The sequence below is a fragment of the Rutidosis leptorrhynchoides genome, chromosome 8, assembly GCF_046630445.1.
Source record: "Rutidosis leptorrhynchoides isolate AG116_Rl617_1_P2 chromosome 8, CSIRO_AGI_Rlap_v1, whole genome shotgun sequence".
Lineage (NCBI taxonomy): Eukaryota > Viridiplantae > Streptophyta > Magnoliopsida > Asterales > Asteraceae > Rutidosis > Rutidosis leptorrhynchoides.
In genome coordinates this window covers 22,940,878-23,012,966 of record NC_092340.1, presented here as the reverse complement: position 1 = coordinate 23,012,966, position 72,089 = coordinate 22,940,878, and the positions used below count along the sequence as shown (strand labels likewise).

At 35.4% G+C, this 72,089-nt stretch overlaps 2 long non-coding RNA genes and 5 pseudogenes across 2 annotated transcripts; 5 read left to right on the top strand and 2 right to left on the bottom strand.

Moving 5' to 3' along the window:
- The first annotated feature begins 12,318 nt into the window (after nt 1-12,318).
- Nucleotides 12,319-25,036, top strand: LOC139862176 (GDP-Man:Man(3)GlcNAc(2)-PP-Dol alpha-1,2-mannosyltransferase-like; annotated as a pseudogene).
- Nucleotides 25,037-26,751: 1,715 nt separating this feature from the next.
- Nucleotides 26,752-31,550, top strand: LOC139863225 (GDP-Man:Man(3)GlcNAc(2)-PP-Dol alpha-1,2-mannosyltransferase-like; annotated as a pseudogene).
- Nucleotides 31,551-31,991: 441 nt separating this feature from the next.
- Nucleotides 31,992-34,247, top strand: LOC139863224 (uncharacterized; annotated as a pseudogene).
- Nucleotides 34,248-35,472: 1,225 nt separating this feature from the next.
- On the bottom strand, nt 35,473-35,931 carry LOC139861121 (uncharacterized). Its single transcript, XR_011763656.1, has 2 exons — nt 35,811-35,931; nt 35,473-35,685 (listed from the first exon to the last, which is right to left on the bottom strand). It is a non-coding gene; the product is annotated as an uncharacterized lncRNA (long non-coding RNA).
- Nucleotides 35,932-40,444: 4,513 nt separating this feature from the next.
- LOC139863017 (GDP-Man:Man(3)GlcNAc(2)-PP-Dol alpha-1,2-mannosyltransferase-like) lies at nt 40,445-45,197 on the top strand (annotated as a pseudogene).
- Nucleotides 45,198-45,638: 441 nt separating this feature from the next.
- On the top strand, nt 45,639-47,894 carry LOC139863223 (uncharacterized; annotated as a pseudogene).
- A 1,225-nt stretch (nt 47,895-49,119) lies between these two features.
- LOC139861548 (uncharacterized) lies at nt 49,120-49,578 on the bottom strand. Its single transcript, XR_011763803.1, has 2 exons — nt 49,458-49,578; nt 49,120-49,332 (listed from the first exon to the last, which is right to left on the bottom strand). It is a non-coding gene; the product is annotated as an uncharacterized lncRNA (long non-coding RNA).
- Between the last annotated feature and the right edge of the window lie 22,511 nt (nt 49,579-72,089).

Below are 72,089 nucleotides of genomic sequence, written 5' to 3'. Positions count from 1 at the left end.
TCATATAGGACTTGTCTTAATCCGAGTTACGGTTTAGGATTTATGGCCCTCCGATCGTTACCATGTCCTTTAACGTTGTGCAGAAATTTCTGACCTACTCGCACTTAGACCGTCACCACGGTCAAACCAAGACGAGTTTGCTTCTGTAAATTTTACCACACTTAAGGGACTCATAGACGGAGCCATGACCACTGGTCTCACCTTAATTCAGTAAGGGTAGAGGCCGTGGTGACTGACCGAAGTCAGCCTTTGTTTTAAACGACCTTCATAAACGAGTCTTACTTGTTACCTTTTGTTTAATGATGATTGATGATGACCCTTATGACCTTAATTACGTACTTGTAAACCTTTTGAGACGACTTATTGACTTAGTGCTATTTGACTTAGGTTGAGGACTTCGGACCATTCACTTGCACACCTTTACCGGACCGACTTTACGACTACATTATCATTGTGAGTTATAGCATTCCCTTTTTACTTTAACTTATTTTGGGAACTGAGAATACATGCGGATTTTATGTTTTACATACTAGGCACGAGTACTTAAACTTTATATATGTGTGGGTTATATAACGGCAGAAACATTCCCTTTAGCTCGGTAACGTTTAATCATTGGTTTTTGAACCGTGAACGCGAATCTTAGATATGGATCCATAGGGTTTGACATCCCCACTCGGGCTAGTAGCGCTAGCATTTAACGAGTGTTTAATACTTCGAGGTTATACGCACTTGCCAAGTGCACTTTAAGGGGGTACATTAAACGTTAAGTTAGTTACCGGGTGCCCACGGTTAAGCATATACTTTTACATACTTTTGAAACGCTCGTTGTAGCACTGAAATCTCGTGGCCTACTTACATTACTGTTATACTTAAACTATAGCTCACCAACCTTTGTGTTGACCTTTTTAAGCATGTATTTTCTCAGGTGCTTGAAGTCGCTTCCGCTATCTTACTAGTCGTGCTGTAGAACCCGCTGCCTAGAGTTGTTATCGCATGACTACTTATGTTGCATTCAAACTTTTTACTTATGAACTTATGTTATGTAACGACCATTATGGTCACGTACACTTATTTAATGCTTCTACTTAGCGAAGCATACTTTTGATTTGTAAAACAATTGACGTATGTTATGACGTCACTTTTATTTATGAATGTACACTCTGTTTTGAAAACGCATATAGTACTTAACCTTGTAATGATCCTGTTGTTGATGGTCCGTACATGATGATTTAGTACGGGGCGTCACATTTGGTATCAGAGCATTGGTTGTAGGGAATTAGGATGCATTAGTGAGTCTAAGACCGACCCGGGTAGGATTCACTAATAGGACTAATCTACAACTTGTTAGTTTACTTGTTTCCGCTAAACTTACTGCATGCTGCTGCTTACTGTTACTGCTATATGCCGTATGCTACTACGTGATTTCACTACTGCATGCTATTACTTGCTTTCGATTGCATGCTAGTTTCGTACGATTACTGATATTGCCATGCTACTTATTGTTATACATGATTTAAACTGTTGGCCTATTATTTGCTTGCTTTATGACATACTGACATGGAAAATTTATTTTTCCTTGTTCAGATGTCGGACGTTCCACCTACTGACATCCCGAGCGGCTCAGGCCCCGTTGTTCCACCCACTGCTGCACCTGTTGCTGCTGCTGCTGCTGCTGCTGCCGACATTCCGGCCCCGACACCCACTGGCGACCCCGGCGCCTCTAGTTCTGGAGCTAGCTCTAGTGTGCATATCCCGGCGTCTTCTTCCAGACCCCTGAGGCAACTGGCTCGCATTGGTGGCATGGAGATCCCCGCGGAGTTCGGGGAAGGACCCTTCCGTAATCACTGGCGCACACCTTGCCGACGCACTGCCGACGGCCGCTTAGCCGTGATTACGCCAGGCCGACACCGACAGATGTTGGCCGCTTTCGGATATGTTGAGCCACCCGCGCCACCACCGCATGATTCAGACGACGGTTCTTCCACCGATGCTTCTTCAGACGACACCTCATCTGACGACTCCAGTGATGAGGAGGATCCCGCTGACCGACCGATTCAGGCACCTTCTACCCCGCCGAAGAAGCGGTATCGCTTCGCTGGCATAATTCCTGGTCGTACTATCACTGACGCTTATGGTCGGCGTCGTAGGATCACTGCTCGTAAACGGCTGGTGCCGTACCCCGCCGACCCACTGATATTACCGTCTCCACCCAGAGCCGGACCATCCACTTCAGCACCACCGGCTCCACCTGCACCGCCAGCACCACCTGCCCCACCATCTTCCTCTAATGAGGAAATGAGGCGGGAGATTGAGATTCTCCAGACTCGAGTTACTGAGCTCGAGGAGCAGATGACTCATGTTTTGGACATCTTGTACCCACCATCGCCGTAGGACTTTGTACTAGATTCTGTATTGTAATCTCTTTTGTAATTTCATATTTCACTTATGTAATGTACGAACTTATTGTAATGTATGAACTTATTATCAGTAATGAATGGAATTTGTGTTGTTACTTTGTGCGCAAGTGTTCTATTTACATTATCATATCATGGTTTTGTGGTACTTATATATGCTTGCATTACTTAATCAACATGTGTTGTGCTGCTTTCATGTTGGTTGTTATATACTATATTATTATTATTTGCATAATGGATTTTGACTTGAGTCAAAATGTCTGTATAGAACATCATGGCCAACGGGAGATCTATCCCTACCGCGGCACAAATTGAGGAAATGATTAACGAGCGAGTCGCTGCTGCACTAGCTGAAAGACAACCCCAAGTTCCACCACCACCGCCTGTCAATCCACCTGTCGTCCGAGATGGGTGTACTTACAAGGAATTCCAAAACTGCAAGCCACACTACTTCAGTGGCACTGAGGGACCCGTCGGTCTCACCAGATGGTTCGAAAAGTTGGAATCGGTATTCAGGGTTAGCAATTGTTCTGAGGCTAACAAAACGAAATTTGCATCTTGCACGCTGTCTGATGGCGCGCTCACATGGTGGAATACCATGGCCCAAGCGAAAGGAATTGATGAGGCGTATGCTACGCCTTGGGAAGAATTTAAATGTGCTATGATCGAGGAATACTGTCCGAGAACCGAGATTCAAAAGATGGAAATCGAATTTATGCAATTGAAGACCGTAGGGAACGACCTTAACAGCTACAACCGTAGGTTTTTGGAATTGGCTCTTATGTGTCCAACCATGGTCACCCCCGAATTTAAGCGTTTGGAGAAATACTTCTCGGGACTTCCTAAGTCCATCAAGGGTAATGTTACCTCATCCAAGCCACCAAGTGTTCCCGAAGCAATGCGCATGGCGCATACTCTCTTGAATCAAATCATCCTGGACGAGCCGGAGAAGGCTAAGTTTGAAACTGTTAGTGGTGAAAAGAGGAAATGGGACAACAACCACAACAACAACAGGGGTAGGAACTATGATCAAAACCCGGCAAAACGACATGAAGGGTTCAGGCAAAACAACCACATGCACAACAACAACACCAACCCCAACAACAACAACCGCACCAATCCGAACTACAAAGGAACCTTACCACAATGCAATAGGTGCTACAAGCACCACACTGGGTATTGCAATGTTATCTGTGAGAAGTGCCAACGATCTGGACATGTTGGCAAGGATTGCAAGGTTACCACTTTGAATGTGAAGCCAAACCACAACAACAATGGGCCTAAGAAGTGTTATGAATGTGGAAAGACGGGCCATTTCAGAAACGAGTGTCCTAACAAGCGTAAGGATGGCGGACCACCACGTGCTAGAGCCTTCAATGTTAATGCAAGGGACGCTCGCGACAACCCCGACTTGGTGACAGGTATATTCAAGATCAACAATCTTTTAGCTTCCGTCCTATTTGATACTGGTGCCGATAGGAGCTATGTGTGTAGACATTTTTGTGATAAGTTAGATTGGTCGTTAGTTCCCTTAAAGGAAAGTATGCTTGTCGAGGTAGCCAATGGAAAACTTGAAAAGGTTGACCATATTAGTCGTGGAGCTATTATCAACATAGCTGGTGCAGATTTCGAAATTGATTTGATACCCATCAAACTGGGAAGTTTTGACGCGATCGTCGGTATGGATTGGTTGAGCAAGATAAAGGCCGATGTTATCTGTGGAGATAAAGCACTTCGCATACCACAAGGAGATGGCGAACCACTGGTTATCTATGGAGAGAGATGTACCTCGAAGTTGAATCTCATTAGTTACGTGAAAGCGCAAAAGATTATGAAGAAGGGACGCTTTGCTGTCCTAGCACATGTGAAAGCGGTAGAAACTGAGGTGAAGAACGTGAAGGACGTTCGAATTGTGAACGAATTTTCTGATGTCTTCCCAGAGGAATTGCCTGGATTACCGCCGCAGAGAGCAGTAGAGTTTCAGATTGACTTAGTGCCAGGAGCTGCACCTGTAGCTCGCGCACCTTATAGACTCGCACCTTCCGAGATGCAAGAATTACAGAGTCAACTACAAGAGCTATTAGATCGAGGGTTTATCCAACCAAGCTTTTCGCCTTGGGGCGCACCTGTATTGTTTGTAAAGAAGAAGGATGGATCCTTCCGTATGTGTATCGACTACCGTGAACTCAACAAATTGACTATCAAGAATCGATATCCTCTTCCACGAATTGATGATCTTTTTGATCAACTACAAGGATCGAGCGTTTATTCAAAGATCGATTTGCGATCCGGATATCACCAGTTGAGGGTGAAGGAAAGTGACGTGATGAAAACTGCATTCAGGACCCGTTATGGTCATTATGAGTTCCTCGTGATGCCATTCGGTTTGACAAATGCCCCTGCCGTGTTCATGGATCTCATGAATCGTGTCTGCAAGCCTTACTTGGATAAGTTTGTTATCGTCTTCATAGATGATATCCTCATCTACTCTAAGAGCGAAGAAGAACATGAGCAACACCTTCGGCTAGTGCTTGAACTCTTAAGACAAGAGCAACTTTACGCCAAATTCTCCAAGTGCGAATTTTGGTTGAAGGAAGTACAGTTTTTGGGTCATGTGGTGAGCGACCAGGGTATCAAAGTTGATCCCGCCAAGATTGAAGCCATCAGCAAGTGGGAGACCCCCACTACTCCAACGCATATTCGCCAATTTCTAGGTCTCGCCGGTTATTATCGAAGGTTTATCGAAGGATTTTCTCTGATTGCGCGTCCTTTGACCGCACTGACTCACAAGGGCAAGAAGTTCATTTGGGAACCCACACACGAATCAGCATTCCAAACTTTGAAGAAGAAGTTAACCTCCGCACCTATCCTATCACTTCCTGAAGGCAGTGACGACTTTGTTGTTTATTGCGATGCATCGAAGAGTGGTTTTGGTTGTGTACTGATGCAACGATCAAAGGTTATTGCCTATGCCTCCCGCCAATTGAAGATTCACGAGCGGAACTACACTACACATGATCTTGAACTTGGAGCCGTTGTCTTTGCACTCAAATTGTGGAGACATTATTTGTATGGAACTAAGAGCACTATCTTCACCGATCACAAGAGTCTCCAGCACATCTTCGATCAGAAGCAATTGAATATGAGACAGCGTCGATGGATCGAGACGCTCAACGACTACGATTGTGAACTCCGTTATCACCCTGGCAAGGCCAATGTTGTAGCTGACGCTTTAAGCCGAAAGGAGAGGACGGCACCTCTCCGTGTTAGGGCTCTGAACATCACCATCCATTCGAACCTCAACAGCCAGATCAGAGTAGCCCAAGTTGAGGCTCTCAAGGAGGAGAACATATCTCACGAGCATTTGAACATACTTGTCTCTCGATTCGAGGTTAGAGAGTCTGGACTCCGATGTTATGCCGGAAGAATTTGGGTACCTTACTATGGAGATCTACGAAGCCTGATACTTGATGAAGCACACAAATCGAGATATTCGATTCACCCCGGTGCAGGTAAGATGTACCACGACCTTAAAGAACAGTATTGGTGGCCGAATCTTAAGAAGGACGTTGCGACTTATGTTGGTAAGTGTTTGACTTGCTCGAAGGTTAAAGCCGAACATCAGAGACCTTCTGGGTTACTTCAACAGCCGGAAATCCCACAATGGAAGTGGGAAAGGATCACAATGGATTTCATTACTAAGCTGCCGAAGACGGTGGGCGGATGCGATACTATTTGGGTTATTGTTGACCGCCTCACCAAATCTGCACACTTCCTAGCGATGAAGGAAACTGATACAATGGAAAGACTTGCTCAGCTGTACATCAAAGAGGTTGTATCTCGTCATGGTGTACCTTTATCGATCATCTCCGATCGCGATCCCCGTTTTGCTTCCAGATTTTGGCGTTCTTTGCAAGAAGCCATGGGAACTCGTCTTGACATGAGTACTGCTTATCATCCTCAGACTGACGGGCAAAGTGAACGAACGATTCAGACCTTGGAGGACATGCTGCGTGCATGTGTCATTGATTTTGGAAAGGCCTGGGAAAGGCATTTGCCACTCGCCGAATTCTCGTACAATAACAGTTATCACTCAAGCATTAATGCTGCACCTTTTGAAGCATTGTATGGTCGTAAGTGCCGATCTCCTATTTGTTGGGCCGAAGTAGGTGAAAAGCAAATCACCGGGCCCGAGATAGTCCATGAAACCTCGGAAAAGATTGCTCAGATTCAAAACAGACTCAAGGTAGCCCGTGATCGCCAAAAGAGTTATGCTGATCTTAAACGTAAAGACTTTGAATTCAACGTTGGTGATCGTGTTATGTTGAAGGTTGCACCTTGGAAGGGTGTGATTCGTTTTGGGAAACGCGGAAAGTTAAACCCGCGGTACATTGGTCCATTTGAAATTTTGGAACGTGTTGGACCCGTTGCTTATCGTCTTGATCTTCCAGCACAATTGAGCTCAGTTCATCCTACCTTCCATGTGTCAAACTTGAAGAAGTGTCTTGCTGCACCCGAACTCATCATACCATTGGAAGAACTTACTATTGATGACAAACTCCACTTTGTGGAGGAACCTGTTGAGATTATGGATCGTGAAATCAAAACTTTGAAACGCAACAAGATTCCGATTGTACGAGTACGATGGAATGCCAAACGAGGACCTGAGTTTACTTGGGAACGAGAGGATCAGATGATGCGGAAATATCCTCATCTTTTCCCGACTCCTCCATCTACTTCAGCTTAAATTTCGGGACGAAATTTTCTTTAACAGGTGGGTAATGTAACGACCCTGGTTTTTACAACGTTATTTATTAATAATTATTATTATTAATACGTGTGATTAATCGAATGTATGTTATTACATTTACATGTTGCTTTAATTGCCCGTACTTGAACTTTAAATGCCCGAAACGTCTTTGTGACACCCGGAACGTGCACGAATAATATTTTAAGATATTATTTACATTCATGATTAATTTTATTAATCATTTTAATTAACTAAAGCTATTAGTTAGTTACTTGGGCTTATGTTGGACTTTTAGTGGACTTACTTGTTACTTGCATACAACTTGGGCTTTATACATGTACATGGACTTATGAGAGCCCACCCTACTTATTAGTTGGACTTAATTAGCCCATTAAGACTTGCAAGTATCAAACTTAAGTGTAACTAGTTAGTTATTACTTAAAGGAATCTAGTTTGCTCATTATCCCCATGTAAACAACCCTTTTAACCAACTTTTAACCTCTTTACTTGCAAGTAACCATCAAACAAAACCTCTTCCCTTTTTTGCTGCAGAATGCCGAAATCCTTGGCCACATTTAGTGGTGTTTTGGCTTCCATTTTTCATTCACAACTCACTTGAAGTCTTCTCTCAAACACACACACATTACTTGCATATTCCCTCAAACTTTCTTCTCTTTTTCTCTCATACTTGTAAGTGTTTGAAACAACTTCTTTTCTTCTTTTCTTTGTTGGTAAAAACTGATTTCATAAACATTAATCATCATCATCTTTTGTTGTTTGTTACTTAATCTTGTTGTAGTTTAATTACTTGTAGATTACTAAGTTATTATTTACTTACTTACTTGTCTTTATTTACTAAGTTACAAGATCAAACTTTCTAGTTTTGATTCTTCATTTATATCTTGTATTTAACAAGAACATCAAGAACATAATCTCTCTAGTTATGTTCTACATATTTGTTTCAAAGAATTAAAGTTCATAGTTGTATAAACTCTTTACTTGTAGTTCTTGAAGTAACTTTGAAGTTACTTCACTTAAAGATCAACTTGGGTTGAATCTTTAAAAGTAAGAGCAACTATGAATCATCTTCTTGTTTAGTTAGCTTTCTACTTTATTTATTTCAAAGATTTAAAGTTTATAATCTTTAATTTTTGTTACTTGTGTTCTTGTTTGTTGTATGTTACTAGAATACCACCTTCATGGTTGGTTTAGGCTTATCATTCATTTTCTTTATTTCTTATTGTTAGTTGCTTACTACACATTTGAACAAGGACATGAAACCAACAAGAGCTTACACTTTGGTGCAAGTATCATGGATCCAACACTTGGTTGTGATCTTTCTTAGTGTTCATGAACTTGTTCATAAACTTACATGGAACCTTGGTTCATCAAACACCTACAACACTTGCACTTGAGTTATGATGGACAAACCTTGGTCTAAATGATGTTAACACATCAACGAGTTGTACACTTGAAGCTATACGCATCAAGGATGAGAACCGTGATGAACATCAAGCACCGAGACAACCGGAACTCTCCAAAACCCACTGTTCTGTCCAAAACCTACTGACCTGATGCTTCTGGAACAGACCAGTAGACCTGGGCTGTTCTAACCTTGATTTTTAGATAGAACTTTTCGAGTAGATAACTTTTCATATAGGACTCGTCTTAATCCGAGTTACGGTTTAGGATTTATGGCCCTCCGATCGTTACCATGTCCTTTAACGTTGTGCAGAAATTTCTGACCTACTCGCACTTAGACCGTCACCACGGTCAAACCAAGACGAGTTTGCTTCTGTAAATTTTACCACACTTAAGGGACTCATAGACGGAGCCATGACCACTGGTCTCACCTTAATTCAGTAAGGGTAGAGGCCGTGGTGACTGACCGAAGTCAGCCTTTGTTTTAAACGACCTTCATAAACGAGTCTTACTTGTTACCTTTTGTTTAATGATGATTGATGATGACCCTTATGACCTTAATTACGTACTTGTAAACCTTTTGAGACGACTTATTGACTTAGTGCTATTTGACTTAGGTTGAGGACTTCGGACCATTCACTTGCACACCTTTACCGGACCGACTTTACGACTACATTATCATTGTGAGTTATAGCATTCCCTTTTTACTTTAACTTATTTTGGGAACTGAGAATACATGCGGATTTTATGTTTTACATACTAGGCACGAGTACTTAAACTTTATATATGTGTGGGTTATATAACGGCAGAAACATTCCCTTTAGCTCGGTAACGTTTAATCATTGGTTTTTGAACCGTGAACGCGAATCTTAGATATGGATCCATAGGGTTTGACATCCCCACTCGGGCTAGTAGCGCTAGCATTTAACGAGTGTTTAATACTTCGAGGTTATACGCACTTGCCAAGTGCACTTTAAGGGGGTACATTAAACGTTAAGTTAGTTACCGGGTGCCCACGGTTAAGCATATACTTTTACATACTTTTGAAACGCTCGTTGTAGCACTGAAATCTCGTGGCCTACTTACATTACTGTTATACTTAAACTATAGCTCACCAACCTTTGTGTTGACCTTTTTAAGCATGTATTTTCTCAGGTGCTTGAAGTCGCTTCCGCTATCTTACTAGTCGTGCTGTAGAACCCGCTGCCTAGAGTTGTTATCGCATGACTACTTATGTTGCATTCAAACTTTTTACTTATGAACTTATGTTATGTAACGACCATTATGGTCACGTACACTTATTTAATGCTTCTACTTAGCGAAGCATACTTTTGATTTGTAAAACAATTGACGTATGTTATGACGTCACTTTTATTTATGAATGTACACTCTGTTTTGAAAACGCATATAGTACTTAACCTTGTAATGATCCTGTTGTTGATGGTCCGTACATGATGATTTAGTACGGGGCGTCACAGCCGCAGTTCCCAAAAGTTTCTTATCGTACTGATCAATCAACTGGGAATATAGTTCGAGTGGTTAGGTATAAACGAGCAAAGACTATGAAGTTTGCACCAGTTCATAAGATGCCACAGAATTTCGGTGATCGGTTTCGTTGGTGGTATTATGATGGGAGAACAGAAGAAGCGGTGATTGTGTTGGATAATCCTAATGGTAGTTTGGACCAGATCAGGATTATCGATCCGAGGTGGATTCGGAATTTGAGTAAGACTGATATCAAGGTGTTGAGAAAACATCCAATCTTTCATGAGTTGCCTAATACCGAGCAGACGATTCAGTTTAACCGTGCTGTTCGTACTTATTATGCTTATGATATCCATGCTTAATGTTTGTCTGATGGTTTTAAATTTCATGAACTGTGAACTTGAATGTTTTCTTTTGGATTTAGTTCGATTTGGTTGTAATAACTTGATTTTAACGTCTTAATTTTCATATTATTGAATGTGTTGACTGTGTGTTTAGTTGTTTTGCAGGGAAAGTGTATAATGTGATTTTAGATAATGAACTGGGTCCTAGGGGGTTTGTTGGTACATAATTAGTCCCCGAGTTCATTATAATCAAGTTAAAGTGCTAAATTGTTTAACTTTCTCTGATGGTATGCAACCGCACGGTTGCAGGATGCAACCGTACGGTTAGACAGGCAACCGCACGGTTGCAACGTGCAACCGCACGGTTGCAACGTGCTGTGTGTATTTAAAGGGGATTTCAGGTTCATTGTTAGGGTTACGTATCCTAGCCTATACTACACGTACAATCCGATTCCCTAGTGTTCTAGCATTCAATATAGTCGATCTTTAACATATCTAAGTCGATTTTATCATTAAGATCAAAGGTTTTCATTGAGTTTTGAGTATAAAACCCAACAACGAGATTTTTCGCATTCATTATTGAATCTAAGATCGTTTAATTCTGTTTACACGATCCTACATCAAGTTCTTAATCTCTCACACGATCTTATTTGGACATGATTATTTGCCGTGGTAAAAGAAAGTGTGGTTCAACTAACACTCAATTCACGAATATTGACATAAATGAAGAATGACAATATTTCAAAGATAGAATAACTAAATAGATAATTTATTTTTCCAAATTAACGATTCGAGTAATAACACAACACCATTGTAATCAAATGAAAAATGCTTAATCAACAAAAAGTTAAGTTATTTCATACATAGTATACTATACTATCAATGTACATCGATAAACGATTTGACTAATTCCACCCTCTACCAATATTGTCAAGTCATTTTTTTTCTAATAAAACAAGATCTTAAAGTGTAGTTACCTTAAAAGTTTTGTCAAGTAATTCAATTTATTGACCCATTAACGATAAATATGTAGCCATGTGTTACATATAAGTAGTTAACTTGGCAGAGGTGTCTTCTGTGCATGTGCGAAATGTGCAGCCGCACATGGCCCCAAATTTTTAAGGGGTCCAAAATTTTGAAAAATCTATGTAATAATTCATTTATTTGTACATCGTAAACAATTCATTTATTCGTACATCGTAACGAAATATCTTACTTGTGGTCTATCATATAATAAGAAAGAATTAATAGATTAACGTTTATAGGTATTAAAAACAATATAATGGGAATATTGACTATAAAGAGTTGACCAATTACTTCGTTACAAAAAATGTTAGGATTACGGTTTTATATAAACAATACTGTAACTATAACGAGTTGATAACTATTTGAGAATAACACTCTGCAACGGTTGTTATGAATTTTTTAATTCTATTGATTACGCTACCAAAGTATTATATATTATACGTATTGAAAAACTTAACATTTATAGAGGTCCTTTTTAAGTTTCGAACAGGGCTTCCGAAATTAATGAGACGGCCCTGTAACTTGGTTACTTGCATGGGCAGAGCTTAGCGTACTTGGAGGGGAATTGATATTTTACTTTTCCACTTAAAATATCTAAAATCATTTTAATGATAGGTTATACAAACATTTTAAAACTTTTTGTTATAATATATTAAAAAATATTTCAAAGAAAATACATGAAATTATGGTGAAAATATCATCACACTACTTGGAGGAGGTACCCGCCAACATTTTTAGGGGTAATTTTTTTTAATACTGTTCTCATCGAAATTATGTTAAATCTCCTAGTTCTACTACTGGTTACCCGTCTCTTTACAAAAAGTTAACTAAATTTTTTTCACCGATGGTTTGAACAAAATTTACACACGTTCTGAAAATGTTGATTTTCACCATAATACGAATCTTACTAGTGTCAGCTCTAATATTAAAAACAGTAAATCTAGTTTTACTTCTAATAATCGGCCGGAGTTTCAGAAAGAAAGCGGTAGGGTTCTTCCATCCGTACACTAACGACGGCGGCGGTGGAGAGCGAGTTTTATGGTGTGCAGTTAAAGCTATTCAAGAACTACGACCTGATCTTCCCTGCGTCATATACACCGGCGATCATGATGCTTCTCCGGACAATCTCATCCGCCGTGCCAATGTACTATTTGGATACTAGTGGATATGCCTTTACTTATCCACTTGCTCGCCTTTTTGGGTGCAAGGTCATTTGTTACACACATTATCCAACGATTAGCTTAGACATGCTTTCTCGTGTTCATTCACGGAGTTTCATGTATAATAATGATGCCGCTGTAGCTAACAGGTTTGTTTCTTAATTTTAATTTTTTTTTTTTTTTTTTTTTTTTTTTTTTAATGCTGCATAGATTAGTAACCGAAATCAATGTTATAATTCATTAAGTAGGACTAGTTTTATGAAACTTTTTGGTTATTCTCTTTAATTATTTTTTGTAAAGTTTGAATCTAAAAGACTGAAACAATAATTTGTATTACAGTGATCTCCTATTGATCCGGAGGATCTTAACGGCTAACCAATTTCCGAGAGAAGAAATAAACCCAAAAGGAGTCAAAGATTTACTCCATGATTATCGAAAGTAAACGTGGAATAGTAGACTGAGTAATTAGCCACGTTCCCATGTTTTCATTTACTTGATAGCATGGAGATATTGCTCCACTTACTTTATTATTATAAATAGTATTGTAATTGGAAGAATTAGCATAGCCATAGTTTATTTTCAGTACATGTAAACTAAGAGAGAGAAATCAATAAACAAAACAAAGTTCACCCCATATTCTTTTGCCACTGCATTCTATATCATTTCCAAACATATACACCATATCATATACGCTCCGCAATAAACCAAAGAAATATATTCTGTTCATCTTTACATCCTTTACAATATTGCTGGGTCTTTTGAATATTGTAACGGATCACCTATCATGGTTGAAACTTGTTTATTACACGTTCTTTAGCTGGATGTATGGGTATGTTGGTTCTTACGCAAATCTTGCTATGGTAAATTCTTCTTGGACGCGGTCACATATTGAGAAGCTTTGGGGGATTCCAAATCGAACAAAACGAGTGTATCCTCCTTGTGATACGACTGGATTACAGGTTTGTATTGTGTTTCTGCCTTTGCCCTATTTGTTAGATATAAGTTTGCGTGTATATAAAATGGTTTCTTCCTTAATGTACCGAATCTGATTAAAATTCTAACAGGCACTACCACTGGAAAGAGAAACACCTCCCAAAATAATTTCAGTGGCTCAATTTCGACCTGAAAAGGTGTGTATTTACCATTAAGACCTTATAGTAGTTATATTAAATTACAAAATATTTAATCGTTGTTGACTCGTATTTGGTCTTTTGTCAGGCACATACCCTTCAGCTTCATGCTTTTGCACTTGTCGTCAAGAAACTAAATTCAGACGTTCCTAGACCTAAACTTCAGTTTGTTGGTAGTTGTAGAAATGTTGCTGACGAAAAGAGATTGCAAAATTTGAAGGATTTAGCTATTGAACTGAAGGTAGAAAAGGATGTAGAGTTCTATAAGAATGTGACCTACAGGTTTGTTTACCTTGACTATATATTAGAGGTGGCAAAATGGGCGGGTTGGGTAATGAGACATACAGGTAATGTTTGTTCCAGTCCTTACACTATTGATCCAGTCATTTAAATGATATTGACAATTGTCATGTTACATATGATCCTCTAAGCTAATACATGACTTGAATTGACTCATTCAGTCATAATTAAATGGGTCAAAATTTCCACCTCTACTTTACATGCTTTCATATACCATCATTATAATTATAATTATAATTATAATTATATTATATTATATTATATTATAAATTATAAATATATTCAACAGAACATACACTTTTACTATTCACAAGATTATTATAATGCTAAAGGGTATTTTTGACTTTTTACCGGTGGCTAGAACCTTCTTCTTCAAGGGTATTGTTGTGTTTTGACTGCTTCAGATATTTTAGAGAGCAACGGTGACCTCTACGTTCCTTCAAGAACTTTCTACTCCATTCACCTTCCACCATCTAATTTCCTCATCATCCTCTTACCTCCTCTTATAATCGTTGGCAAAGAAATCGAAGGTTCTCGGTGATTTTAACCGCTACCATCATCAGCGGCGGTTTTAACTTTTAACCAACGGTGATGCGTAATTATGACTTTAAAAACGCAATTTAGAACAAGCTTTCTTCACTTAAACAGATCTGAACACAAACCCCCAAATTGTAACAGCAACAACCCCAAAACAGAGTATAAAACTCTGAAATAAGAACACAAAGGATAGAAGAATCTAAACCTCAAATTGATAAAGATACCACCACAACTAGAGATCTAGAAACACTCCAAATCTTCAACTACAGCTGATAAAGATTCCACCACAACTATAATATCAGATATGAAGATTTGGATTTCACCACAATGTTTGATAAAGTAACACCACAAACACTGATAAAGAAACCACTCTTAGCTACCGGAATCTAAGATTCGTAAAGACACAGAGATTTTGTAAATAGATAAGCTCTATCAAACTTTTCATTCAATCATCAACCAAGTTTTACAATTACAAAAGCTCTCTATTTATAGTAGAAGCTTAACAGCTATTTTCTAAATAAGACAAAAACATAAAAAGGAAATGGAGACAAAAAAGGACAAACAATTACAAATTAGCCAATAAGAATAAAGGACACAATCTGCAAAAAGCCTGCCATTTGTTAGTGCTCCTTCCCATGATAAAAGCATCCAATGATAAATGGGAATCTTCCTTGGACAGCTAACATTCTTCTAGAACAGCCACACACGTGTTAAGCACATGACCTGATCGGTTTATTGAAAAGCATAAGTAAACTTTGAATTGTATCAGCAAGTTGGCCCTTTAGAAAGAAAATAGCGTCGCCTGCTGGTTGAACTAAGTTTCGTGTGCTGGTTGAACTTAAAATTCGTCAGCTGGTTGAACTAGCTGGCTCGTCTGAGTATAACTTTGCTGGTTCGATTTGCTGGTTACCCGGCTGAGTGAATTAAAGCTTTACTGGCTGAACTAAGCTCATTTGCTGGTCCGGCTAGCTGGTTCTTCTTAATTGCTGGCTTGCCTTCAACTATCAAAAACTGTATTCATCAAAACATAACTACTTCAGTTTAAGGACTGAAGTAGGGTCACCCCTGAGCTTCTTGAACCAGCTCCAAAAACACTTAGATGATACGAAATAAATGGCAACACGACCATTGCTTGGCCTGATTCGGGTGTAACATCTTTTGAGCTCGTGCTGGCTGTGTTGCTGGTTTCATTGCCCAGCTCACCCGCATCATCCTCCCCCTCTAAAAATGAACTTGACCTCAAGTTCTCGAGGTTGTCATCTTCCAAGTATGGCATCAAATCACCCACATTAAATGTGCTAGACACATCAGTATCACCAGGCAGCTCGACTTTGTAAGCATTATCACCAACTTTTCCCAACACTTTAAATGGACCCTCAGCTCTTGGCATCAGCTTGTTCTTCCTTTTTGCTGGAAACCTTTCCTTCCTTAGATGAATCCAAACAAGATCACCAGGAATAAAAGTGGGATGCTTTCTGTGCTGGTTAGCCTTAGCCTTGTATTGCTGGTTGGTCTTCTCAATTTTAGCCCTCACTTGCTCATACAGCTTCTTCATTTCTTTGGCCTTTGCTACTGCATCAACACTTACCTTAGGCTCAACTGCAAAAGGAATCAGATCAATGGGTGTGAGTGGATTTGCACCATAGCGGATTTCAAATGGTGATTTTCCTGTGGAGTAATTAGGTGCTCTATTAAAAGCAAATTCAGCTTGAGCAAGCTTCAAATCCCACTCCTTCAAACTTTTCTTCACAAGTGCCCTTAGCAACATTCCCACAGTTCTATTGGTAACTTCAGTTTGACCGTCAGTTTGGGGATGGTGAGAAGTGCTGAATAAAAGCTTTGTTCCAAGCAGCTTCCATAATGTCTTCCAAAAATAGCTTAAGAACTTTGTATCTCGATCAGACACAATGGTTTTGGGAACTCCATGAAGACGAACAATTTCTTTGAAGAATAAAGTAGCAACAACAGTAGCATCATTGGTTTTGTTGCAGGCTATGAAATGAGCCATCTTTGAAAACCTGTCAACAACAACCATAATAGAATCTTTGCCTCGCTGAGTTCTTGGCAATGCAACAATAAAGTCCATGCTTAAATCTTCCCATGGCTGGTTGGGAACAGGAAGAGGAGTATACAAACCCTTATGAAATGCTGACTTAGCTTGAAAGCATGTAGCACAGTGATTAATCACAGCTTTGACATCTTTATCCATACATGGCCAGTAGAAGTGTTCACTTAGGATATCCAATGTCTTGTTAATCCCAAAATGACCAGCTAAACCACCTCCATGTGCTTCTCTAATCAGCAACTCCCTGATTGAATCTTTTGGGATGCACAATCTGCTGCCCTTGAATAGAAAACCATCTTGCTCAATATAATCTCTTTTGGACTCAGCAGGAGAACAGTTCAAAATAGGAGCAAAGTCTGGATCAGCTTCATGTAACTCCTTAACAAATGAAAATCCAAGAACTCTAGCTTCCAGAATTGACAACAAAGAATATCTTCTTGAAAGAGCATCAGCAATAACATTAGAAGTACCAGCCTTGTGTTTAGACACAAAGGAGTACATCTGCAAGAATTCAACCCATTTTGCATGCCTTGGATTTAATTTGTGCTGCCCATTAATGTATTTTAATGCTTCATGATCAGAAAAGAAAACAAACTGCCTTGGCTTCAAATAATGTGACCAATGATCAACAGCTCGAATGATGGCATAAAACTCTTTATCATAAGTGCTATAATTCAGCTTTGACCCATTTAGCTTTTCACTGAAATAAGCTACTGGTCTTTTTCCTTGCACTAGCACAGCTCCAATGCCAACACCACTTGCATCACATTCAAGTTCAAATAGCATATCAAAATTAGGTAAAGCAAGTATAGGTGCTGAACTTAGCTTTTCTTTCAATGATTCAAATGCTGATTGGGCAGAACTAGACCATTCAAATACCCATTTCCTCATACAATCAGTAATTGGAGCAACAAGTGTGGAGAAGTCTTTGATAAATCTTCTATAAAATGAAGCTAAACCATGAAAACTTCTGACTTCAGTGATGGTAGAAGGACTAGGCCATGATCTGATTGCTTCCACCTTAGATGGATCCATTGAAATGCCTTCTTCAGAAACCACATATCCAAGAAACACTACTTTGCTGACAAAGAAATCACACTTCTCCAGCTTTGCATATAACTGATTCTGCCTTAACAGCTCAAATACTTTCCTCAGATGATCCAAGTGTTCTTCTTTAGTTTTCGAGTACACTAGGATGTCATCAAAGTAAACAACCACGAACTGACCAATAAGTGGCCTGAGCACTTCATTCATAAGTCTCATGAATGTGCTGGGTGCATTAGACAACCCAAAAGGCATAACCAACCACTCGAATAATCCACCTTTGATCTTGAAAGCTGTCTTCCATTCATCTCCTTCTTTCATTCGAATCTGATGATACCCACTTCTAAGATCAACTTTGGAGAATACACAAGAACCATGCAGCTCATCTAACATATCATCTAATCTAGGTATGGGATACCTATACTTGATGGTGATGTTGTTAATAGCTCTGCTGTCTACACACATTCTCATAAAACCATCTTTCTTTGGAACCAGCAAAGCTGGTACTGAACAAGGACTCATGCTGGTTCTAACATACCCCTTGGCAACCAGCTCATTAACTTGCTTTTCTAGTTCTTTTTATTCATGAGGAGAACATCGATAAGCTGCTTTGTTAGGAAGAACAGATCCAGGCACAAGATCAATTTGATGTTCAATACCCCTGATTGGTGGTAAACCAGTAGGTAACTCAGTAGGAAACACATCAGTAAATTCGGATAACAATGGCTTTACCCTAGCTGGTATTTCATCATGCTGGTTCAACTCATCACTTTCAACCATCGGCAATAAATAAGCACCAGTACCACCCTTTAACTCGATATCAACTTCAGCTTGAGTCATAAACAAAGTTTTATCATTCTTAACAGTAGGGTCAGTTCTAGGTATTTCATTAGGCTTTAAAGAAGTGAGGGTGATCTTCTTTCCATTCACATACATTGAATAAGTATTTTGGTGTCCATTATGATAGACATACTTATCAAATGACCAAGGTCTACCAAGCAGCAAATGACAAGCATCCATAGGAATAACATCACAAGTAATCTCATCTTGATAAACAGTACCAGTAGAAAATGGAACAGTAACTTGGCGAGTAACCTTTACCTCACTGCCTTGGTTAAGCCATTGAAGTTTGTATGGATGAGGATGCTTCTTTGTAACCAGCTCAAGCTTTTCCACCATGTGAGCAGATGCTGCGTTTGCACAGCTGCCTCCATCAACAATCAGGCTGCACACTTTGCCCTTGACTGTGCATCTTGAATGAAAGATGTTTTCTCGCTGGCTCTTATCTTCAATAGTCTCAGCTGAGTGCATTACTCTTCGAACCATTAAAAACTCTCCAATATCAGCAGCAACAAACTCTTCACTATCAGACTCATCATATGCTGGTTCAGTTTCAAAACCCCCTTCCAAATCTTCAATCTCCTTTAATGTAAGAGCGTGCTGGTTAGGACATTGAGCTTGAAAATGTCCAAATCCATGGCACTTGAAGCATTTTCTTCTATCATCTTTAGGACCAGCTACAACCTGCTCTTTGCCTTTATATACTTTGGATGCTGCCTCATTATGCCTAGGCAGCATAGATGATTGACCTTTCATAGGCAGCACAGCTGGCTTGGAATAAGACTTAAAATTAATTTTCTTTTTTGCTTGTTTCTCTACTTGAATAGCCAGCTTGCAAGCACTCTCAAAAGTCCATAGAGGCTGCATTTCAACTTGATCAGCAATAGATGCATTTAAGCCTCCAACGAATCTTGCTATAGTGTGTTCTTCAGCTTCTTTAACATTTGTACGAATCTTGAGCTGCTCAAACTCTCTGATGTAATCAACAACATTCATGCTGCCTTGCTTGAGTGTATTCATCTGGATATACAGCTCTTGCTTGTAAGCTTGAGGAACAAACCTCTTTTGCATACACTCTTTTAACTTGGACCAGGTTTTGATTGTTTTCTTCCCTTCATATTGCCTTTCTTTTTTTAGATTATCATACCACATTGAAGCATACTTCTTCAATCTGATTACAGCAACTTTAAAGGCCTTTTTATCATCATAGCCTTTAACCTCCATAATTCTATCTATGGCCTGAACCCATTCAAAGTAATCCTCAGGATTAGAGGATCCTTCAAAATCAGGTGGGTCTATCTTGATATCTTTCAAATCATCAGCCTTTTTCCTATGCCTTCTTCTTCTTTGTGAAGAAGCATGAGATCCATCAGTAGATTGGCTACCATCCTCAGATTCAGTACTAGAAGACACAATAGTTGTATCTCCATTTTCAGATCTAATTCTATTTCTTCTTGGAACACCATCTTCCAACAAGTTAACCATTCTTTCCATCTGATGTTGTAGAGCTTCAATAGCTCTATCTCTTCTAAGATTATGAGCTTCTTCAAGAGTCATATTCCTTGGAATATCAGCCATTTCAAATATCAGATCTGAAATAGACCTTTAGCAACAAATAGAAACCCAGATCTGAAATAAAGCTTAACAGCTCTAAAACAGAGTATGAACTGAAACAACAATAAAAATGATAAGAAAGCTTCGATTTGAACAACCTAAGCTCTGATACCACTTTGATGCGTAATTATGACTTTAAAAAAGCAATTTAGAATAAGCTTTCTTCACTTAAACAGATCTGAACACAAACCCCCAAATTGTAACAGCAACAACCCCAAAACAGAGTATAAAACTCTGAAATAAGAACACAAAGGATAGAAGAATCTAAACCCCAAATTGATAAAGATACCACCACAACTAGAGATCTAGAAACACTCCAAATCTTCAACTACAGCTGATAAAGATTCCACCACAACTATAATATCAGATATGAAGATTTGGATTTTACCACAATGTTTGATAAAGTAACACCACAAACACTGATAAAGAAACCACTCTTAGCCACCGGAATCTAAGATTCGTAAAGACACGGAGATTTTGTAAATAGATAAGCTCTATCAAACTTTTCATTCAATCATCAACCAAGTTTTACAATTACAAGAGCTCTCTATTTATAGTAGAAGCTTAACAGCTATTTTCTAAATAAGACAAAAACATAAAAAGGAAATGGAGACAAAAAATGACAAACAATTACAAATTAGCCAATAAGAATAAATGACACAATCTGCAAAAAGCCTGCCATTTGTTAGTGCTCCTTCCCATGATAAAAGCATCCAATGATAAATGGGAATCTTCCTTGGACAGCTAACATTCTTCTAGAACAGCCACACACGTGTTAAGCACATGACCTGACCGGTTTATTGAAAAGCATAAGTAAACTTTGAATTGTATCAGCAAGTTGGCCCTTTAGAAAGAAAATAGCGTCGCCTGCTGGTTGAACTAAGTTTCGTGTGCTGGTTGAACTTAAAATTCGTCAGCTGGTTGAACTAGCTGGCTCGTCTGAGTATAACTTTGCTGGTTCGATTTGCTGGTTACCCGGCTGAGTGAATTAAAGCTTTACTGGCTGAACTAAGCTCATTTGCTGGTCCGGCTAGCTGGTTCTTCTTAATTGCTGGCTTGCCTTCAACTATCAAAAACTTTATTCATCAAAACATAACTACTTCAGTTTAAGGACTGAAGTAGGGTCACCCTGAGCTTCTTGAACCAGCTCCAAAAACACTTAGATGATACGAAATAAATGGCAACACGACTATTGCTCGGCCTGATTCGGGTGTAACATCTTTTGAGCTCGTGCTGGCTGTGTTGCTGGTTTCATTGCCCAGCTCACCCGCATCAAACGGTTTGCGGTGGTTCTAACCACCACGTATTAGGATCCGCCAGCTTCCGATCGTTTGAAAAGTTAGGGTTTCTGAAGCTACTGATCATCTGTTGCAAATCCAGTTGATTCTGAAGGTTCCAAATTAATTTTTTCCTTTCATATTTGATTTGTGTTTGTATGTGTGTATCTACCTTGATTTTGTTGTTCATAACCTCCACGAGGTTTTCGTATTATGAACAACAAAATCAAGGTAGATACACACATACAAACACAAATCAAATATGAAAGGAAAAAATTAATTTGGAACCTTCAGAATCAACTGGATTTGCAACAGATGATCAGTAGCTTCAGAAACCCTAACTTTTCAAACGATCGGAAGCTGGCGGATCCTAATACGTGGTGGTTAGAACCACCACAAACCGTTGGTTAAAAGTTAAAACCGCCGCTGATGATGGTAGCGGTTAAAATCACCTTCGATTTCTTTGCCAACGATTGTAGGAGGAGGTAAGAGGATGGTGAGGAAATTAGATGGTGGAAGGTGAATGGAGTAGAAAGTTCTTGAAGGAACGTAGAGGTCACCGTTGCTCTCTAAAATATCTGAAGCAGTCAAAACACAACAATACCCTCGAAGAAGAAGGTTCTAGCCACCGGTAAAAAGTCAAAAATACCCTTTAGCATTATAATAATCTTGTGAATAGTAAAAGTGTATGTTCTGTTGAATATATTTATAATTATAATTACTTATTTATTATTATTAATTTTTTTTTTTTTTTTTTTTTATTAGGATCCACAGAATGTGCAACTGAATTAGTGACAGGACTATGGGACGTTGCTACAGAGCCAGGTAACAAAGCTTTAGGTAACAAAGCTTTAGGTGTTGGTCAAATTTCTTAAAAATGGTCAATTTGGGTTATGGTTAATTTTTAAACAGGTGGAAAAAAAAAAGACATTATTTTTGTTTACCCATGACAGATCATCTACCATTTACTCTATATACTACTGTAATATTTAGTTGGTTAACTATTCTTTCTTATTGAGTATTTGTCTGAACGTGGATTTGCTTCGGTTGCTTATGATGTTTCATTGTCACATGGTGGTTCAACGAATATGAAATGTAAGTTTTGTTGTGATACAACAGGGTGAATAGCATGTAACTGCAGGTACCAGGCTGCTTATGATGTTTCATTATCACATGGCGGCTCAACAAATATGGAAGGTATGTTTTGTTTTTCTTTGTGAATTTATTGTATTTACATATAGATACAAGAGGTTTATTAGCATGTAACTGCAGATGCCATAAATACTCTATCTTAATCTTAATTATTATTCTCGTAACTGATTAATTAGTTGTATTTATGTCATTACATTATAATAATATAATTATGTGTCTTACTAATTGTGTATTCTTGGATTTAAAAATAAATCAATAAAAATAAGTAATGTAGTAATATGTTTGCAAGATTTGACTTTGTAATATCAATTTCAACGGAACTTCAATTTTTTCATTCTTTCTAATTGCTCTAATGGATACCAATGATTCTTTGACACAAGATAACGCCATCTTTCAGATTTCGTTTGTTTTGGTAGTGTATTACCCTATTGAGCTACAGATTTCTTGATTTGGTTTTGTTCCTTCAAAATAAGCTAATCGTATGCTTTATACAGTCCCTTAAAATTGCTAAGTATTTTAGTTTGTTTGTTCATCCATTTTCTCAGTTAATATTAATCAACAATTCACTTATGTAGGTACCAAGCCATCGCCTGAAAGGAAGAAAGACTAAACTCATCTTTTGGGTCGCTGCGAAAACCCTTTTTGTTAGCACAATGTATGCAGAAAATACGTTTTACAAAACATTTAGATCTTCTGTACTTCTAAACAATAAACATATGTAAAGATACACTAATCGCATTATTATATCGCTTCGCTCCCATAGACTACAGTACGTACGACATTCCTTCTAATTGTTGCTACTGTTGTGTTTTAGGAATAATCGAGATAGCGTTTTTTTCATCGTAAGGACACAGAATTCAGGAGTGCTATCATTGTTTGATTTTCTAAACCTTTCAGCTTTTAATGTTTTTAAAAGAGTGATTTGCAGAGTGATGATACATTAGTTGAGAACTTGAGCAGCACATTTGTTCGAATTTTTTTTGTTAGAAACCGGCGTCTAATTTTTTTTTTATTTATTTACTACATGCAGGCCCACGCCAATTGTTTAGGGTGAAGGTCGTTAGTTCTGTTGAGAATGTTAACCATGATGCCTGTGTTGCGGACCTGCAGCTGTGTCTTCTACGGAAGACACATGTTGTGGATGTATGTTACTTTGGATTATCCTTGGCAAGTCGTTCTATAGTAAGTTTTTTTTTTTAACATTTGATATGTTTTTGTAATGCTACAAATTCCTTTGTGTTTGTCTTATCAATCTCCGATGATAACATGTTATGGTATGTAATTGATTTGGGGGTTTATTGGATTTAGTTTTCATTACATATTTATTGTACTATATGATTGTAATACTTCATTTGGGTATAACTGTCTAATCTTAAGTAATAAACGTTAAAAGAAATCCGGTACAAATAAATATGTTATTGGTGAGATTGTTAAACACGTTGTTGCCGCCTTCGACATCGATATTGTGTTTTCTAGACAAGCAGAAGTTAGAAACATATTGTGTTATCGTAATAGTGTCGAAGGTGACGGTTCTGAGCAGCTTCAACTACCCATCAAACCTTTCGTAAAAGCAACACACATCTTTCAGGCCCATTTCCACCTTTATAGTGTTTGTAAGTTTTTTTCCCATATTTAATAAATATTATTTCTTTGGTAAAGGTAAAGTTATGAATTTCTTTATATGTGTTTTTGTATTCGGAAACCTTAGAAATTCTTTCCACATCTAGGTTATTGTTATTACCTAACCATGTAATCATACATATTCCATTTTTCTAACTAAATGTATATTCACTTGCCTTTTAACCAAAACAATACTAACTTTTGATTGTATATTAGCCTTTAACTATGTAACTACAATGTAGTTAGCAAGAAAATTATGATGCATCTATGGAAACCGATTACAAAAGGTGGTCTTTTAATACAATATATGTACGCACAATTACGCTAGCTTCACGTGATTAACTTTCAAGGTGGCCGCCGCAACGCGCGGTTGGCCACCTGCTTGTTATTTAACAAGTTTTTGACCTTATCTTTTTAAATGCAGGGAATTAGTAAAACTATTGGGTGGTGCAACTATAGGGATTCATTCAATGATAGATGAACACTTTGGCATTAGTGTTGTAGAGTACATGGCTGCAGGAACCATACCCATTGGTAACTAAATATGCCATAATGAATTATTTTTATTTTTCTTTAGGCCTGTTTTTAATAGCTAAAAGGTATGTTCTCGGTCCATTTTTTAGCTCATAATTCAGTTGGCCCGAAGATGGATATTGTTTTACCGGAAGAAGGGAAAGAAACTGGGTTTCTTGCACAAACGGTTGAAGAATATGCAGAAGCTATTTTGAAGATTTTGAGTATGTCAGAATCTGAGAAACATGAGATGGCTGCAGCTGCAAGAAGACGAGCTAGTAGGTTTTCACAACAAAGATTTTATGAAGATTTTAAAGATGCTATCACATCAATTATAAACTAGTATGTTGATTAAATACTGTGAATTTGTTAGGAAATCAAAGATAAACTAACATAGAAGATGAGAATGCAGTCACAATAGGACTTTGTATACAGTTTCAGTATCCTCAAATCACCTTTTTGATCACCTTTTATTCTGTTTAAAATTCATTACTATTTTTTTATGAAAGGACATTAAATGAAATATGAAAATTCACACCAAATTCACATCATATTTCTTTAAAAAGTGGAAACTGCACGACACCGGTGAAATATGAATTGAAATACTTTCCCCTAGCAGATGTTGAAAATAGGTTTGACCTTTGAGCTACTTGGTTGGGATGTGTTTCTTATAATCCTATAGGTGGTTGTAATCAACACCATTATGTTTACAACAACCTACGTTTTTTGGAAAGTTGGCGCTATTCATTTTAACGAGTACTAGAAAATAGAAGGTTGCATCAATGAGGGTACGCATGTCTCTTTAGGTGCATTCCGTTCATGTGACATTGGATTTTGTGTAATTTATACAGTAAAGCGTATACTTGAATGTGCAAACTTAATTTGGTGAATAACTATGTTTCTACATTTTACATCCATCATATTACTGCTATAAGCTTAATATGGTTCACTTCATACTAATTGAATACTCCAAAACCTTACAGTTCGATACATATCAATTGTAAGAAAACATCTTTCTTTCTCACTTCAACTTGAATCCTTGATTTCATCGAATGTCACTCATCTCGTTATTAAAAGACTAGGAGGATTTGAATAATATTTTAATCCTTGATTGTTACTATTATTGTTATTATATAAAACGATACGAAAATTCAATGTAAATGCAAATACAAATGCTTTAAAATGACTTGTACACAATGATTATAAACAAAAACTAAAACTAGTGTTTGAGAAAAAGAAATTGTCAAATTGTGGTATCACATGTAACAAGTTGTGACCATCTTTATCCCTTAAGGGGATGATGGGGATGATGAGCGTGTTGCTGGGTGGGGTGGGGTGCTTGATGAGCGTGTTGTTTAACTGGTAAATAATGGGGTGGTGTGTTGAGTGACGTGTTGGGTGATGTGTTAAAATCTGATTAGAAGTTGGGTGAAAAGTGGAATAAAAACTAATTAAAAAAGGGGAGAAAATACAGCACGCTTCAAAATGTTCGGTGCTCACTTGAAGCACGCCTTCAGCACACGAAGCAGCACACAAGGGTTAAAGGCGTGTTGGCCAACACATGACCCAACACGCCGGGGTTAAAGGTGGTCTTAGTTGCAACTAACATAAGGTGAGATTTGGATGCCTCTCCAGATCTCTGTTTTTCTGTTTTATATCACCCACGGACCCACCGCCTTTTCCCATGTAACCACCTAACGAAATACCCATCTTCCCTTTTCAATAATAATCATTCAACTGTTAATTTAATTTAATAATCAGTCAAATATCATATAATTAAATTACTTGACAATTTCAAAAAAAATGTACAAATGAGTTGTAACCGAACAACTGATGTTGTTAAGCATTATTTCAACTTTTTTTTATTTATTTAAAAACAGAAGATGCACGTACACAAAAACACACGAGCAGTTTATGAATAGTCATCCCAACTACTCCCATTTTCCTTCCCAAAAAACGGTTAAACCTAACCACCCCCTATTTTCTCTTCTTATACTACAACCAAAACCCCCATTTCCAACCGTTTCATTCCATTTCACATTTCGTTTAGTTTGACCAATGGCATCGACAAACGAAGATTCCAGTACAAAGATGATGAAGGGATCATGGAGCCCACAAGAAGACGCAGCACTCTTTAAAATGGTCCAGGAACATGGTCCCAGAAATTGGTCGTTAATCACCTCCCAAATTCCCGGGCGTTCAGGCAAGTCATGCCGCTTGCGTTGGTTTAACCAGCTCAGTCATGATGTACAACACCGTCCATGCCGCTTGAGTTTTATGGTGTGCAGTTAAAGCTATTCAAGAACTACGTCCTGATCTTCACTGCATCATATACACCGGCGATCATGATGCTTCTCCGGACAGTCTCATCCGCCGTGCCGTTGATCGGTTCGGAGTTACCTTGATTTCACCTCCGAAGGTAATTGTAATGATTGAAATCTGATAAATAGCTTGTTTACTAAACGAATTGTGAGTATCATGATTCTAAAATGTACATGTATTATTTAATGAACTTTAGCTGCTGTAAATTATGATCCTAATTTGTCGATGCTGCGTATTCAAGTATTTAGAAAATTATGATCCTAATTTGTTGATGTTGTACAGTTAAACCTGATGAATTGTTCACAGGCCGTCTCGCTAATTTCGGACCTGTTGGAAACTTAAAACGGGCCCCTATAAATGTTAATTTTTACAATACGTATAATATATAATACTATGATAGCGTAATCAATAGAATTAAAAAATTTCAAAACAACCGTTTGTTATTCTCAAATAGTTGTCAACTCGTTATAGTTACACTATTGTTTATATAAAACCGTACTCCTAACATTTTTAGTAACGAAGTGATTGGTCAACTCTTTAGAGTCAATACTCCCATTATAAACGTCAATCTATTAAGTCTTTCTTGTTAGATGATGGATCGCAAGTAAGATATTCTTACGATGTACGAATAAATGAATTATTACATAAATTTTTCAAAAATTTGGGCCCCTTAAAAATTTGGGCCCTGTGCGGCTGCACATTTCGCACATGCACCGAAGACACCCTGCTAAGTAGGGGTGGTCAGTATTTGGTTTGAAACCGTGGAACCCGAAAACCAAACCGAAATCAAACCGGAAAAAAACAAACCAAATTTTAAAAACGGGTTTTCGGATCGAGTCAAACCGAAACCGAATTTGAATTCGGTTTTGGAAATTCTGAATTCGGTTTAACCGAAAACCGAATTCCAAATTTTTATATATTCAATTTGTATATTTATGTTTTAATGTCATTATAATTTGGGATCCAATCAATAAAATATATTCTCACCCATATGATGATGTGGTAACTCACATTATAATTATGCTAATCAAATTATTATATTCTTCTTCTTAATAACAGAAGCGATACACGTCATAATTAAGCTGTAAATATTAATAAATCATCGAAATCTTGATAATTTAATAGTACGTCATTGTTTTAGGATATAAATAACTAAGACATCAGTAACGCCACAATTAAACTACCATCATTCTCAGTTTTTTCATAGTATTCGGTTTTAACCGAAAACCGAACCGAATCCGAATTTGAATTCGGTTTTCGGTTCGGTTCGGTTTTAACTTTGAATTCGGTTTTCGGTTCGGTTTTGCCCAAAAAAATTTCAAACCCGAATACAACTGAATAAACCGAACAAACCGAAAACCGAACCGATGAACACCCCTACTGCTAAGTATATATATATATATATATATATATATATATATATATATATATATAGCGGTAGGATCAAGAGGGAAGCGGGGGGAAGCAAAAACTTTTTTTTTTTTCGTTTTTTGAAAAAACTTTGTTCACGAACATTATAGATGAGATGAAAATATGAACATTTAGTAGACACTTTGTGATAAATGTTTTTATTTTGGCGGGAAAACGCTCGAAGAAGTAATATATAACAATTATCGTGTTTTTCGAGCGTATTTTGAGGTTTTAGCTATTGGGGTTTAGATATTAGGGTTTATAGGGTTTAGATACTAGGGTTTAGAAATTTAGGGTTTAGGGTTTAGATTTAGGGTTTAGATTTAGGATTTAGATTGAGTTTTTAACACGAACGGTTTAGAGTTTAGGGTTTAGGGTTTGGTGTTTTGGGTTTATAGGGTTTGGTGTTTTGGGTTTATGGAATAAACCCAAAACACCAAACCCTAAACCCTAAACTCTAAATCGGGCTAAATTTTACTTCACAAAACATGAAAAAAAACGTTCATATTCTTCACGAACAATATTATCTTGAATGTTATTTTTGTCGATCGTTTTCCCGCCTAAATAATAACATTCATCACGAAGTGTCTCTTCTAAATGTTCATATTTTCGTGTAATCTTGATGCCGAAAAAAAAAAAAATTTTGCTTCCCCCCGCTTCCCCCCGATTGGTTACTTCCCCATTGATCCTGCCCTATATATATATATATATATATATATATATATATATATATATATATATATATATGATAATTGTGCTGTGCTACGATCAGGTTGTGCATTTACATAAAAGGAAATGGATAGAAGAGACAACATATCCTCGATTCACTATGATCGGACAAAGTTTTGGTTCGATTTATCTTTCCTGGGAGGCTCTAAACAAGTTTACACCAATGTACTATTTGGATGCTAGTGGATATGCCTTTACTTATCCGCTTGCTCGTCTTTTTGGGTGCAAGGTCATTTGTTACACAAATTATCCGACGATTAGCTTAGACTTGCTTTCTCGTGTTCATTCACGGAGTTTCATGTATAATAATGATGTCGTTGTAGCTAACAGGTTTGTTTCTTAATTGTTTTTTATGCTGCATAGATAAGTAACCGAAATCAGTGTTGCAATTCATTAAGTAGGACTAGTTTTATGGAACTTTTTGGTTATTCTCTTTAACTATTTATGTAAAGTCTGAATCTGAAAGACTGAAACAATAATTTATATTACAGTGTTCTTCTATCACGGTTGAAACTTGTTTATTACACGTTCTTTAGCTGGATGTATGGGTGTGTTGGTTCTTATGCAAATCTTGCTATGGTAAATTCTTCTTGGACACAATCACATATTGAGAAGCTTTGGGGGATTCCAGATCGAACAAAACGAGTGTATCCTCCTTGTGATACGACTGGATTACAGGTTTGTATTGTGTTTCCGCCTTTGCCCTTTTGGTTAGATATAAGTTTGCGTGTATATAAAAATGGTTTCTTCCTTAATGTACCGAATTTGATTAAACTCTAACAGGAACTTCCAGCAAAATTTAAAACCCATGGAAATTTGATTCAACCATTTTCATGGCGTCTCAATTTTATTTTATTTTATTTTTATTTATTTTACTTTATTTTTATTTATTTTATTATTATTTTATTATTTTTTATTTTTCAATTTTCAATATTTAAAATTTATTTTTAATTTGTGTTAACGTTTTTTTTTTTTTTTTTTTACGTACTGGCCGGAGGTCCACTCGGAAGCAATCTCTCTATCTGGCGAATAGAGAGAGGGATGACTTTCTCTACTTTTGAGAGTGTTTCATTCTGGGTAGATAAAGGACTTTTCTTTATTCTCGGATAGGGGAAGAATTGTTACATCTCACCTCCCCCATACACCACTAATTGTGGTATTGGGTTTTGTTGTTGTTGTCTAACAGGTACTTCCACTTGAAAGAGAAACACCACCTCCCAAAATAATTTCAGTGGCTCAATTTCGACCTGAGAAGGTGTGTATTTACCATAAAGACCTTATAGTTATATTAAATTACAAAATATTTAATGGTTGTTGACTCGTATTTGGTCTTTTGTCAGGCACATACTGTTCAGCTTCACGCTTTTGCAGTTGCTATCAAGAAACTAAATTCAGACGTTCCTAGACCTAAACTTCAGTTTGTTGGTAGTTGTAGAAATGTTGCTGATGAAAAGAGATTGCAGAATTTAAAGGATTTAGCTATTGAACTCAAGGTAGAAGAGGATGTAGAGTTCATTAAGAATGTGACCTACAGGTTTCTCTCACTTAGCTATATATTAGAGGTGGCAAAATGGGCGGGTTGGGTAATGAGACATACAAGTAATGTTTGTTCCAGTCCTTACACCATTGATCCAGTCATTTAAATGATATTGACAATTGTCATGTTACATATGATCACAAAATACTAGTACTATGGATTACTATATTATTTCAGTAGTGGTTTAATTTTGTAAAATGATTTGCGTTTAGTTTACGTTTGATTCCTTTCTTTATTAACTAATTCTTTGTCTTTTTTTTTTCTGGTTTGATCCTCTAAGTTAATACATGACTTGAATCGACTCATTCAACCATAATTAAATGGGTCAAAATTGCCACCTCTATTTTATATGCTTTTATCTTGCTGTTATATAACCACGTTATATAACAAGTTTTGACCTAATCTTTTAAATGCAGGGAGTTAGTAAAACTACTGGGTAATGCAACTATAGGGATTCATTCAATGATAGATGAACACTTTGGCATTAGTGTTTTAGAGTAAATGGCTACAGGATTCATACCCATTGGTAACTAAATAGGCCATACTGAATTTATTATTTATTTTTATTTTTCTCTGTTTGGTTTAAAAGTTAAAACTTAAAAGGCATGATCTTGGACCATTTTTAGCTCATAATTCAGCTGGCCCGAAGATGGATATTGTTTTAACAGAAGGAGGAAAAGAAACTGGGTTTCTTGCACAAACAATTGAAGAATATGCAGAAGCTATTTTGAAGATTTTGAGTATGTCAGAATTTGAGAAACATGAGATGGCTACAGCTGCGAGAAGACGAGCTAGTAGGTTTTCAGAGCAAAGATTTTATGAATATTTTAAAGCTGCTATCACATCAATTATAAACTAGTATGTTGATTAAGTACTGTGAATTTGTTAGGAAATCAAAGATAAACTAACATAGAAGATGAGAATGCTGTCACAATAGGACTTTGTATACAGTTTCAAAATTCTCAAAATCACCTTTTAGATCACCTTTTATTATGTTTAATTTCATTACTATTTTTTTTTTTTTTTTTATTAAAAATTGAGTAGTTATTCGTTTTCTTCTAAAAAACCAAATTCACATCATATTTCTTTAAAAAGTGGAAACTGCACCACACCAATGAAATATGAATTAAAATACTTTCCCCTAGCAGATGTTTGGATGTCTGTTTCCAAAGTATTTTATAATGATAAATGCAAATTTGAGAGTAACGAGAATGCCAAGCAATGTTACATATCATTCAGATATTGGGTTTAGGCTTCAGCGAGTAATGGGAAATTTACTATTAAGGGGCTATCTTTGCTAATGGAAGCTGTAGCATACATGGGATTATGGGAACTTCAGCAGATAATGAAACATGGAAGAACAAGCTCGCTCCTGAAAAGGGCCGAGTTAATCGTGTGGAGGTCTAAGAACAAGAGGATAAGAATTTGGTGCCCTATTTGTAACGACAACATTGAGTTCGTTGAGCACACATATTTTGTAAAGTTGCACAAGACATATGGAATTGAGTTCTCAAATGGGAGTATGGAAAATTGCTCGAACCGGAGCATAGATGACAGGGCATGCCCGCCATATAGGACATGGGGCAAATTCTCTGACTCTGACACGTGGCACGCCCTCTAACTCCGGCATGAAGCGCATCCTTCGACTACGGCACGGGGGGCGCGTCTCCGGCACGAAGCGTGCCCTCCGACTCCGTCACGGGGCGCACCTTCTGACTCCAGCACATGCCCCACTTGTTTATAGTAGACCAACGCATACAAGAAACAGACCGCGTCTTGCAACAGAAACTAATGACGACATTTGAAACCGAGCCTATCAAAAAGATCCTGGTGCCATCTAATGGGCCCATCTCCTCCTCTGAACCACAACAAGACACTAATAATCCAGGAAAAAAAACCATACACCAAAAAGATCAAATTTAACAGCAAAAGAGAAACTGAAAGCAGCAAGAGTTCGCAGTCGTGATAGTAAACGTGGAATGTCGAAAAAAGGTTTGACCTTTGAGCTACCAGTTGGTTGGGATGTGTTTCTTAAAATCATTTCTGTAGTTGTAATCAGCACTGTTATGTTTACAACAACATACGTTGTTTGAAAATGGGTGCCATTTATTTTAACGAGTACTAGATAATGGAAGATTGCATGGATGAGGGTATGCATGCCTCTTTAGGTGTATTTGGTTCTTGTGAGGATCGAATTTTGCATCATTCATAAAGTAAAGCGTATACTTGAATGTACAAACTTAGTTTAATGAACAACTCTGTTTATGTGACACGATACGAGATTTCAATTCAATGTAAATGCAAATACAACTAGTTTTTTTTATTTGAACACACAATGAAAAAAAAAATAAAAAAAAAAATAACGTATTTTAGAAATAGGAATGGCCAAATTGTGCTATCCCATTTAACAAGGCCGTTACAAGTTGTTTGCAACTAAAATAAGGTGAGATTTGGATGCCTCCCCAAATACCTGTTTATGGTTGTATATCACCTAACAAATACCCCTTACCACCTTCTGACCACCTTATTAATCAATCAACTATTAATTCATTAGTTCATTTAATTTAATAATCACATTAAATAATTAAATTAATTGACAATTTCAAAATAATTGTACAAGAATGTTAACCGAACAACTCATGTTGTTAAGCATTATTTAAGACTTTATTTATTTATTTAAAAACAGAAGACGCACGTACACAAAAATACACGATCAGTTTATGAATAGTCGTCCCAACTACTCCCATTTTCCTTCCCAAAAAACGGTTAAACCTAACCACCCCCTATTTTCTCTTCTTCTTATACTACAACCGAAACCCCCATTTACAACCGTTTCATTCCATTTCACAATTCGTTTAGTTCCAACAATGGCATCAACAACGAAGATTCCAGTACAAAGATAGTGAAGGGATCATGGAGCCCACAAGAAGACGCAGCACTCGTTAAAATGGTCTAGGAACATGGTCCCAGAAATTGGTCGTTAATCACCTCCCAAATTCCCGGGCGTTCAGGCAAGTCATGCCGCTTGCGTTGGTTTAACCAGCTCAGTCCTGATGTACAACACCGTCCATTCTCACATGATGAAGATGATGTCATCGTCCGTGCACATGCGATTCATGGAAACAAATGGTCTACAATCTCAAAGCTTCTTCCTGGACGTACAGATAACGCGATTAAGAATCATTGGAATTCGACTCTCAGGCGACGTGGACTTAACGGTGATGTAATAGACGTTATTAGCAAACGGCCGTTAGAGGATTCGAGTGAGTCGACTCAGTCTGACTCGAAGAAACAGTGTGTGCGTAGTAGTTGTGATGCACCGGTGACGACAGTTTTGACACTTTTGCCACCGGGAGAGAACAAAAAGGCGGTGGGAGAAGGAAGTGATGACGAGGATGATAAATCAACAGTGGAGATTGATAACAAGTGTATGGTTACGATTATGAAGCGCATGATAGCAGAAGAGGTGAGGAGGTATATTAATGAGTTACAGGCTAAACGAGGTACAATTGAAGAGCCCGTATTTAAGTCTCTGGCCCAAAATCAACAAAATTAGAATCTATACTTTTTAATTCGGTTTATAATTGAACTGTTAATTTTATTTGATGATTTAGGTTAATTTTTCTTTTACAAACTATTCTATTTCCATTACAATCCTAAGGAAATTATAACACATTTACAAAGATCTAGACAAGTATCTTAAATCAATACTAAAATCTAACTATAAAGATAAAGATAAGAAAGGATGAAAAGATTACAACCAAGCAGTTGAAAACATATACTGCAGTGGAGTTCTACTGCACATCTCACATCACACGCACACGAGGGAAGATGCAACTTAACAATTAGACGGATCAGTGTCAGTACTTCAAATTTAACAAAATGGAGTGAATACGTAAAAAAATGTATCAATTTTAAACAAGCAGTAGACTTAATTACTGTCACGGGTTTGTCCTACATAAATAAAGATACAAAATATGTAGAGCCAGTTAACATGGTTGTGAAATGTAAAAGAGCCAGTTAATCATAGTTTATAAAACTCCCCCGAGTAGGCCGATTAGTAATCCCACTCCCCATCTAATCTACGACTTGTCAGATTTATTAGGTCAAAGTTGGCAAACGTTCAATTTAGTTAATCAAAATTGGATTTATTAGTTCAAGTCGAACTTATTATTTTTAAATGGAATTTATTTGGTCAAACTCAATCAGAAACCGTCGAAGTTGTAAACTCAACTAGTCACCGACTTAAGCAATTAGTCCCTACAAGGTCCCGACCAACAAGTCTCCAAGCATTAACTTTTAAAAACTTGCAACTAAAGTCAAATTAGAGTAAACTAGATAGCTAATTTACATATAAAAACGATACAAATATTGAAAGCTAATTCACAAAGAAAACTTGATAGCCAATTCACCTGCATATAAGAGCACCAAAATCAAACAGCAATTACGTTTCCTTACTCATTTCCTACAGCTTGTACTAAACATCAACAGCTTAACACAAAAATCATTAAAAAAAAATCGGTTATTCTACATCAACTGTTTAATGAAATCACCATCTGAAGTATAATATCACAAAGGCAGCTAAGCAAAGAGTCAACCTAACAGTATCAATACTTAATATTGGATATATGATGTCACAATAATCACATTAATTGCTCAGACATCACTCCAGAGTATAGAACCCTAATGTATACGATAATGATTACCGTAGTATTAAGCTCAAATCAACAATTGTAGATAACAAAATGACTTGAATTGAAAAGAAAATCAAAAACATCAGATTGAAGAAAACTAGTAATATAATTGAAATCTCATAATCCAAACACCATAATTCAAATCTAAAAACAGTACTGATTACCACAGATTCAAACAGATAACACGAAACGGAAACGAAGCTAACGGATTATTCGAAGCAAACAATCAGATAACTACTTGGATCTCTGCCTCATCTTTCGGCGCTTCCTCTTCAATCTCCTCATTCTCTTCTTCTTCCACTGAACAATTAACAAATCAATTCAATTTCATTAATATATGAGAAGTAATATATCCGTACTTAATCAACAAAGATGTATATAGAATAAAGCAGATATTAACAGTACAATTGAAATGATCAACTTACCTTAGCTCTCATGGTGATCGAAAAAGGTAAGTTTTTTGCGTCTGCTCTGATTCGATTGTAAAAAAACCCTAGCCGACTGTGGTTGGAAAAAGATATGGAGATGTGTGAGTGGGTGTCTATTTAGGGGGAACCCTAAATTTGTGTGGATCGATCCGGGATTAAGTCCGGGTTAAAATTTTACAAATTTAAAGCCCAAATTAGTTGGGTTTTATTTGGGCCGTTGATAAATTTCTGACTCTATCATGCATGATTAACGAAAACTTGTACGTCGTAGATTTCTTATGCTACTAGTTAGACCGTTTGTAACGCTAACCAAGTCACGCTGTGGGATCCGACGTGGCTCCAAAACCCACGCCCACTCTTGGCCTAATGCGACGTTGGATTCGCAAGTTTTGTCGATGTTGGTTGCTGTGAAATAATAGACTTGAGCTCAATTCAACCCCAAAATCTTTTCAATTTATTATAATAAGCAGCAACAGTCAATCCTCCTTGATTAACTTTACTAAGCTCTCTTTCAATATGATAAATCAGAGGACCATTACTCTGACCATATCTTTCATTAAGTTGTTTCCATAATTCTTGAGCAGATTGTGCATACAAGAACGATTCAGACAACTCGGCAATCATAGAATTTAAGATCCAGCAAATTACCATATAGTCACAGCGAGTCCACCTCTGAAAATTAGCATCTGTAACAGCAGGTTTAGCCAAAGTTCCATCAATGAACCCTAGCTTCAGCTTTGCACCTAACGCCATTTTGATCGTCCTATTCCATCAAGTATAATTGCTTCCATTGAACGGAGTGGTAGTCAACGTCATACCAGGATGATCGGAATTGGCAAGATACAATGGATCATTTGTTGAATTGTTATTTTATTATTTCACATGGTATCAGATCTACGGTTATTGATGTTGAGACCGCGCCCGCAGTAATCTGCGCCTCGTGTGAGGGGGTCGTGTTGAGTAATATAATTCTCATACCACATCTGCTAGGCACCTAAATATTGTGGTGCTTATAATAGCTTGGGTTCCTCATCCTCTTGAGTTAACTTTTGGGTTTGGATTGGACTTAAGTCTATTATTTCACATTTGCTTTCCGACGCAGGAAGCAAGGAGCATTTGTTGGAGCTGGCAGATTTTGATTGATGCTCGCTATTATATCTGTTGAAATTTTATTAAAAAAAAAATCATTAGTTTTTTATATATACCTTCATATATAACCATTTTTACACAAACGATTCATCTTTTTCATTTTCATCTAAAATATATTCAATTTTCGCAATGTATAAAACATAAAAAATGTTCAAGTTCTTTCTTGAATTCGATTTCGGTGATGAAAAAATTGTTCAGTTTGTCAATAATTTTACGGAAGAAGAAGCAGATGGAAAGGCTAGTAGTTCACGAATCCCTCGAACCCGTATTTATATTTAAGGGGATCGTGAAATGACAGATTCATAATGAATGATAGGAAGGGAGTTTCAAGAACTAAGAAGTTGTGGAAAATTAGAAGTGTGATTTGATGATAAAAGAATGGAGTATATATAGTAGTAAAAAAACATAGTCGTTAGGGGTTTTAAACAATAGTCATTTGGCATTTGTTATTATTATTATAATTTTACATATATATAATATTAAAGAAATTAATACGACACAAAAATTAAAATAATATGTCACATATACATTCTGTAGCGACCCGACAAAATCGTCATTGACGGCGCCGTCTACTTAGCTCCCATTACGTGGTCATAAGTCTTTAAAACAACGTTTGACCAAAATATGTCGCATTCATTTCAATTATAAAGATGTTTCAAAGTTTACAAAGTAGTTCGACGACCAAACATGTTACAATGTTTTAAGTACAATTGAAACCTATGCGACACAAATTAAGTTAAGTCAAAAGACGCTCCACGTATGCATGTATACTCGACATCCAAGCAAGTATCAAAAATAATGTGCGGAAGCATGTATCACTTAGTGTTCAAGGACCTGAGAAAACATATAGAAAACTGTCAACGAAAAACGTTGGTGAAATCATAGGTGTATTAGTAAAGTTGTTTTTGAACCACAAGATTTAATATAGTTGATTATCCAAATCGTTTGTATGCCAAAAGTATGTTCGCGAGCACCCAATTATCAAGACTTAACTGTTTTGTACCCTGTTACGTAGTGTTAGAACATACACTATACTCGAAAATATATTTCATCCGCTAACGGTAGCGAACCGTCCGAATGAGGGCTCATCAAGCCCAATGTGATCACATAACATAAGTTCACATTTACACCCTGCAAGTGTAACTAATGATAATTGAATTGAGGCTTTCTGTTCTAACTCGTTGTGGAATGTTTGTTTTCGTACTTGTGTTCAAAGCATAAAACAATGATACGTATATGTTTCTCATCCCATAGTTTAAAAGTAAAAGTTGTTGAAAAAGGTGGGACTATGATCTCACCTTGAGTGCACGAGTAATTAAGGTACTTCGCAAAGTAACGTGTGCAAGAACGAATGCTAGTCTTGACCTAAACAAATAGGTTGTATCAATATCGGTAAACACGGTCGGTCAAAGTGTTCAATTAGTCTTATGGCTCGTTATGACTCGATCAAGATTATCGATCCGAGGTGGATTCGGAATTTGAGTAAGACTGATATCAAGGTGTTGAGGAAACATCCAATCTTTCATGAGTTGCCTAATACCGAGCAGACGATTCAGTTTAACCGTGCTGTTCGTACTTGTTATGCTTATGATATCCATGCTTAATGTTTGTCTGATGGTTTTAAATTTCATGAACTGTGAACTTGAATGTTTTCTTTTCGATTTAGTTCGATTTGGTTGTAATAACTTGATTTTAACGTCTTAATTTTCATATTATTGAATGTGTTGACTGTGTGTTTAGTTGTTTTGCAGGGAAAGTGTATAATGTGATTTTAGATAATGAACTGGATCCTAGGGGGGTTTGTTGGTACATAATTAGTCCCCGAGTTCATTATAATCAAGTTAAAGTGCTAAATTGTTTAACTTTCTCTGATGGTATGCAACCGCACGGTTGCAGGATGCAACCGTACGGTTAGACAGGCAACCGCACGGTTGCAAGGTGCAACCGCACGGTTGCAACGTGCTGTGTGTATTTAAAGGGGATTTCAGATTCATTGTTAGGGTTACGTATCCTAGCCTATACTACACGTATAATCTGATTCCCTGGTGTTCTAGCATTCAATATAGTCGATCTTTAACATATCTAAGTCGATTTTATCATTAAGATCAAAGGTTTTCATTGAGTTTTGAGTATAAAACCCAATAACGAGATTTTTCGCACTCGTTATTGAATCTAAGATTGTTTAATTCTGTTTACACGATCCTACATCAAGTTCTAAATCTCTCACACGATCTTATTTGGACATGATTATTTGCCGTGGTAAAAGAAAGTGTGGTTCAACTAACACTCAATTCACGAATATTGACATAAATGAAGAATGACAATATTTCAAAGATAGAATAACTAAATAGATAATTTATTTTTCCAAATTAACGATTCGAGTAATAACACACCACCATTGTAATCAAATGAAAAATGCTTAATCAACAAAAAGTTAAGTTATTTCATACATAGTATACTATCAATGTACATCGATAAACGATTTGACTAATTCCACCCTCTACCAATATTGTCAAGTCATTTTTTTTCTAATAAAACAAGATCTTAAAGTGTAGTTACCTTAAAAGTTTTGTCAAGTAATTCAATTTATTGACCCATTAACGATAAGTATGTAGCCATGTGTTACATATAAGTAGTTAACTTGGCAGAGGTGTCTTCGGTGCATGTGCGAAGTGTGCAGCCGCACATGACCCCAAATTTTTAAGGGGTCCAAAATTTTGAAAAATCTATGTAATAATTCATTTATTCGTACATCGTAAACAATTCATTTATTCGTACATCGTAACGAAATATCTTACTTGCGGTCTATCATATAATAAGAAAGAATTAATAGATTAACGTTTATAGGTATTAAAAACAATATAATGAGAATATTGACTATAAAGAGTTAACCAATTACTTCGTTACAAAAAATGTTAGGATTACGGTTTTATATAAACAATACTGTAACTATAACGAGTTGATAACTATTTGAGAATAACACTCTGCAATGGTTGTTATGAATTTTTTAATTCTATTGATTACGCTACCAAAGTATTATATATTATACGTATTGAAAAACTTAACATTTATAGAGGTTCTTTTTAAGTTTCGAACAGGGCTTTCGAAATTAATGAGACGGCCGTGTAACTTGGTTGCCTGCATGGGCAGAGCTTAGCGTACTTGGAGGGGAATTGATATTTTACTTTTCCACTTAAAATATCTAAAATCCTTTTAATGATAGGTTATACAAACATTTTAAAACTTTTTGTTATAATATATTAAAAAATATTTCAAAGAAAATACATGAAATTATGGTGAAAATATCATCACACTACTTGGAGGAGGTACCCGCCAACATTTTTAGGGGTAATTTTTTTTAATACTGTTATCGAAATTATGTTAAATCTCCTAGTTCTACTACTGGTTACCCGTCTCTTTACAAAAAGTTAACTAAATTTTTTTCACCGATGGTTTGAACAAAATTTACACACGTTCTGAAAATGTTGATTTTCACCATAATACGAATCTTACTAGTGTCAGCTCTAATATTAAAAACAGTAAATCTAGTTTTACTTCTAATAATCGGCCGGAGTTTCAGAAAGAAAGCGGTAGGGTTCTTCCATCCGTACACTAACGACGGCGGTGGTGGAGAGCGAGTTTTATGGTGTGCAGTTAAAGCTATTCAAGAACTACGTCCTGATCTTCACTGCATCATATACACCGGCGATCATGATGCTTCTCCGGACAGTCTCATCCGCCGTGCCGTTGATCGGTTCGGAGTTACCTTGATTTCACCTCCGAAGGTAATTGTAATGATTGAAATCTGATAAATAGCTTGTTTACTAAACGAATTGTGAGTATCATGATTCTAAAATGTACATGTATTATTTAATGAACTTTAGCTGCTGTAAATTATGATCCTAATTTGTCGATGCTGCGTATTCAAGTATTTAGAAAATTATGATCCTAATTTGTTGATGTTGTACAGTTAAACCTGATGAATTGTTCACAGGCCGTCTCGCTAATTTCGGACCTGTTGGAAACTTAAAACGGGCCCCTATAAATGTTAATTTTTACAATACGTATAATATATAATACTATGATAGCGTAATCAATAGAATTAAAAAATTTCAAAACAACCGTTTGTTATTCTCAAATAGTTGTCAACTCGTTATAGTTACACTATTGTTTATATAAAACCGTACTCCTAACATTTTTAGTAACGAAGTGATTGGTCAACTCTTTAGAGTCAATACTCCCATTATAAACGTCAATCTATTAAGTCTTTCTTGTTAGATGATGGATCGCAAGTAAGATATTCTTACGATGTACGAATAAATGAATTATTACATAAATTTTTCAAAAATTTGGGCCCCTTAAAAATTTGGGCCCTGTGCGGCTGCACATTTCGCACATGCACCGAAGACACCCTGCTAAGTAGGGGTGGTCAGTATTTGGTTTGAAACCGTGGAACCCGAAAACCAAACCGAAATCAAACCGGAAAAAAACAAACCAAATTTTAAAAACGGGTTTTCGGATCGAGTCAAACCGAAACCGAATTTGAATTCGGTTTTGGAAATTCTGAATTCGGTTTAACCGAAAACCGAATTCCAAATTTTTATATATTCAATTTGTATATTTATGTTTTAATGTCATTATAATTTGGGATCCAATCAATAAAATATATTCTCACCCATATGATGATGTGGTAACTCACATTATAATTATGCTAATCAAATTATTATATTCTTCTTCTTAATAACAGAAGCGATACACGTCATAATTAAGCTGTAAATATTAATAAATCATCGAAATCTTGATAATTTAATAGTACGTCATTGTTTTAGGATATAAATAACTAAGACATCAGTAACGCCACAATTAAACTACCATCATTCTCAGTTTTTTCATAGTATTCGGTTTTAACCGAAAACCGAACCGAATCCGAATTTGAATTCGGTTTTCGGTTCGGTTCGGTTTTAACTTTGAATTCGGTTTTCGGTTCGGTTTTGCCCAAAAAAATTTCAAACCCGAATACAACTGAATAAACCGAACAAACCGAAAACCGAACCGATGAACACCCCTACTGCTAAGTATATATATATATATATATATATATATATATATATATATATATATATATATATATATAGCGGTAGGATCAAGAGGGAAGCGGGGGGAAGCAAAAACTTTTTTTTTTTTCGTTTTTTGAAAAAACTTTGTTCACGAACATTATAGATGAGATGAAAATATGAACATTTAGTAGACACTTTGTGATAAATGTTTTTATTTTGGCGGGAAAACGCTCGAAGAAGTAATATATAACAATTATCGTGTTTTTCGAGCGTATTTTGAGGTTTTAGCTATTGGGGTTTAGATATTAGGGTTTATAGGGTTTAGATACTAGGGTTTAGAAATTTAGGGTTTAGGGTTTAGATTTAGGGTTTAGATTTAGGATTTAGATTGAGTTTTTAACACGAACGGTTTAGAGTTTAGGGTTTAGGGTTTGGTGTTTTGGGTTTATAGGGTTTGGTGTTTTGGGTTTATGGAATAAACCCAAAACACCAAACCCTAAACCCTAAACTCTAAATCGGGCTAAATTTTACTTCACAAAACATGAAAAAAAACGTTCATATTCTTCACGAACAATATTATCTTGAATGTTATTTTTGTCGATCGTTTTCCCGCCTAAATAATAACATTCATCACGAAGTGTCTCTTCTAAATGTTCATATTTTCGTGTAATCTTGATGCCGAAAAAAAAAAAAATTTTGCTTCCCCCCGCTTCCCCCCGATTGGTTACTTCCCCATTGATCCTGCCCTATATATATATATATATATATATATATATATATATATATATATATATATATATGATAATTGTGCTGTGCTACGATCAGGTTGTGCATTTACATAAAAGGAAATGGATAGAAGAGACAACATATCCTCGATTCACTATGATCGGACAAAGTTTTGGTTCGATTTATCTTTCCTGGGAGGCTCTAAACAAGTTTACACCAATGTACTATTTGGATGCTAGTGGATATGCCTTTACTTATCCGCTTGCTCGTCTTTTTGGGTGCAAGGTCATTTGTTACACAAATTATCCGACGATTAGCTTAGACTTGCTTTCTCGTGTTCATTCACGGAGTTTCATGTATAATAATGATGTCGTTGTAGCTAACAGGTTTGTTTCTTAATTGTTTTTTATGCTGCATAGATAAGTAACCGAAATCAGTGTTGCAATTCATTAAGTAGGACTAGTTTTATGGAACTTTTTGGTTATTCTCTTTAACTATTTATGTAAAGTCTGAATCTGAAAGACTGAAACAATAATTTATATTACAGTGTTCTTCTATCACGGTTGAAACTTGTTTATTACACGTTCTTTAGCTGGATGTATGGGTGTGTTGGTTCTTATGCAAATCTTGCTATGGTAAATTCTTCTTGGACACAATCACATATTGAGAAGCTTTGGGGGATTCCAGATCGAACAAAACGAGTGTATCCTCCTTGTGATACGACTGGATTACAGGTTTGTATTGTGTTTCCGCCTTTGCCCTTTTGGTTAGATATAAGTTTGCGTGTATATAAAAATGGTTTCTTCCTTAATGTACCGAATTTGATTAAACTCTAACAGGAACTTCCAGCAAAATTTAAAACCCATGGAAATTTGATTCAACCATTTTCATGGCGTCTCAATTTTATTTTATTTTATTTTTATTTATTTTACTTTATTTTTATTTATTTTATTATTATTTTATTATTTTTTATTTTTCAATTTTCAATATTTAAAATTTATTTTTAATTTGTGTTAACGTTTTTTTTTTTTTTTTTTTACGTACTGGCCGGAGGTCCACTCGGAAGCAATCTCTCTATCTGGCGAATAGAGAGAGGGATGACTTTCTCTACTTTTGAGAGTGTTTCATTCTGGGTAGATAAAGGACTTTTCTTTATTCTCGGATAGGGGAAGAATTGTTACATCTCACCTCCCCCATACACCACTAATTGTGGTATTGGGTTTTGTTGTTGTTGTCTAACAGGTACTTCCACTTGAAAGAGAAACACCACCTCCCAAAATAATTTCAGTGGCTCAATTTCGACCTGAGAAGGTGTGTATTTACCATAAAGACCTTATAGTTATATTAAATTACAAAATATTTAATGGTTGTTGACTCGTATTTGGTCTTTTGTCAGGCACATACTGTTCAGCTTCACGCTTTTGCAGTTGCTATCAAGAAACTAAATTCAGACGTTCCTAGACCTAAACTTCAGTTTGTTGGTAGTTGTAGAAATGTTGCTGATGAAAAGAGATTGCAGAATTTAAAGGATTTAGCTATTGAACTCAAGGTAGAAGAGGATGTAGAGTTCATTAAGAATGTGACCTACAGGTTTCTCTCACTTAGCTATATATTAGAGGTGGCAAAATGGGCGGGTTGGGTAATGAGACATACAAGTAATGTTTGTTCCAGTCCTTACACCATTGATCCAGTCATTTAAATGATATTGACAATTGTCATGTTACATATGATCACAAAATACTAGTACTATGGATTACTATATTATTTCAGTAGTGGTTTAATTTTGTAAAATGATTTGCGTTTAGTTTACGTTTGATTCCTTTCTTTATTAACTAATTCTTTGTCTTTTTTTTTTCTGGTTTGATCCTCTAAGTTAATACATGACTTGAATCGACTCATTCAACCATAATTAAATGGGTCAAAATTGCCACCTCTATTTTATATGCTTTTATCTTGCTGTTATATAACCACGTTATATAACAAGTTTTGACCTAATCTTTTAAATGCAGGGAGTTAGTAAAACTACTGGGTAATGCAACTATAGGGATTCATTCAATGATAGATGAACACTTTGGCATTAGTGTTTTAGAGTAAATGGCTACAGGATTCATACCCATTGGTAACTAAATAGGCCATACTGAATTTATTATTTATTTTTATTTTTCTCTGTTTGGTTTAAAAGTTAAAACTTAAAAGGCATGATCTTGGACCATTTTTAGCTCATAATTCAGCTGGCCCGAAGATGGATATTGTTTTAACAGAAGGAGGAAAAGAAACTGGGTTTCTTGCACAAACAATTGAAGAATATGCAGAAGCTATTTTGAAGATTTTGAGTATGTCAGAATTTGAGAAACATGAGATGGCTACAGCTGCGAGAAGACGAGCTAGTAGGTTTTCAGAGCAAAGATTTTATGAATATTTTAAAGCTGCTATCACATCAATTATAAACTAGTATGTTGATTAAGTACTGTGAATTTGTTAGGAAATCAAAGATAAACTAACATAGAAGATGAGAATGCTGTCACAATAGGACTTTGTATACAGTTTCAAAATTCTCAAAATCACCTTTTAGATCACCTTTTATTATGTTTAATTTCATTACTATTTTTTTTTTTTTTTTTATTAAAAATTGAGTAGTTATTCGTTTTCTTCTAAAAAACCAAATTCACATCATATTTCTTTAAAAAGTGGAAACTGCACCACACCAATGAAATATGAATTAAAATACTTTCCCCTAGCAGATGTTTGGATGTCTGTTTCCAAAGTATTTTATAATGATAAATGCAAATTTGAGAGTAACGAGAATGCCAAGCAATGTTACATATCATTCAGATATTGGGTTTAGGCTTCAGCGAGTAATGGGAAATTTACTATTAAGGGGCTATCTTTGCTAATGGAAGCTGTAGCATACATGGGATTATGGGAACTTCAGCAGATAATGAAACATGGAAGAACAAGCTCGCTCCTGAAAAGGGCCGAGTTAATCGTGTGGAGGTCTAAGAACAAGAGGATAAGAATTTGGTGCCCTATTTGTAACGACAACATTGAGTTCGTTGAGCACACATATTTTGTAAAGTTGCACAAGACATATGGAATTGAGTTCTCAAATGGGAGTATGGAAAATTGCTCGAACCGGAGCATAGATGACAGGGCATGCCCGCCATATAGGACATGGGGCAAATTCTCTGACTCTGACACGTGGCACGCCCTCTAACTCCGGCATGAAGCGCATCCTTCGACTACGGCACGGGGGGCGCGTCTCCGGCACGAAGCGTGCCCTCCGACTCCGTCACGGGGCGCACCTTCTGACTCCAGCACATGCCCCACTTGTTTATAGTAGACCAACGCATACAAGAAACAGACCGCGTCTTGCAACAGAAACTAATGACGACATTTGAAACCGAGCCTATCAAAAAGATCCTGGTGCCATCTAATGGGCCCATCTCCTCCTCTGAACCACAACAAGACACTAATAATCCAGGAAAAAAAACCATACACCAAAAAGATCAAATTTAACAGCAAAAGAGAAACTGAAAGCAGCAAGAGTTCGCAGTCGTGATAGTAAACGTGGAATGTCGAAAAAAGGTTTGACCTTTGAGCTACCAGTTGGTTGGGATGTGTTTCTTAAAATCATTTCTGTAGTTGTAATCAGCACTGTTATGTTTACAACAACATACGTTGTTTGAAAATGGGTGCCATTTATTTTAACGAGTACTAGATAATGGAAGATTGCATGGATGAGGGTATGCATGCCTCTTTAGGTGTATTTGGTTCTTGTGAGGATCGAATTTTGCATCATTCATAAAGTAAAGCGTATACTTGAATGTACAAACTTAGTTTAATGAACAACTCTGTTTATGTGACACGATACGAGATTTCAATTCAATGTAAATGCAAATACAACTAGTTTTTTTTATTTGAACACACAATGAAAAAAAAAATAAAAAAAAAAATAACGTATTTTAGAAATAGGAATGGCCAAATTGTGCTATCCCATTTAACAAGGCCGTTACAAGTTGTTTGCAACTAAAATAAGGTGAGATTTGGATGCCTCCCCAAATACCTGTTTATGGTTGTATATCACCTAACAAATACCCCTTACCACCTTCTGACCACCTTATTAATCAATCAACTATTAATTCATTAGTTCATTTAATTTAATAATCACATTAAATAATTAAATTAATTGACAATTTCAAAATAATTGTACAAGAATGTTAACCGAACAACTCATGTTGTTAAGCATTATTTAAGACTTTATTTATTTATTTAAAAACAGAAGACGCACGTACACAAAAATACACGATCAGTTTATGAATAGTCGTCCCAACTACTCCCATTTTCCTTCCCAAAAAACGGTTAAACCTAACCACCCCCTATTTTCTCTTCTTCTTATACTACAACCGAAACCCCCATTTACAACCGTTTCATTCCATTTCACAATTCGTTTAGTTCCAACAATGGCATCAACAACGAAGATTCCAGTACAAAGATAGTGAAGGGATCATGGAGCCCACAAGAAGACGCAGCACTCGTTAAAATGGTCTAGGAACATGGTCCCAGAAATTGGTCGTTAATCACCTCCCAAATTCCCGGGCGTTCAGGCAAGTCATGCCGCTTGCGTTGGTTTAACCAGCTCAGTCCTGATGTACAACACCGTCCATTCTCACATGATGAAGATGATGTCATCGTCCGTGCACATGCGATTCATGGAAACAAATGGTCTACAATCTCAAAGCTTCTTCCTGGACGTACAGATAACGGGATTAAGAATCATTGGAATTCGACTCTCAGGCGACGTGGACTTAACGGTGATGTAATAGACGTTATTAGCAAACGGCCGTTAGAGGATTCGAGTGAGTCGACTCAGTCTGACTCGAAGAAACAGTGTGTGCGTAGTAGTTGTGATGCACCGGTGACGACAGTTTTGACACTTTTGCCACCGGGAGAGAACAAAAAGGCGGTGGGAGAAGGAAGTGATGACGAGGATGATAAATCAACAGTGGAGATTGATAACAAGTGTATGGTTACGATTATGAAGCGCATGATAGCAGAAGAGGTGAGGAGGTATATTAATGAGTTACAGGCTAAACGAGGTCCAATTGAAGAGCCCGTATTTAAGTCTCTGGCCCAAAATCAACAAAATTAGAATCTATACTTTTTAATTCGGTTTATAATTGAACTGTTAATTTTATTTGATGATTTAGGTTAATTTTTCTTTTACAAACTATTCTATTTCCATTACAATCCTAAGGAAATTATAACACATTTACAAAGATCTAGACAAGTATCTTAAATCAATACTAAAATCTAACTATAAAGATAAAGATAAGAAAGGATGAAAAGATTACAACCAAGCAGTTGAAAACATATACTGCAGTGGAGTTCTACTGCACATCTCACATCACACGCACACGAGGGAAGATGCAACTTAACAATTAGACGGATCAGTGTCAGTACTTCAAATTTAACAAAATGGAGTGAATACGTAAAAAAATGTATCAATTTTAAACAAGCAGTAGACTTAATTACTGTCACGGGTTTGTCCTACATAAATAAAGATACAAAATATGTAGAGCCAGTTAACATGGTTGTGAAATGTAAAAGAGCCAGTTAATCATAGTTTATAAAACTCCCCCGAGTAGGCCGATTAGTAATCCCACTCCCCATCTAATCTACGACTTGTCAGATTTATTAGGTCAAAGTTGGCAAACGTTCAATTTAGTTAATCAAAATTGGATTTATTAGTTCAAGTCGAACTTATTATTTTTAAATGGAATTTATTTGGTCAAACTCAATCAGAAACCGTCGAAGTTGTAAACTCAACTAGTCACCGACTTAAGCAATTAGTCCCTACAAGGTCCCGACCAACAAGTCTCCAAGCATTAACTTTTAAAAACTTGCAACTAAAGTCAAATTAGAGTAAACTAGATAGCTAATTTACATATAAAAACGATACAAATATTGAAAGCTAATTCACAAAGAAAACTTGATAGCCAATTCACCTGCATATAAGAGCACCAAAATCAAACAGCAATTACGTTTCCTTACTCATTTCCTACAGCTTGTACTAAACATCAACAGCTTAACACAAAAATCATTAAAAAAAAATCGGTTATTCTACATCAACTGTTTAATGAAATCACCATCTGAAGTATAATATCACAAAGGCAGCTAAGCAAAGAGTCAACCTAACAGTATCAATACTTAATATTGGATATATGATGTCACAATAATCACATTAATTGCTCAGACATCACTCCAGAGTATAGAACCCTAATGTATACGATAATGATTACCGTAGTATTAAGCTCAAATCAACAATTGTAGATAACAAAATGACTTGAATTGAAAAGAAAATCAAAAACATCAGATTGAAGAAAACTAGTAATATAATTGAAATCTCATAATCCAAACACCATAATTCAAATCTAAAAACAGTACTGATTACCACAGATTCAAACAGATAACACGAAACGGAAACGAAGCTAACGGATTATTCGAAGCAAACAATCAGATAACTACTTGGATCTCTGCCTCATCTTTCGGCGCTTCCTCTTCAATCTCCTCATTCTCTTCTTCTTCCACTGAACAATTAACAAATCAATTCAATTTCATTAATATATGAGAAGTAATATATCCGTACTTAATCAACAAAGATGTATATAGAATAAAGCAGATATTAACAGTACAATTGAAATGATCAACTTACCTTAGCTCTCATGGTGATCGAAAAAGGTAAGTTTTTTGCGTCTGCTCTGATTCGATTGTAAAAAAACCCTAGCCGACTGTGGTTGGAAAAAGATATGGAGATGTGTGAGTGGGTGTCTATTTAGGGGGAACCCTAAATTTGTGTGGATCGATCCGGGATTAAGTCCGGGTTAAAATTTTACAAATTTAAAGCCCAAATTAGTTGGGTTTTATTTGGGCCGTTGATAAATTTCTGACTCTATCATGCATGATTAACGAAAACTTGTACGTCGTAGATTTCTTATGCTACTAGTTAGACCGTTTGTAACGCTAACCAAGTCACGCTGTGGGATCCGACGTGGCTCCAAAACCCACGCCCACTCTTGGCCTAATGCGACGTTGGATTCGCAAGTTTTGTCGATGTTGGTTGCTGTGAAATAATAGACTTGAGCTCAATTCAACCCCAAAATCTTTTCAATTTATTATAATAAGCAGCAACAGTCAATCCTCCTTGATTAACTTTACTAAGCTCTCTTTCAATATGATAAATCAGAGGACCATTACTCTGACCATATCTTTCATTAAGTTGTTTCCATAATTCTTGAGCAGATTGTGCATACAAGAACGATTCAGACAACTCGGCAATCATAGAATTTAAGATCCAGCAAATTACCATATAGTCACAGCGAGTCCACCTCTGAAAATTAGCATCTGTAACAGCAGGTTTAGCCAAAGTTCCATCAATGAACCCTAGCTTCAGCTTTGCACCTAACGCCATTTTGATCGTCCTATTCCATCAAGTATAATTGCTTCCATTGAACGGAGTGGTAGTCAACGTCATACCAGGATGATCGGAATTGGCAAGATACAATGGATCATTTGTTGAATTGTTATTTTATTATTTTACATGGTATCAGATCTACGGTTATTGATGTTGAGACCGCGCCCGCAGTAATCTGCGCCTCGTGTGAGGGGGCCGTGTTGAGTAATATAATTCTCATACCACATCTGCTAGGCACCTAAATATTGTGGTGCTTATAATAGCTTGGGTTCCTCATCCTCTTGAGTTAACTTTTGGGGTTGGATTGGACTTAAGTCTATTATTTCACATTTGCTTTCCGACGCAGGAAGCAAGGAGCATTTGTTGGAGCTGGCAGATTTTGATTGATGCTCGCTATTATATCTGTTGAAATTTTATTAAAAAAAAAATCATTAGTTTTTTATATATACCTTCATATATAACCATTTTTACACAAACGATTCATCTTTTTCATTTTCATCTAAAATATATTCAATTTTCGCAATGTATAAAACATAAAAAATGTTCAAGTTCTTTCTTGAATTCGATTTCGGTGATGAAAAAATTGTTCAGTTTGTCAATAATTTTACGGAAGAAGAAGCAGATGGAAAGGCTAGTAGTTCACGAATCCCTCGAACCCGTATTTATATTTAAGGGGATCGTGAAATGACAGATTCATAATGAATGATAGGAAGGGAGTTTCAAGAACTAAGAAGTTGTGGAAAATTAGAAGTGTGATTTGATGATAAAAGAATGGAGTATATATAGTAGTAAAAAAACATAGTCGTTAGGGGTTTTAAACAATAGTCATTTGGCATTTGTTATTATTATTATAATTTTACATATATATAATATTAAAGAAATTAATACGACACAAAAATTAAAATAATATGTCACATATACATTCTGTAGCGACCCGACAAAATCGTCATTGACGGCGCCGTCTACTTAGCTCCCATTACGTGGTCATAAGTCTTTAAAACAACGTTTGACCAAAATATGTCGCATTCATTTCAATTATAAAGATGTTTCAAAGTTTACAAAGTAGTTCGACGACCAAACATGTTACAATGTTTTAAGTACAATTGAAACCTATGCGACACAAATTAAGTTAAGTCAAAAGACGCTCCACGTATGCATGTATACTCGACATCCAAGCAAGTATCAAAAATAATGTGCGGAAGCATGTATCACTTAGTGTTCAAGGACCTGAGAAAACATATAGAAAACTGTCAACGAAAAACGTTGGTGAAATCATAGGTGTATTAGTAAAGTTGTTTTTGAACCACAAGATTTAATATAGTTGATTATCCAAATCGTTTGTATGCCAAAAGTATGTTCGCGAGCACCCAATTATCAAGACTTAACTGTTTTGTACCCTGTTACGTAGTGTTAGAACATACACTATACTCGAAAATATATTTCATCCGCTAACGGTAGCGAACCGTCCGAATGAGGGCTCATCAAGCCCAATGTGATCACATAACATAAGTTCACATTTACACCCTGCAAGTGTAACTAATGATAATTGAATTGAGGCTTTCTGTTCTAACTCGTTGTGGAATGTTTGTTTTCGTACTTGTGTTCAAAGCATAAAACAATGATACGTATATGTTTCTCATCCCATAGTTTAAAAGTAAAAGTTGTTGAAAAAGGTGGGACTATGATCTCACCTTGAGTGCAAGAACGAATGCTAGTCTTGACCTAAACAAATAGGTTGTATCAATATCGGTAAACACGGTCGGTCAAAGTGTTCAATTAGTCTTATGGCTCGTTATGACTCGATTAATGTAGCATGTGAATCAAATTGTCAAGTTTCATGCAAGATTCAAGTATAAAAGCATGTTAGAACGATTGCATAAGTATTCGGTTAAGTTTGGATAAAAGTCAACTTTGGTTAAGTCAAAGTCAACGAAAAAGTCAACACGTTCGAGTCAGGTCTCGGACAATTTTTCCGAGTTTTAAAATCATATATGAGCATGTTAGAACAAGTTACATGTTAATCGGAGGTGCGTAGCATAGTTGGAATTAAATGTAAGTTGCAAATTTGGACAGCCATTTTTTAAAGCTTTAAGCCGCGCCGCGGCTGGAATCCCCGCGCCGCGGGTTAAAACTTGTTTTGGGGGTCGAGGCTTTTGATGGTCCCAGACCATCTGGGTTAGTGTTAAGTCGCGCCGCAGCTTGGAGGCCCGAGCCGCGGTTGGCATCTGATCAAAATTCTGGCCATTTTTCAAGTGTCATAACGAGCCAAACTTCAAACAAACATAATTAATGACCCGTAAACATTTAAAACACGCACCCTATATTGTTTGAAAGGTAATTTAACGAAGAACCCAAATAAACATATTTCATTGACCAAAAACATCATTTACAATAATCAAAATCAAATTGAAGGTTCAATTAATGCTCATCATAAATGCTTTCAAGTTCATAAATACATTTGGTGATTCGGGAATTAAATGTACACATATAATACGCCGTTTCATAGGTAATTACGCATATAATACAACTAAATACTTACAAACAACATTGCAAGTCATTTAATGCATCCAAAGTTCATTTTACTTCTATCAAACCCTAACTCAAAATCATAAATTTAGCAATTATGTTTATGGAGTCTTTCTAAGTAAACATACACATCAAATTGAAGCTAGTGATGCTAGTAACACATTTAATACATGAACTTTTAACATTTAACAACATTTAAGCAACCAAATCTCAAGATCAAACACACCAAGTTTCAAGTTCATGCTTGTGACGACCCGGAAATTTTTGAACAAATTTAAACTTTAATCTTTATATGTTTCCGACACAATAAGCAAAGTTTGTTAACTTAAAATTCAAGAATCTTAAACTGTGTTCATATATTCATTTAACCTCGACCAAATTTCGACGATTCACGAACCATTAGATAAACGGATATGAATATATATGTATATGTGTATATATTATAGCTTGAAAACATTAACAAAGTATTAGACGTATAATACTTTACATAAACGTATTTGTTTCAAAATATAATTATCGATGGAATTAGAAGATGATATCAAATGATTGATTTATCAGATACATTGAATTACGATTACGAGTCTTTGTTAGGAGGTTCACTTTGATTTGGAAAACATTTCTTTTTAACGATATTCGGAATAAATGGTAAAGTGATCTTCGAGTAAGGACAAAGTGTCAAATAGCGAGAGCTAGTCGGATTAGTAGAGACTCCTGTTTGATTTTCAATATATGCCTTACAATAATTTTCTCGTGACTATTGATAGGTTAACTACTAGTCTTTAATGATATTTTATCATGAAGAGTAAATAATTGAATTAATGTTCGTCGGCAAGATAAAACCATTTGTCATGTTAAGATGATTTTATACGTACATTTATCCATTTGATCTAATCCTACAACTCATGATTAAAATGTAAGTTAATAACTTGAAACCTGTTATGATTTATTTATTATTTTACTCTCTTAAGTAAAAACGTTTTTCGACATAATAGAACTAGATTATTAATGTATATGTTTAAATAACGTAAGTTGGAATATTAGTTGTTAGATATATGAATAACTTGCAACGTACATTAAAACGTGTTCATTAAATATATATGTTTTTAAATTAATTTAGTACACGATAGTAACATTTGCTTAGTGATGCGATTGATATTTAAAAAGTTAATACATAAATGAATTGTATTTAATTAAGTTTTTAAATGAAAACGTTACGAGTTATAATATTTTTCTGAACGATTTTAAAACGAACTTTGAAAAATAATTGGTTTTGAAAGACTAAATATTGTATCATTAGATAAATATTTCAAACATATATTATGTACAAATTTACAATTCTAAATAAAAATATATATATATTTTAATTTAGTCATAAAACGTCATGATTTAAAATAATATATTTTGACGAACAACGAGTCACTGATTTATAGAAGCAAATGACCACAACGCTCAATTTTATAATTTACATTTTTTATAAGATAATTTATTGATGAGTAAGTCAAATTATTAATAAGGGTACACGTCGCGTAACATAAAAGGCTAGTTTTCTAAACGTATGAAAGCGCGTTCGAAAAACTGAAAGTGGTACATAAATCGAGTGACAACATACGACTCATTGGAACTAAAATTACAAATTAACTATGCACGAGAATATAATATAATATTTAATTAATTTTAAAGATTAAATATATTATATATTAAATAATATATAAAATATAACATATGTTACAAGTAAATTGTCGGCAAAGTAAACGAAGTGGAAAATGAGCTGTAATTGGGGTCTCCACAATCACGAACCATTTATACACAAACATATCGCAATTTCGGAGCTAGTGTTTCCAGTTTAAGGCTATAAAGCTTGAACGTGAATTAGTTCAAATAGAATTCAATCTATTCTTCTATCTCTCTCGGTATATATGTATTTATATTATATTATGATTATTAAGATTATAAAGATTATTATTATTATTAAACTTATTATTAGTAGTATTAGTATTATTATTATTAGTATTTTACATAAAATACTACGACGAGGTCATGAGTGCATTATTTTCAAAACGGATTTTTATGAACGGGATAAAGCTAAGTAAATTATGAGTTATAGCTATGGAGGTTATGGGTATGGGTCGAGGGTATACTCATGAGGTCAACCTAGTATTTATCGTCTCCGTTGAGTCTACGTACCTTTCCTGCAATATTGAATCTCAATATTGATACGTAAGCACTCATAATTTAATTTTTACATACTAATAGTGTATCCCTGACTAGTGCTCGAGGATATAGGATTATGCATGCTTGTACTTTTGACATTGCTATTAGATAGGTTATGTTGAATCTTGAATTAGTTACATATGCGGTTGAGATAAGGTATAAGATATGCATGTTGTTGGAAAGCTAGCGAAAAATTAAGAACTTTTCATTTAGATATCGAATGGTTTCGATGAACGGATTAGAAGATATAGTCAATTGAATTTTTGTATTATTATTAAAAATGATTATTATTATCGTCGTTATTATCGTCGTTCTAGTTTTTATCTAATTATTATTATTATTATTATTATTATTATTGTTATTATTATTATTATTATTATTATTATTATTATTATTATTATTATTATTATCATTATCATTATTAATATTATCATTAATATTATTATTTTTATTATTACTATCATTAAAATAGTTATTAGTATTATCATTAATGTTATTATAATAATTATTATTATTAGGATTATTATCATTAAAAATTGATATTAGTATCATCTAACTATTATGACTAATATTATTATCATTATTATGAATGCGATATAAAAGACGACTAAAAGATATTAAACAAATCGATTAGGAAATAATGAGTATGAGAATCATGATGAAATTAAAATATTGTAAGATATTGAATTATATAAAATTATCGTTCTTATTACTTTTATCATTTTATTATTATTAAAAGTATTATCAATATTAAAACTATTATTTTTACTAAAATTATCATTTTTAATAGAAATATCATTGTTACTATAAAATATCATTATTTTTATCAGCTTAGTACTATTATTAATAAAAATTATCATTTTAATATCATTTTTAGTAAATATAAATATAGATATTTTATTAGCAGAATAATAATAACTATTATTACAAAATAACATAACTTCTAACTATTATTGTTATTATCGATATTATTTTATCAAATAAATATGTAATACAAAGATATTTTATTACACGTAATATATTTTCATTAATAGTACCTATCGTTATATTAAATGAACTTTATAAATTTTATTACTTAAGATATATAAAAGTATATTTTTATCATATATAAATTTTAAATATAAATTTTTATTAACAAATGACTTTTATTATTTACTTTCATAAAACCTGTTAAAAATAGTAAATATATATAAAATGACGATATTTAAGTTATATGATAATCATGTATGGATTTTGAAAATCATTTTGGGTCAAGTTGACTGTTGCATATTAGTCTCGAGCATTAGGATTGTGATACACTATGACCTGACCTAAACTGTTAGACAAATATTGACCAACATATAAATATATATAATTAATATAGGTTCGTGAATCTGAGGCCAACCTTGCACTTGTTCAATGACGTCATATGTATTTTTACTACGAAATACAGTATGGTGAGTTTCGTTTACCTTTTTACCCTTTATATTTTTAGGCTGAGAATACATGCGAAATTTTTATAAATGTTTTACGAAATAGACACAAGTAATCGAATATACATTATATGATTGAATGATCGAAGCCGAATATGCCCCTTTTTGCTTGGTAGCCTAAGAATTAGGGAACATCACTAATTTTGAGAATTAGTGCATGCCTAATTGACGCGAATCCTAAAGATATATCTATTGGGCCTAACGAACCCCATCCAAAGTACCGGATGCTTTAGTACTTCGAATTCGTATTTATCATGTCCGAAGGATTTCTCGGAATGATAGGGGATATTCTTATATGCATCTTGTTAATGTCAGTTACCAGGTGTTCAATCCATATGAATGATTTTTGTCTCTATGCATGGGACGTATATTTATGAGAACTGGAAATGAAATTCTTGTGGTCTATTAAAATGATGGAAATGAATGATTATGATAAACTAATGAACTCACCAACCTTTTGGTTGACACTTTAAAGCATGTTTATTCTCAGGTGTTAAAGAAATCTTTCTCTGTGCAATTGCTCATTTTAAAGATATTACTTGGAGTCATTCATGGCATATTTCAAAAGACATTGCATTCAAGTCGTTGAGTTCAATAGAGATTATTATTAAGTAAATGACAGATTATGTCATTTATAGTTGGATATTATGAAATGGTATGCATGCCTGTCAATTTTCAATGTAAAGAGAGTTTATCTTTTAAAAACGAATGCAATATCTGAAAAATGTATCATATAAGAGGTCAAATACCTCGCGAGGTTATCAACTATTGAGAATCGTTTATAATGTATATGAACGGGTCCTTTCAGTTGGTATCGGAGCAGTGGTCTTAGCGAACCACGTCTGCATTAGTGTGTCTAACTGATAAGTCGTTAGGATGCATTAATGAGTCTGGACTTCGACAGTGTCTGCATGTCAAAAGTTTTGCTTATCATTTCTAGTCGGAAATCATCTGTTTATCATCCTTAGGAAATTACCTGCTTATCATTATTAGTCTAGACACGTCTTGCTACATTAATTGCATGAGTAGTGTATAGACAAAATTCATATCTTAGCGTATCTGCTAAATCATATCTTATCGTATCTGTTACTTTAAACTTTGCCTGATATATTTCGTAAATTCCTTCGTAATCTACGAAATCTTTTGATCTATATATACAGATATCCTATGTAAATAGAACACCACCCGATAGCCGGAAAATCATTTTTATATCGAAAAATCCTTTATTCAATCGTACGAAATGGAATTCGTCATTAATTCAAGTTCCTCGGATTCCGAAATGGAATCCCACTTCAGCTCTGAAAGCAGTGTGATTGGAATGGATCAACCAATCAGCCATCATCTATTCTGGATGAATTGGGGATGGATTCGTAGCCTCCTCAATCATTGGAGACAAGAAGAAGGTGATCTCTTCCATCCATCACATTGCCCTCTTGACGAAGAACCTGAAGCACTTACCGGCGAACCAACCCGAAACACCATTTTCTCTCTCATTTCCAGAGTATCTCGTTACGATTATATACTACATCAAATTCTAGATTTTATTTATCCGCTCGTCCGAACCGACAATCACCCCGGTTTTATAGAAGAAGTCAACGAGCTTCGCGCTCGGGTAGTAGCTTTGGAGAATATGGTGCAAAGATTACAAACACCAGCAGCAGCACCAGCAGCATAACCAGTACCACCATCATCAACGCCAACAGTACCATTACCACCTCTAACCACAACTGCGTCGTAAACCTCAACTTTACAATCTGTCCCACGAGCATCAACGTCATATGCACCATGGATACCAAGGAATACCAATAACAATAACTGACGAAGTATTAATTCATAACTTCATTGGAAAAACATTCCGCGGCGATTATATAATCTCTAAAGTCTTAGAGATTATCTAATCTAGCCCTAACCATAAATCAGTTAAGCGAACCAAAATGATATAAGGAAGAGTAGAAACCCTGACAAAAATGGTGTGTGATTAACAAGCTAAACTTGTTTTACCAACAGCATCAACAGTACCGTCAGCGTCACCAGCATCGTCAGTACAGTCAACATCAGAATCAACAACACCTATAACATCACAAACTCCGTCAGTTCAAGAATCACTGTGGACATCATTACGAATCAATAACGCTTATATTGTATCAACAAGTTATGAAGAATTAACTCATTCCCTCTAAAGAAATTATATGTATATTTTATATATATATATTTTGTAATAAAAATAAATCTTTCCGTGCTAAGCTATTGTGTGTGAATCTTAACTACTCGGTTAATTCATATTACAAATATGCTATAATGTACGTCCTTCGCCCGCAACTTAACCATCATTAACTACAATCTCAATCTCAATTCAACAAATTCCAATTCCTAATAAATCAAGTATATATTTGATTTTACACTTTCATCATCGATGTAACCGAAACTTTTCAGATAACATCATTCATACTTTGCGAAGTTCACAAGAATTTAACGAAAACCAACATCACGCCTCAACAAATAACGAAGTATTGATTCATAATTTCAATATTATTGAAGAAATACTTATGTAATCTCTAAAGCCTTCAAGAGATTATTCAATTCTAGTTCCAACCGTAAATCGAATGAGTTTAATTTAGTATTAACTCATTAAAATCTATGTTACATCTGAGGAGAATATATACATATATATTTTCATAAAGGCTGTAATAAAATTCTTATGTACAAAATATTAATTGTGAAATTTTTTTTAACGGGTAGGTAATACCCGAGGGATATATATATTCACAATTAATATGTTACATTCTTCGAATCAGATTAAGTAAATTATCAACTATAATTCCTACTTTCACAATAATATACATTCCTTTATAGAAATCAAAACAACCATACTCATTCAAACCCAATTACATATTCTGATTTTGAAACCTCAGAATTCAATTCGAGATGTAACCGGTACCATCACTTTTAGATTCCTACATCTTTCAAAGATATACTTTGACTTCAAAAACTGTGTTAGAACATCAAAGGTATATTAACGATTACAATCTGTGTTCAAACCCTTCAAAAATTTCTGAAGACACTTCAAATAATGAGCAATCGAGATGATGATTCAACCACATATTACCCACAGTTATGTACTTAAAAAGCACTTGAAACCAAAGTCATAATTCTACACATATCTGTGTCAGATTCTTTGGCATTTATTAGCAAAAATAACTTTGCAATTCGTTTTCAAAGTAGCAAATTCTATCACAGCTCCAGCAAGACAACTTCGATTTTTCATTCGGAGTAGCCTTATCATAATCTTGATATATATGTGCCCTTTCGCCATTGTTACCGGGGAACCTTTCATATCTCGCCACATTAGCATTAAACTTATCAGCAACCGTAATGATCTGAGATTTTCCGAAAAGTCATTATATTTATCAAAACCCCATCATTTACTCATCTGCCTCTTGTAACGAGAATTGCCATACGAATCATTGGGAATTAGCAATCAGTATTTTGAAATCTCGCAGCATGTTGACGCCAACAGTTATACATATAACGTCTATCTCCAAGGCTTACATAATTCGAATGTGAAGTTTCTGAAAAACACTCTGAACCGCGAACTAGTTCTCGAAATGCTGATGAAGCAACAAATACTGTAAACGACCTTAGCAGTAAAAAGTTTGATGATAAAGATTAGTGTATTGGCAAAGCTCAGAAAAAGAGAAGTTTTGGAACTGGAAAACGGATTGAGCAAAGTATGAAGGAGGCTGTGGACAAATCACAAGGACGAAATCTACCTTCAAAGAATCCAAATGATTCCGTGTCTGCTGAAGTCATTATCGAATGCCTTGCTCCTGACTCTAAACCCCTACGAACAATATCCTTCATCATCCTCTGATATTAGAAATTCTAAGATATCATCGTATCTTTCATTATATCCTTCATATTTCTGAAGATATTTTCATAATTATTCTTATCTGAAATCATTTACCTCTTCGCGCTATCTGTATTACATCATAAAAGAAACTATTTTAGTTTCTAAATTCTGAAACATTCGAGTTTAAAATAGGAATATTTTTGAAGTAGTGTTGGGAGCTGAAGCATGAGTTAGTATAATATAATGACACTTGATCACCGTGATTATATTACAGTAAGTCATGCTGAGTTTCTAAATGGAACGTGATGATTCACAGATCATAACATCATCATGTGTCATGTTACACGACTCTTATATTCTCTTTAACCTCTAAAATATCAAGAAAATATATTTCTTGATGATTCGGTCTTTTCCGAGGTATTCTAGTAATTTGACAAGTCAAGATCGTGCCATTACAATTTCCTTCTTAGAACATTAACAATGTTTATTCCGAAATTCATATCTGCTAATTATGGACCATTATAAGTGGTACTTACTCGCAAGAAGAAGAAACAAAAGGACAAAGCTTCGAAACAGAAATTGGGGTATAAATCGCAGCAAATAAAAGAAAACATTAACTGGAGATGACAATGATTATGGGAGACAGAAGCAGGGACATCGAAATATAAGAGAAGATATAAAACCCAACAACCACCCAGAAATTATAAACCGTATATATCGATGCATATAGCAATATAAAGACACGGGAGAACTAAAAACACTATAAAATCAAGGGTATAGTAGAAGTAAATAGATTCTTCTGGCGGTAGATGAAAAAGAAGAATGACCGATATGAAAGTTAGAAGTATATCGAGAATCAGAACTGGATGGAGCATATTGACGAATACTTTAAAATATGAGTTGAGGGAGAAAAAATAGAAGGTGTGAGTTGTAAGGAAACGAAGGAAGTGGATTTATAGGAAAATCTCCGACAGAGCAATCAAAATGGATGATCGCATTTAAAGCGGATCCTAATTTCCTTAATTAAATCTTGTTACTAAGATTTTCTCCAAATCTCTTGAACTTCGAAAATCAGCCTGTCTATGTCAAAAGATATTACGAAACTTTACCTTTCTCATTTCACTCTTTTGTGATAGCTTCACTCGTATTCTTCAAGTAATCGAATCGTTTTATCCATATTACTCAATGGTGATAAAACTCTATTTACCAACTCATATTCGTCATGAAAACATTCTTATTGTCAATAATGACCATCCCAATCAAATTTCGGGACGGAATTTCTTTAACGGGTAGGTACTGTGATGACTCGGAAATTTCCGAACAAATTTAAACTTTAATCTTTATATGTTTCCGACACAATAAGCAAAGTTTGTTAACTTAAAATTCAAGAATCTTAAACTGTGTTCATACATTCATTTAACCTTGACCAAATTTCGACGATTCATGAACCATTAAATAAACGGATATGAATATATATGTATATGTGTATATATTATAGCTTGAAAACATTATCAAAGTATTAGACGTATAATAATTTACATAAACGTATTTGTTTCAAAATATAATTATCGATGGAATTAGAAGATGATATCAAATGATTGATTTATCAGATACATTGAATTACGATTACGAGTCTCTATTAGGAGGTCCACTTTGATTTGGAAAACATTTCTTTTTAACGATATTCGGAATAAATGGTAAAGTGATCTTCGAGTAAGGACAAAGTGTCAAATAGCGAGAGCTAGTCGGATTAGTAGAGACTCCTGTTTGATTTTCAATATATGCCTTTCAATAATTTTCTCTTGACTATTGATAGGTTAACTACTAGTCTTTAATGATATTTTATCATGAAGAGTAAATAATTGAATTAATGTTCGTCGGCAAGATAAAACCATTTGTCATGTTAAGATGATTTTATACGTACATTTATCCATTTGATCTAATCCTACAACTCATGATTAAACTGTAAGTTAATAACTTGAAACCTGTTATGATTTATTTATTATTTTACTCTCTTAAGTAAAAACGTTTTTCGACATAATAAACTAGATTATTAATGTATATGTTTAAATAACGTAAGTTGGAATATTAGTTGTTAGATATATTAATAACTTGCAACGTACATTAAAACGTGTTCATTAAATATATATGTTTTTAAATTAATTTAGTACAAAATAGTAACATTCGCTTAGTGATGCGATTGATATTTAAAAAGTTAATACATAAATGAATTGTATTTAATTAAGTTTTTAAATGAAAACGTTACGAGTTATAATATTTTTCTGAACGATTTTAAAACGAACTTTGAAAAATAATTGGTTTTGAAAGACTAAATATTGTATCATTAGATAAATATTTCAAACATATATTATTTACAAATTTACAATTCTAAATATATATATATATATATATATATATATATATATATATATATATATATATATATATATATATATATTTTAATTTAGTCATAAAACGTCCTGATTTAAAATAATATATTTTGACGAACAACGAGTCACTAATTTATAGAAGCAAATGACGACAATGCTCAATTTTATAAGTTACATTTTTTATAAGATGATTTATTGATGAGTAAGTCAAATTATTAATAAGGGTAGACGTCGCGTAACGTAAAAGGCTAGTTTTCTAAACGTACGAAAGTTCGTTCGAAAAACCGAAAGTGGTACATAAGTCGAGTGACAATATACGACTCATTGGAACTAAAATTACAAATTAACTATGCACTAGAATATGATATAATATTTAATTAATTCTAAAGATTAAATATATTATATATTAAATAATATATAAAATATAACATATGTTACAAGTAAATTGTCGGCAAAGTAAACGAAGTGGAAAATGAGCTGTAATTGGGGTCTCCACAATCACAGACCATTTATACACAAACATATCACAATTTCGGAGCTAGTGTTTCCAGTTTAAGGCTATAAAGTTTGAACGTGAATTAGTTCAAATAGAATTCAATCTATTCTTCTATCTCTCTCGTTATATATGTATTTATATTATATTATGATTATTAAGATTATAAAGATTATTATTATTATTAAACTTATTATTAGTAGTATTAGTATTATTATTATTAGTATTTTACACAAAATACTACGACGAGGTCATGAGTGCATTATTTTCAAAACGGATTTTTATGAGCGGGATAAAGCTAAGGAAATTATGGGCTATAGCTATGGAGGTTATGGGTATGGGTCGAGGGTATACTCATGAGGTCAACCTAGTGTTTATCTTCTCCGTTGCATCTACGTACCTTTCCTGCAATATTGAATCTCAATATTGATACGTAAACACTCATAATTTAATTTTTACATACTAATAGTGTATCCCTGACTAGTGCTCGAGGATATAGGATTATGCATGCTTGTATCTTTGACATTGCCATTAGATAGGTTATATTGAATCTTGAGTTAGTTACATATGCGGTTGAGATAAGGTATAAGATATGCATGTTGTTGGAAAGCTAGCGAAAAATTAAGAACTTTTCATTTAGATATCGAATGGTTTCGATGAACGGATTAGATGATATAGTCAATTAAATTTTTGTATTATTATTAAAAATGATTATTATTATCGTCATTATTATCGTCGTTCTGGTTTTTATCTTATTATTATTATTATTATTATTATTATTATTATTATTATTATTATTATTATTATTATTATTATTATTATTATTATTATTATTATTATTATTATTATTATTATTATTATTATTATTAATATCATTATTATTATTGCTATTATTATTATTATTATTATTATTATCATTATCATTATTAATATTATCATTATTATTATTATTTTTATTATTACTATCATTAAAATAGTTATTAGTATTATCATTAATGTTATTATAATAATTATTATTATTAGTATTATTATCATTAAAAATTGATATTAGTATCATCTAACTATTATGACTAATATTATTATCATTATTATGAATGCGATATAAAAGACGACTAAAAGATATTAAACAAATCGATTAGGAAATAATGAGTATGAGTATCATGATGAAATTAAAATATTGTATGATATTGAATTATATAAAATTATCGTTCTTATTACTTTTATCATTTTATTATTATTAAAAGTATTATCAATATTAAAACTATCATTTTTACTAAATTATCATTTTTAATAGAAATTTCATTGTTACTATAAAATATCATTATTATTATCAGCTTAGTACTATTATTAATAAAAATTATCATTTTAATATCATTTTTAGTAAATATAAATATAGATATTTTATTAGCAGAATAATAATAACTATTATTACAAAATAACATAACTTCTAATTATTATTGTTATTATCAATATTATTTTATCAAATAAATATGTAATACAAAGATATTTTATTACACGTAATATATTTACATTAATAATACCTATCGTTATATTAGATGAACTTTATAAATTTTATTACTTAAGATATATAAAAGTATATTTTTATCATATATAAATTTTAAATATAAATTTTTATTAACAAATGACTTTTATTATTTACTTTCATAAAACCTGTTAAAATAGTAAATATATATAAAACGACGATATTTAAGTTATATTATAATCATGTATGGATTTTGAAAATCATTTTGGGTCAAGTTGACTTTTTGTTGACTGTTACATATTAGTCTCGAGCATTAGGATTGTGATACACTATGACCTGACCTAAATTGTTAGACAAATATTGACTAACATATAAATATATATAATTAATATAGGTTCGTGAGTCCGAGGCCAACCTTGCACTTGTTCAATGACGTCATATGTATTTTTACTACGAAATACAGTATGGTGAGTTTCATTTGCCTTTTTACCCTTTATATATTTGGGCTGAGAATACATGCGAAATTTTTATAAATGTTTTACGAAATAGATACAAGTAATCGAAACTACATTATATGGTTGAATGATCGAAGCCGAATATGCCCCTTTTTGCTTGGTAGCCTAAGAATTATGGAACATCACTAATTTTTAGAATTAGTGCACGCCTAATTGACGCGAATCCTAAAGATAGATCTATTTGGCCTAACGAACCCCATCCAAAGTACCGGATGCTTTAGTACTTCGAATTCGTTTTTATCATGTCCGAAGGATTTACAGGAATGATAGGGGATATTCTTATATGCATCTTGTTAATGTCGGTTACCAGGTGTTCGATCCATATGAATGATTTTTGTCTCTATGCATGTGACGTATATTTATGAGAACTGGAAATGAAATTCTTGTGGTCTATTAAAATGATGGAAATGAATGATTATGATAAACTAATGAACTCACCAACCTTTTGGTCGACACTTTAAAGCATGTTTATTCTCAGGTGTTAAAGAAATCTTCTGCTGTGCAATTGCTCATTTTAAAGATATTACTTGGAGTCATTCATGGCATATTTCAAAAGACATTGCATTCAAGTCATTGAGTTTAATAGAGATTATTATTAAGTAAATGACAGATTATGTCATTTATAGTTGGATATTATGAAATGGTATGCATGCCTGTCAATTTTTGATGTAAAGAGAGTTTATCTTTTAAAAACAAATGCAATGTCTGAAAAAATGTATCATATAAGAGGTCAAATACCCTGCGATGTAATGAACTATTGAGAATCGTTTATAATGTATATGAACGGGTCCTTTCAATGCTAGTTACTTAAAATAATAAGATCGAGCATATAATTTACATATTCGTGTTAGGCTTGAGCCATGGACACTAATTAACACTTTTATAAGTTAAAAACATCAAGAACACAAAATCTAGTGTTTTTAGAAAGTTATCCAAATGAGATGTAATCGGTATGGATTCGAAGAGGAAGATGCAAGGATTTCAAATATGTAATTTGTTTGAGTTGATGCTTGCTCGATTTGAAATATATGATGATTCTATGCTTGGGGTGTTGAGAGAAAAAGGGAGGAAGTATCAAAAGGTGGAGGATGAATGAATGGAGGAGATGGGTTAACTCTTTGACCTAGTTGGTCAAGTTTAGCCATTTGACATAAATAGTCCCTCGAGTTTGAAGCGGGTGCGTGAATTACCTAAAAGAAATATTTTAAAATGCGTATTAATGGAGGATGTTATAATTATATAACGGACTTTAAAATAGTATAACGGAAGGTAAACAGAAAAAGGCAGGATGTTACATTACCTACTCCTTAAAATACATTTCGTCCCGAAATTTAAGTAGGGGTAGTAGTCGTAGTTTCTTCCTCGGGATCTTGCGTTTCCGAATCCACGAATAAATGAGGATACTTCCTTTGCATTTGATCTTGTCTTTCCCAAGTAAACTCGGGTCCCCTTTTGGCGTTCCAACGGACCTTGGCAATTGGAATTCAGCTTTGTTTTAGCGTTTTAACGGAGGTGTCCACAATTTTAACCGGTTCCTCCACAAAATGAAGTTTGTCATCAATAGTAAGTTCCTCGAGAGGGATGACGAGTTTGGGTTCGGCAAAATACTTCTTCAAGTTCGATACATGGAAAGTAGGATGAACGGAGCTCAGTTGAGGTGGAAGATCTAAACGATAAGCAACGGTTCCAACACGCTCCAAAATTTCGAAAGGACCAATATACCGCGGATTAAGCTTCCCGCGTTTCCCGAAACGGATTACACCTTTCCATGGTGCGACTTTTAACATTACGCGATCACCGACTTGGAATTCGAGGTCGTTGCATCTTTTGTCGGTATAGCTCTTTTGAAGACTACGGGCCGTCCTAAGCCTATCTCGGATTTGAACGATCTTCTCGGTTGTTTCATGAATGAGTTTGGGTCCGGTGATTTGTGTGTTGCCTGTTTCGGCCCAACAAAGAGGAGAACGACATTTTTGGCCATACAACGCTTCAAAAGGTGCGGCTTTAATACTCGCTTGATAACTATTGTTGTAAGAGAACTCAGCTAGTGGCAAATGCTTGTCCCAAGCTTTTTCAAAATCGACAACTCAAGCTCGTAACATGTCTTCCAAGGTTTGAATTGTGCGTCGCTTTGTCCGTCGGTTTGTGGATGATATGCGGTGCTCATGTCTAAACGCGTTCCCAACGCTTCTTGTAAAGTACGCCAAAATCTGGAAACAAAACGGCCATTTCGGTCGGAAATAATCGATAAAGGCACACCGTGACGGGCTACGATCTCTTTAATGTAAAGTTGTGCAAGTTTTTCCATGTTGTCGGTTTCCTTCATAACTAGGAAGTGCGCAGATTTGGAGAGACGGTCAACAATAACCTAAATAGTATCGTAGCCGCCCACCGTCTTTGGTAGTTTGGTGATAAAATCCATCGTTATCCTTTCCCACTTCCATTGCGGGATTTCGGGTTGTTGAAGTAGTCCGGACGGTCTTTGATGTTCGGCTTTGACTTTGGAGCAAGTTAGGCATTTTTCAACATAAGTAGCGACGTCCCTTTTAATGTTCGACCACCAATATTGTTCCTTGAGGTCGTGGTACATCTTATTGGCACCGAGGTGAATCGAATACCTTGACTTATGGGCTTCATCTAGAATAAGGCTTCGCAAGTCCCCATAACTAGGCACCCAAATTCTTTCGGCGAAATATCGAAGTCCGGTCTCCTTAACTTCGAATCGAGAGGTGAGGACGTTCAAGTGTTCGAGAGAGATGTTTTCATCCTTGAGAGCCTCATCTTGGGCTACCCAAATTTGACTATTGAGGTTGGTGTGAATGGTGATGTTTAAAGCTCGGACACGAAGAGGCACCGCTTTTTCTTTTCGACTTAAGGCATCGGCTACTACGTTTGCCTTCCCGGAATGGTAACGAAGCTCACAATCAAAATCGTTTAAAGTTTCAATCCACCGTCGTTGTCTCATGTTTAGTTGCTTTTGATCGAAGATGTGTTGAATGCTTTTGTGATCGGTGAAGATAGTACTTTTGATCCCATAAAGATAATGTCTCCACATTTTGAGTGCAAAGACAACGGCTCCGAGTTCGAGATCATGTGTCGTATAGTTTCGTTCATGAATTTTCAATTATCGAGAGGCATAAGCAATGACTTTCTTTCGTTGCATCAATACACACCCAAAACTATGTTTCGAGGCATCGCAATATACAACAAAATCATCATTGCCTTTGGGAAGAGACAAGATAGGAGTGGTGGTTAGCTTTGTCTTCAAGATTTGAAACGCGGATTCTTGCTCGGTCGCCCAAATGAATTTCTTTCCCTTGTGAGTTAACGCGGTTAGAGGATTTGCAACCAAAGAGAAGTTTTCGATGAATCTACGATAGTACCCGGCGAGACCCAAGAATTGACGAATGTGGGTAGGATTAGTAGGGGTCTCCCATTTGCTAATGGCTTCGATTTTTGCGGGATCGACTTGAATACCTTGATCACTTACAACATGACCAAGAAATTGAACTTCCTTCAACCAAAATTCACACTTGGAGAATTTGGCATAGAGTCGTTCTTGTCTCAAGAGTTCAAGCACAAGTCGGAGATGTTGTTCGTGCTCTTCTTCGCTTTTAGAATAGACCAAAATATCATCGATGAACACGATAACGAATTTGTCGAGGTATGGCTTGCACACGCGGTTCATAAGATCCATGAACACTGCCGGTGCGTTAGTGAGACCAAATGGCATTACAAGAAATTCATAACTACCATAACGAGTCCGGAAAGCGGTTTTGGAGACATCTTCCCCTTTAACCCTTAATTGATGATAACCCGAGCGGAGATCGATTTTTGAATATACACGTGATCCTTGTAGTTGATCAAAGAGGTCGTCAATGTTGAAAGAGGATATCCGTTCTTAACCGTCAATTTGTTTACTTCATGATAGTCGATACACATTCGTAGGGATCCATCTTTCTTCTTAACGAATAAAATCGGAGCGCCCCATGGTGAATGGCTAGGTTGGATAAAACCACGGTCAAGTAGTTCTTGGATTTGACTTTGCAATTCTTGCATTTCGGAAGGAGCAAGTCTATACGGTGCACGTGCTACGGGTGCGGCTCCAGGAATAAGATCGATTTGGAATTCTACCGGTCGATGAGGTGGAAGACACGGCAATTCGTCGGGAAATACATCGGAAAAGTCACTAACAATTAGCACATCGTCGATATGCTTCTCATCGGACTCGACTTTCTTAACGTGGGCAAGGATCGCAAAACAACCTTTACGAAGGTATTTTTCAACTTTAAGGCACGAGACGAGGTTGAGTCATGTGCAACTCTTATCGCCATAGACAATCAAGGGTTCACCATTCTCGATAGGAATTTGAATCGCTTTAAGATCGCAAAGAATGTGGGATTTCGTTTTGGCTAACCAATCCATACCAATTATTACATCGAAACTCCCTAGTTCTATAGGTATCAAGTCAATTTCAAACTCTTTACCCAATAAGTTTAACGTACACCCCCGGTAATATGTGTTGGCACTTAATAGTTTTTCGTTGGCCACCTCAATAGTGTAAGTAGTATCTAATGGGAGTGGTGGAGTGCTAAAAGAATGAGTCAAAGTCTTGGATACAAAACTCTTGTCGGCACCCGAATCGAATAAACAAGAGACATAAGAATTGTTGAGAAAGAAACGTACTCGTGAATAGTTCATTGTCATCTCGGGCTTCCCCAGTGTTGATGTTGAAAGCTCGGTCACGTGCATTGGGATTAGCTTTCTTCTTTGGGCATGCGTTTCTAAAATGACCTGGTTGGCCACATTCAAAGCAAACACCCGCTTTTGGTGCATTGGGCCCCTTTTGAGCAACGGGGGCAGTATTTCTACAATCGTGGGCCAAATGACCACTTCTTTAGCACCGGTGGCAAAACGGGTTGTCACATTCACCATTGTGATGTTTGTGGCATTTGTTGCAAAAAGGTTTATTTCCGACATAACTTTTCTTGCCGTCGGAGGTGAAAAGTTTCTTGGCAAAGTTGTTGTTGCTTGATTGGGGGGCTTCCCATTTTCTTTTGTTGTTACCCGACTTATCCTCGGCCTTAGGTGCCGGTACTACGATTTCGTCCACCGTTTCTATCAATTTTCGGGCCATATTCAAAGCTTCTTGATGATTAGTGAGTTTGGATGACATTACTCCGTGTTTGATGCTCTTTGGAAGACCATCCATGTAAAGTTCAACCCTTAAAGACTCGAGGTTCACAAGGTTTGGGCACATCAAGGCTAGTTAGGAAAATCGTTGATTATAGGCCTTGAGATCGTTTTCGACCGCTTTTAAAGTTGTTAGCTCTTGTTCGAGCCTTCGGGTTTCTTCACGAGGGAAATATTCGATGATCATCTTTTCCCTTAAATCGGCCCAAGAGAGGGCGTGAGCTTCATCGGTACCCACCGATTGTACATAGGTGTTCCACCAAGTAAGAGCGACACCGGCGAAAGTGTGAGTGGAGTATTTGACCTTGTCTTGGTCCCGGTAACCGCTTATGCTAAAAACGGCTTCCGTTTGCTCAAACCATCGAGTGAGAGCAACCGGTCCTCCGGTCCCATCGAAAGTATGAGGTTTGCACCCCATGAAAGCTTTGTAGGAGCATCCCTCGTTTGAGTTACCGGCTCCATTGTTGTTGTTGTGGTTGTTGTTATTGTTGTTGTTGTTGGATGAGTGTCTGGCCATGGCCGCATCTACGACGGTGACTATCATGCGTTGAAGAGCTTGTTTGGGAGTTTCATTGCGTGGGACTCGGCGAGGAGGCATTGTTCCTTCAAGACACAAGAATACCGTTGATTAGTATTCTTAATAATACTAATCGTGATATGGAATAAAGATAGAGAGAAAATTTTCCTTGACTCGCCCTAAATTCTTTATGGTATAATGTCGGAACGTCCATATGAGTCACCGTAATATAATCCCGGAAATTATATTACCCTAATTCATATGTGCACTCGACATTATCTCATAAAGTCAAGATGGCGTGTCAATTAAATTAAACAACGTGAGATTAAGATGAAATAAGAGTTAGATACGAATAGAATAGTTTAAGTATAAATGCACAAGTAGTCAAGCAAGTCCTACTTCAAGTCTATATGCCGGTTGTAGTCTAGACTCACCAATGTACCCTATGACTCGGGGTTGACACCAATGAACTCTAAATCCCTACAACCAACGCTCTGATACCATCTGTAGCGACCCGACAAAATTGTCATTGACGGCGCCGTCTACTTAGGTCCTGTTACGTGGTCATAAGTCTTTAAAACAACGTTTGACCAAAATATGTCGCATTCATTTCAATTATAAAGATGTTTCAAAGTTTACAAAGTAGTTCGACGACCAAACATGTTACAATGTTTTAAGTACAATTGAAACCTATGCGACACAAATTAAGTTAAGTCAAAAGACGCTCCACGTATGCATGTATACTCGACATCCAAGCAAGTATAAAAAATAATGTGCAGAAGCATGTATCACTTATCATTCAAGGACCTGAGAAAACATATAGAAAACTGTCAACAAAAAACGTTGGTGAAATCATAGGTGTATTAGTAAAGTTGTTTTTGAACCACAAGATTTAATATAGTTGATTATCCAAATCATTTGTATTCCAAAAGTATGTTCGCGAGCACCCAATTATCAAGACTTAACTGTTTTGTACCCTGTTACGTAGTGTTAGAATATACACTATACTTGAAAATATATTTCATCCGCTAACGGTAGCGAACCGTCCGAATGAGGGCTCGTCAAGCCCAATGTGATCACATAACATAAGTTCATGTTTACACCCTACAAGTGTAACTAATGATAATTGAATTGAGGCTTTCTGTTCTAACTCGCTGTGGAATGTTTTTTTCGTACTTGTGTTCAAAGCATAAAAGTATGATACGTATATGTTTCTCATCCCA